The sequence below is a fragment of the Chenopodium album genome, chromosome 2 (assembly GCF_948465745.1).
Source record: "Chenopodium album chromosome 2, dcCheAlbu1.1, whole genome shotgun sequence".
Taxonomy (NCBI): domain Eukaryota; kingdom Viridiplantae; phylum Streptophyta; class Magnoliopsida; order Caryophyllales; family Amaranthaceae; genus Chenopodium; species Chenopodium album.
In genome coordinates this window covers 74,095,165-74,157,669 of record NC_137835.1, presented here as the reverse complement: position 1 = coordinate 74,157,669, position 62,505 = coordinate 74,095,165, and the positions used below count along the sequence as shown (strand labels likewise).

The 62,505-nt window shown below is 34.0% G+C and overlaps 5 protein-coding genes and 1 non-coding gene across 7 annotated transcripts; 3 read left to right on the top strand and 3 right to left on the bottom strand.

The window, feature by feature from the left end:
• Window positions 1-2,952: 2,952 nt before the first annotated feature.
• Window positions 2,953-3,059, top strand: LOC145607427 (small nucleolar RNA R71). The gene has a single exon (XR_014105561.1). It is a non-coding gene; the product is annotated as a small nucleolar RNA R71 (small nucleolar RNA).
• Window positions 3,060-5,603: 2,544 nt separating this feature from the next.
• Window positions 5,604-6,551, top strand: LOC145575529 (uncharacterized). Its single transcript, XM_081633390.1, has one exon. The coding sequence runs from the start codon at window positions 5,604-5,606 to the stop codon at window positions 6,549-6,551; it is 948 nt and encodes a 315-aa protein (XP_081489516.1).
• A 3,490-nt stretch (window positions 6,552-10,041) lies between these two features.
• LOC145575523 (uncharacterized) lies at window positions 10,042-12,453 on the bottom strand. Its single transcript, XM_081633384.1, has 2 exons — window positions 12,368-12,453; window positions 10,042-10,512 (listed from the first exon to the last, which is right to left on the bottom strand). The coding sequence occupies exons 1-2, from the start codon at window positions 12,392-12,394 to the stop codon at window positions 10,042-10,044; spliced, it is 498 nt and encodes a 165-aa protein (XP_081489510.1). The 5' UTR covers window positions 12,395-12,453.
• A 2,812-nt stretch (window positions 12,454-15,265) lies between these two features.
• LOC145600619 (uncharacterized) lies at window positions 15,266-20,888 on the bottom strand. 2 transcript variants are annotated; one of them, XM_081656505.1, is made up of 5 exons: window positions 20,737-20,888; window positions 17,235-18,102; window positions 16,932-17,090; window positions 16,254-16,507; window positions 15,266-15,497 (listed from the first exon to the last, which is right to left on the bottom strand). In XM_081656505.1, the coding sequence occupies exons 2-4, from the start codon at window positions 18,063-18,065 to the stop codon at window positions 16,259-16,261; spliced, it is 1,239 nt and encodes a 412-aa protein (XP_081512631.1). In that variant the 5' UTR covers window positions 18,066-18,102; window positions 20,737-20,888; the 3' UTR covers window positions 15,266-15,497; window positions 16,254-16,258. The 2 variants fall into 2 exon arrangements, with proteins under 2 accessions (XP_081512631.1, XP_081512632.1); XM_081656506.1 differs by having other exon boundaries at window positions 17,235-18,070; window positions 20,737-20,872.
• A 9,892-nt stretch (window positions 20,889-30,780) lies between these two features.
• Window positions 30,781-34,923, top strand: LOC145587507 ((+)-neomenthol dehydrogenase-like). Its single transcript, XM_081644244.1, has 5 exons — window positions 30,781-30,971; window positions 31,106-31,226; window positions 32,937-33,195; window positions 33,842-34,036; window positions 34,169-34,923. Exons 2-5 carry the CDS (start codon window positions 31,132-31,134, stop codon window positions 34,565-34,567), a joined length of 948 nt encoding a protein of 315 aa, XP_081500370.1. The 5' UTR covers window positions 30,781-30,971; window positions 31,106-31,131; the 3' UTR covers window positions 34,568-34,923.
• Window positions 34,924-36,397: 1,474 nt separating this feature from the next.
• On the bottom strand, window positions 36,398-45,988 carry LOC145575515 (protein neprosin-like). Its single transcript, XM_081633379.1, has 4 exons — window positions 45,887-45,988; window positions 45,725-45,808; window positions 37,946-38,083; window positions 36,398-36,781 (listed from the first exon to the last, which is right to left on the bottom strand). The coding sequence occupies exons 1-4, from the start codon at window positions 45,986-45,988 to the stop codon at window positions 36,398-36,400; spliced, it is 708 nt and encodes a 235-aa protein (XP_081489505.1).
• Between the last annotated feature and the right edge of the window lie 16,517 nt (window positions 45,989-62,505).

The following is a 62,505-nucleotide window of genomic DNA, read 5'->3' as shown; positions in this document are numbered from 1 at the left end:
TGCAGAAAATGGGTTTGAAAATTTATTGAATAAAATCTGAAACTTTTTATATGAAAATGTAGAGGATGAAGAGAGGATCACAAATATGTAAAAAGTTTTGAATTTGGTTGAGAAATGGAGGAGAAATCTTAGAGAGAATGTAGAGAGAATTTGAGTTTTAGAGAGAGAAAGTAATAGAGAAAGAAGAAAGAATGAGAAAAGCTGAAGAAAGAAGGAGAAAAGGAGCGTCGAGTATGGCTCGCGCCCGGTCAGGCGCCAGCTCGCCCGGTCGGGCGATCTAACTTGAATATTGCGCTATGTTCTTGCGCCCGGTCGGGCGGCATTTGCCCAGTCGGGCGATCTGATGCCCCGATTTTTTCCAACTCTCGCGCCCGGTCGGGCGCCATTCGCCCGATCGGGCGATCTATCGATCAAAATTTCACATCTTCTCGCGCCCGGTCGGGCGAGAGTCACCCGATCGGGCGGACGATTTAGTCCGTATACGACATATTTTGCGCCCGGTCGGGCGCCTATCGCCTGGTCGGGCGAAAATACTTATTTTTGGACCCTTGCTCTCGCGCCCGGTCGGGCGAGCTTCGCCCGATCGGGCCCGAGGCTAAATTGTCTAATTAATATTCTTCTTTTCTCCAAAATTTGGCTAACTCTTTTCCTTCAAACCTGTACAAACACTCATAAAACTTGTTAAATTCCCTCATCTCTCCTCTCATAAGAAAAAAAAGAGAAAGAAAAACTAGTCTAAAAACATCAAAAATACGGGTTGCCTCCCGCAAAGCGCTGGTTTATCTAGGTCCCGTACGACCTTCTTACCAAGTACAACAACTAGGACCCCTGGCCTAACGCTTGATCGGGTGGTTTCTCACCCGGTCTAGTGGTGTTTCGGCTGCGACGCGACTTCTTAACATACCCTATGGGACGCCAAATCACCTTATCTGGTGGATCCTCCTTGTCTTGGACTGGGAGATCTTCAATGCTACACACTAAAGATCCTTCTTTGATCGAGGATTGCTTCAAATTGTCATTGCATTCAACACTTGCAACTCGATTAGCGGAATACTTACCGTAGGCTCGATTCGCACAACTTGCTCGATCGGTTCCACCTTTTCATCTTCGAAACCAAGACCAACAGTGGAAAGTGCTCTTTCTATTGCATCGACTTCCTTCTGCCATTTGTCTATCTCATCTGAAAGGGATGCAACACAAGATACCGCCTCCAAGGGATCTTTTTCAAGAGCTTGGGGCTTGTTAGAATAATTCCCAACCACATTAACACTAAAACATTTCTCCTCAGTCATGGAGCTTTTAGGGGTATTATTAAGATTAAAAATAACTTTATCATCCCCTACCGATAGTGTTAACTTACCACTTCTCACATCTATGATTGCTCCTGCAGTGTTAAGGAATGGTCTACCCAAAATAATTGGGGTTTGCATATCCTCAGCCATATCAAGAACAACAAAATCAACAGGTATATAAAATTTACCTACTCTAACGGGGACATCCTCTAAAACACCTAAGGGGTATTTGAAGGAACGGTCGGCCATTTGTAGAGTTATATTGGTAGCTTTTAATTTACCCATATTCAACTTAGAACACACAGATAATGGCATGACGCTAACACTAGCACCCAAATCACATAATGCATTATCAATCAAGAGATTGCCAATATGACAAGGGATAGAAAAATTACCCGGATCTTTTAATTTAGGTGGAGACTTATTTTGAAGTACAACACTACACTCTACAGTGAAAGCTACTGTCTCTACCTCACTAATAGACCTTTTTCTCGTCAATATTTCTTTCATAAATTTTGCATACGAGGGGATTTGTGTGATTAATTCAGTGAAGGGAACTGTTACCTTCAAATCTTTTACCACCTCCAGGAACTTACCAAACTACTTATCCAAGTTTGTCTTCAATTAACGATTGGGAAATGGAAGTTTGATAATTGGCTTAGGAGCATTATTGCTCATGTCTGGAGTAGCCACCTTCTCTGGAGTCGTACCCTTCAATGTAGAATTAGATATGTTAGTATTATCCTTTAGCCCTGCAGGGCTATCAACTACATTGTTTGGTTTAACGGAATCAAGATTAGCATTATTTAATAAAACTGGTTCATCAACTCTGGGCATAGGGGGCCCTTCATAGTTTGAACCACTCCTTAGAGTAATTGCAAATGCTTGATCCGTAGGCCTGGTCGGCTGTGCCGACAGAGCTCCCTGTTGGCGGGCTTGTAGAGTAGCGGAGAGTTGCGCAATTTGATTATCTACAATTTTATTATGTGCTAGAATTTGATCAATTGTCGCATCTCTACTCTCCATGTGCTTTTGCATATTTACCAACATTGCTCTAATTTCCACCAGAGAGGGGTCAGAAGATGAGGAGGATTGTTGTGGTTGGTTCTTCTGGCCAGCATTGGGATGATAATATTTTTGCTGATGTTGCTGTGGCGCATGTGGTTCTTGTGGTGGTGGATATTGAACATTAGTACTCCGGTAGGAAAGGTACGGATGATTCCGATACCCAGGATTGTAGGTGTTGGAGTATGGGTTATTCTGCCTATAAGCTTGAAAGGAATTAACTTGCTCCACGGAACTCCTGCAATCTTGCTCCCAATGACCTATAATACCACAATTTTCACAGAAAACCTCATTAGAATTATTATTAATTGTAGAAACGTTAGCTACATTGGCAGAGCTAAGATTATCTAATTTTTGGCAAATAGAGGTCAGTTGAGCTTGCAAAAAGGATACAGAGTCAACACTATGCTTCCCCTTGTTCGCAAATCCTCTAGGATTCCCATATTGGGAATTGTGTATCGCCATGTCTTCAATAACCTGACCTGCATCTTCAACATCAAGATTCATAAATCTCCCACTAGTTGAAGAATCTAAAATTATTCGAGAAGAATTTCCAAGGCCATTATAAAAGGCTTGGATTAACTGCCATTGTGCTAAATTATGGTGGGGGCAGTCTCTTTGTAGATCCTTGAACCTCTCCCAAGCCTCATATAAAGATTCATCGGCTTCTTGGGCAAAGTTCTTAATCGCACTCCGTAATACGGCTGTTCTCTCTGCAGGATAATACTTGTTATAGAAATTCAAAACAAGAGTTTCCCAGTCAGTTATACCAAGTGCAGTTCTATTTAAACCGTTAAACCACAATTTAGCTTTTCCAGTTAAAGAAAAGGGAAAGAGAATCTCCCTGATTTGGTCTTGAGTGACCCCGGCTTGCCTGATGGTGTTACAATATGGACAATAGTCGGAAATGTGAAGATTCGGGTCTTCACCCTTGGCTCCACTGAATTGCTTCCTCTCTATCATCGTTATAAATTGAGGTTTAATTTCGAATTGAACCCCATCAAGAGCCGGAGTGGGGGTGAGATGTGGAAAATCTGTAAGCTTTGGTTATGAGTAATCACTAAGCTTCTTTGGTACCGCCATCTCTGATTCTGCGTCTGATGATGCCTCTAAATCGCTAGAACCAGTTGGAGGATCGCGGTGATTATTATTATCACCAGAATCCGTCAGAATTTGCTTGTAGAAATTTTTCTGTCTATGGAAGGAACGTTCGATCTCAGGATCGAAAGGGATGTACCCTGATCTGGAACACCTGGGCATAAACAAAAACTAGAAGCAAATGTGAGATTTGCCTCAGAGAACTAACGCTCTCTGAGACAAAAAGAAAATAATCTAGACTACAAAAACAATCAGAAATAAAAATAAAACCGTTTCCCCGGCAACGGCGCCAAATTTTGACAGGGTAAAGTCGTATCCCCTAATCAAAAATAATTCCTAAGTCCTATAACTAAAGTAGATAGGGAAGTAGGGTCGATCTCCACAGGGAAACAAGTCTTTCTATTCCTAATTTACTAAAATAATCTAGATTATGAAGTAACCAATATTTATATTTGAATAAGAAACTAAACTACGAAGATTGAGAATAGGGAGAAAACAATATATAAAAGGATTTAGGGCATATGTTCACCAATAAATAATACTCCAGGGTAAAACATAATAATCAATCATTGACATTGCATAAATAACATGATTAACAGGCTCTCGCAATTTATTAATCAGCATAGATCTAACAAGCTCTCGCAATTTACTAGATCTAAGTTCCTATTGAAAATAGCCTTTAATATCAAATTAACAACTGCTCGATTCATCAATTCAATATTGCTATACTTTTACAAGCCATAATTGTAAAGCGTTAAAACAATTCAATAGGAAATTATCATGCAATATCAAAAATCAATAATAGTCAATCATCAATGCATCAATTAACCAGATCGTAAAGGGCTTTCGCTACGTATTACAATCACAGAATTAATCTAAGAGAACAATTAAGAGAGTAAAGAAAGAGTAAAAGAAGAGAGAGAGTGAAAAATCGTATTACGGAGGAGTATTTATACTCCGTACAAATCCTAAATTAAAACAAACTAAAACGACGCTAATCGTATCCTAATAAATACACGCGCCCGATCGGGCGAGGCACCGCCCGATCGGGCACGCCTTTTTGCTCATCAATACTAATCTCGCGCCCGGTCGGGCGCGTCACCGTGCGCCAGCCTTAGCTTCTCCCGCCCGGCCGGGCGTGCCTCTGGGCGCCAGCCTCTTTGGCCGGGCGGCTCACTTGGGCCACTATTTGGACTACGATTGGGCTCCAATTCTTCGGGCCAATTTGGGTTTCCTCTTCCGGTCTTGAATACTCGGTCCAAATGCCCCGGTATCACCTATACCGAGCCCTTAATCACTGGTTCGATGGCTCTAACCGGCCCTGGGCTATAAAATCTGGTCGTGCTTCTCCAATGTTCGTGATTGCTCCAAAATATCTCGGGAAAATACTCCACAAGCATAAATCCCTGCAAAAGTCAACAAAATCTACGAAAACATTAGAAAACACCAATTAGTAATAAAAGTGGCTCTAAAGAGCCAAAAACACTACTAATTACGACCAAGGGACGGGGGTAAAATACTATATAAAATAGACACATCATCTCTAGGCGTGCTCCGTCAATCTCTCATCTTTTTTTTTGCAGATGATGCTCTTTTCTTTTTTAAAGCTAACGAGGAGTCTTGCTCTACTTTTGCGGGAATCATAGCCAATTTTGGGCAGGCTTCTGGGCAACAAATTAATTTTAGTAAGTCCTTTATTAAATTTAGTCCTTCTGTTCCTCCTGCTTGGGCTGATTCCTTTAAAAGCATTTTAAGAATTCCAATGGTCACTACTTTTGGTAATCACCTGGGAGCCCCTGTGGATTTAGAGGGGCGAAAGGCTCCTTTCTTTGCAAACTTGGTTGAATTGGTAAAGAAATTTTTTTGTCTTGGGCACATTGTCGGCTTTCTAAAAATGCCAAATTAATCCTCATAAATTCCGTCATTTTGGGGATCACAACCCATGTTATGAAATCTTACAAGATTCCCCTAGCAACTGCAAATAAGCTAGATTCTTTGATCACTAGGTTATGGTGGGCAAAGAGTGGTGATAAGGGTATTCATTGGATTAAAAAGAAAATCATTCAATTGCCAAAAGGAATGGGCGGCCTGAGTATTCGATCTATTGCCATCTATAACGATGCTCTTCTCTTCAAGTAAATCCTTAGGATGCACTCTAACCATTCACTTCTAGCAGCAAAAGTTTATAATGCTCGCTCTAGCTGTGTTCTCTGTCCAAAGACTATTCTGGGGACTATCTCAGCCTCCTTTTCCTGGGCTAGGAGATCTATGCATCACTTATCTTTAAAGATGAAAACAGGTTTTGCTTGGAAAGTCGGTTCTGGGGATGCTATTCTTGCCTCAAGCTCTAAGTGGGTTCATAATTCTGTTCCGGTGGTTAACTCTAACCAAAATTTGAGAGATAGCTCAAAGTGGAGAGTTAGCGAATTTATCAATCATCGATCTCGCTCCTGGAAAGTTGGTCTAATTAGACAAAGTTTTGAGTGGGAAAGTGCCAGGAACATTCTGTCAATCGAACTACCGCAAGGGGAGGAAGAGGACTTTCTCTATTGGCCCTGGCATGCCTCTGGGTCTTACACGGTTAAATCTGGTTATGCTTTCCTAGCGAGTTTAACTGAAATCAAGGAACCTGGTCATAGAAAAGCAATCTTTAATTTTTATAAAATAATCTGGCGTTTGGATATTCCCCCAAAATGGAGCCTCTTTCTTTGGAAACTGCTCAACAACGGAATTTCTGTTCGAAAGAATCTTGCAATTCGAGGAATACTCCAGCACGGAGTATGTGACTACTGTGATTCGGAAGAGGAAGATATTTTACATCTTTTTCATACTTGCTCTATAGCAAGGTATGTTTGGACTAATTTCCAAATACCAGGCTATCAAAATCTACTTGGATCTACTTCTGTCAAGGATTGGATCCAAAGCAATATCCTGATCTTCTATAGTCAGGATGGTTATCAAAGTTGGCGTATCCAACACTTTGTGGCAAATCTTTGGGCGTTATGGGCGACAAGAAACAAGCGTATCTTTGAGGGAGACAATGGATATCTCCGCTCTTTCTTCGTTAATCTTAATTTAGCTCTTACCCTTGTCTAAGATTTTATGTCCACTGTCTCTAGGAACTTGCAGAGTGCGTCGAATGTTGATCAAAATGTGTATTCTCCTCCGGGATTTTTACACATAAATCTAGGTATATATGACTCCCCTCCTCCTTTGCTATGAAACCTCATCTCAACCCTTTACTATTAGAGTAGATGGTTCCTGGCAAAACTCGACAAAGTTATATGGTACAGGTTGGACTATTACTCTTTCTGATCAGAGAGAGAGAGATGCGGGGGGATCTTCTGGAATTGCTTCCTCGGCTCTTCAAGTTGAGGGTTTGGCTTGTTTGTCAGCTATGGGCTGGGCAAGAGATAATGGATATACATCCATTAAAATTTATACTGACTCTACCATGATTATCCTCTCACTGGGAAAAGCAGGGGTCTTATCCATGGATCTCTTTTGGATAGTTAAAGAAATCAGAAGGATAGGACAACTTTTTCAACAATGCGTCTTCCTTAAAGTTAGTAGAGAAGAAGTTAATCGTTCCCATCAGCTAGCAAATCAGTGCCGGTAGACTGTTTCAACGTTTGCTAAATCTATTCCTTTTGATACTTTTTAAGTTCCTTTTCTTTTTTTTATTTGCTGTGTCTTCTGCTGTTGTCAAAATAAATAAATAAATAAATAAATAAAAATAAAAAGTAAATAGTAAATGAAGGATAACATATGAATAAGAATGAGTCACTATGATCTAAAAGGTAAAGTATGTAATGATCATTTTGATATCTTTATTATTCCTAAATTTTTTTATTCGATCAACATCAAATTAAATTTATGACATGGCTGGGGGTAATGTGATAAGTTTGGCACACATTACTATTATTATGTATTATGTATTAAGCTTACTTTAGTTGATTTTGTGAGATTTGATATATAGAGCTTTTTAAATTGTGCAATAGCACGGGCACTATACTAGTTACAACTTAAAGACTAACTAATACAAGAACACACACTAAGTACCAATACAAACTAAAATACAACACTCACATACTAAAACCTTAGGGGTGTAAATTGGGTTTTCGGTTCAGTTTTGGGTTCAGTTTATCGGTTTTCGGTTTGTAACGGGTTGGAATTATTAACAGGTCAGTTCGGGTCGTTTTTAAATAATTTCGGGTCGGTTCGGTTTGGTTTATTTTTATTACAGTTTCTTTTCGGGTCAAATTCTAATCGGGTCAGGTTATAATTGGTTCGGGTCATAATCGGTTCGGGTTAAATTCGGGGTTTGTCAGTTTATATAAAGAGGGTTTTGGGTCAACAAATATCGAGTCCTAATCGGTTTGGGTTGTAATCAGTTTGAGTTGAACTCAGTCGGGTTTGACAACTAGTTTTGCTAGTTTTAAACGGGTTTCGTTAACGTATATTGTCTAGTATATCCTCAATATTCTTTAATAGTTATTCCAATAGACCATACAGAGTATTAATTAGTTGTTTAACTTTATGTCCCTTTTTTGTATAAAGATTTTAAGGATCAAATAATAATAACAAATCTAGAGTTAGCTTTTGATTTAGATTTTTAATTTTTTTTAATACAATATAGTGTTCCATAAGCTATTACTCGTTAGAGGATGATAATATTGTAGCATAAGAGTTTCAATGACATCAAAATTTCAAACCTTTTCAATATAAATACTTTATAATTCAAATTAAACCCTTTTGTTTTACTATTGATAAAATACACCAAAAAAAAAAATTTACGATCATAATAACGGGTTACGTACTTACGGATTATAAACGGGTTAGTTATAACTGATTACGGGTTGTAAACAGTTCGATTATAACTTATTACGGGTAACGTTTAATCCTAACTTGTTACAGGTTGTAAACGATTTGGGTTTATCGGGTTTTTATCGGGTTTAAACGGTTTCGGCTTACAATGGGTCGGGTTGCTATTGGGTTCAAAAGTTCTCGGTTTCGGGTTTTATCAGTTCGGGTTGTTCTCGGTTTTGGATTTTATCAGTTCGGCTTGATATCGAGTGCGATTCATTAACAATTCTCAAACATTCGGATCGGTTCAGTTTCAGGTTTTAAAAAATCGAATCGGGTCGATTTACGGTTTTAAAATAACAGGTTCTTAACGGTTCGGTTCCTATAAAACCTTATTACAAGCTTTGGCTAGAATCAAAAGATTGATGTCCAAATTAAACTTATATAGATTCAATTGAAGCACTTGGTACCTAAAGCACCCATTTAACCAAACGTATTAGAGAATTCGATGGTTTTAATAACATGATAAAAAAAAAGGTTCCATTTGTTCACATAAACAACCCCAATAAGGGCCATAACCATAACAAGACGATTCCATTTTTTCGATAATTCTAAAAAATATCAAAAAAAGAAGGATCTATTTGTTTACTTAGGATGACAAACTTACGAAAGCTACACAAATACTAAACAATATAAACGATATCTCAAAATCGTTTTAGCGACCGGAATCATTTCTATCACCAACGTTGGCTTCTACTGTCTTCAATGACTCCACTCGTGGCTCCCTAAACATTAAATCCAATAATAAGCTCAAATTAATAATGTCAAAATATTAGTACATTTGCAACTACTATTAAGTTTGTTTCATGGCACATTGATTCAAACTACCACCATTTACAAATTGCAACTATAATTTCATTAGTCTACGATAGAAATATGATAGTGCAACGTCATATATGCAATCAAGAGGTTTGAAGTTTAAGACTCTAACTAGCTATTTCAGCCTTCACATTTCGATTTCATATCATTAGATTCGTGTGTTTGAAAAAACCTATTTCATACTTCCACTGTTTTTTAATAGTTGCAATACACACTTTTCACCGTATTTAAAAAATATGGGGTTCACATGATATAATACACGTTAAAATGAGGTGAGTAGTTGTAAGAAATGTAATGTAGTGGGTCATGTGCTTTAAATAAGGGAAACAATACATCTTTTCACTAAAATAACTTTCCATTTATAATGTGTTGCAAGTATTGTGACATTTCCATTTTAGGGAAGTGAAAGTATAACCTATATATTGTCATTTGTCAATGTGTTGCACCAATTTAGAATATAAACATCACTTTTCTTTTAACCGCTAACTAGTGTGTGTCCCGGGCGATGTCCCGCCCAAATTGCTAGTTTGTACTTCTTTAACTTGATAATTATGTTCAAGTGTTGTATAGCTAGTGTGTGATTTGGGCGTTGTCTCGGACGTTACGGTTTGTTTTTACTACATATGTATTTATTTTCTAATCTTGTGAAAAATAAATAAATTAAATAAACTCTAATTTAAAAGGAATATTTAATGTTAAATATGCGAAATTTAAAACACAAATAAAAGTTGGTGGAGATGGTAAGTGTGTAGCACTTATTTGTGTGAGGTTGAGGGTTCGATTCTTAATAAAACCATATTTTATTAATTTTGTTAAATGAAGTCGCAAACTTACGTGTTGCTGACGTGGCATTATGACATATTGTCATATACGTTGAAGAGTGCCACGTGGCACCGTTCCTTTAAAAGGAACGCCTTTTAATATATAGTATAGATATTCGGTGTTCACAAGAAAGCAAAGCAACAAACCTTGTTTGAGAATTGCCATGAATTGGATCATCAATAGGAGTATCAAACTCTTGAACATTAGCAACTTTTCGAAAGAAAGACTTCTTGATAAAATCCTCAGACTCACGGGTAACATGTTCCGGGTCATCCACCTCCGACACCATCTCCCTCCGGCTTTTCTTGACTCGAACATCAGGGGCATGCATGAACTGTTGCTTGGCTGTATGGAGTCCTAATGTTACGGCCAACCCTATCATCCCCAATGCAACATAAATTGGGACATAGTTACCCCCCTTCGCTTTCCCCTTATTAGGCTCTCCTTCTGTTGTGGCCGCATATGACTTCATCTTCGGCACAGTTCCTGCCATTGTTCTTATGCTGTGCCCTCTATCTAACGGAGGCACAATTCTCTTCAAATTCTTAGCCTACAAAAATATAATATAAACTTCAATAGTAGCGTAACAAGATTTATAATATATTTTTTACAAATTAGGTTTGCTTAGGGTCTGTTCTCATTGACTGAAATGAGCTGAGCTAAACTTATAAGAGCTGAGCTGAATATTTTATGAGAGAAGAAAATTAAGAACTGAACTTAACTTAACTTATTAGAGCTGAGCTAAACTGAAAATAATCTGATGAGAACAAGAAATTGTATAATACGGAGTAATAAACATTGTAAAGACGACTTCTTTATATAGTTTGTGCTACATCTTACACAATCGTGTGATTTTATTCAATTGCTTTGGGAATTTGAGGTAGGTCAGTAGGGTAAGGAAATTTTCTCCCTACAGTGCCTGTAATTGAGGATGAACCCTCCCCTTTCATTAAGCCAAGCTTAGCTTGATGCATTGTACGACCTTGTATACAAGAATTATTGGTATTTACTCGTTTGTCTAGAATAAAATCAAGCGTAATAATGATACATACAAACCCTATCTGATAGGGAACATAACGTACATTCCTTTGTCTAGAATAAAATCAAGCGTTACTAATGTTCGAATTAGCTTGATATTTCAATTATACTCGTTTTGTATCATTTCCGTTTAATTTTTATGGTTAAAAATTAGAATACCTTCACTGAAACTTCAATTATTAACTCTCTGTATAACACGGAGTACTCACTCCCCCTGCTTAAAGATCATCCATTCACATTTATATTTCATACAATCTCCAATTCCTATGATTAATTATTAGGAGTAATATCTTTAGTTATGCTTTAATAGACTATAAAAAATAATAATCATAAAATTACTCCCCTGCTTAGAAACGAGTTCAGAAATAATGTCCACCAAATAAATGTTTATATCTTACGGCCTGTTCCGATTTACTGAAATCAACTAAACAGATTGAGCTGAACTAAAATGAGCTGAAATGAATTGTTTATAAGACAAGGAAATTAATAACTTAGAGTTGAGCTGAAGTGAAATTAAGGTGAACAGAACAAACCCTTATACATAAATCACCGTTTACAATCAAAGTTTAACTGCAAGATTAATGATTAAAAAAAAAAAAAAAACTCAGCTCAAATATAGCACCTCACACTCACTTGTATAAACAATGTCACACAAATAATATTTGCATATTATAGACTTATGATATATATAAACCAAGTTCTTGATCTTGTAAATTATGCATACTTTTCATACGATAATAGCTTATATAGTCCTTTAAACATAACTACAACGTTATTAAAAACGAAAGGAAAATTTGTAAATTACAGCCATTTAATGTTCGTATTTTGCAAATTGCAGCCATTTAATTTTTTTATTTTTTTATTTTTTTTTTGCAAATTGCAGCCCAAAAGTTACGTATAAATTGTAAATTGCAGCCCGATTTAATTTTTTCATCGGTTTACATGTTGAAAAATCTTCGGTTAAGGTTTTAGGGGTCATTTTAGCCCTTAGGGGCCTGAATTGATCTCGGAATTAGAAAAAAATAACGTAAGTGTCTCATATTTACAGTTTCCTACAAATCAATACACTTTTGTTACGCAAAACGAGATACTTGCGTTATTTTTTTGCTAATTCCGAGCTCAATTCGGACCCCGAAGAACTAAAAACGGTCCCTAAAACCTTAATCGAAGATTTTTCAACTTGTAAATCGATGAAAAAGTTGAATCGGGCTGCAATTTACAATTTATATGAACTTTTGGGCTGCAATTTGCAATTTTTTTTTAAATGGCTGCAATTTGTAAAATACGAATTTTAAATGGCTGCAATTTGCAAATTTTCCAAAACGAAAATCAAAATCAAAGATAGAGTAATTAATAGAAGAACTTACCATTGCCTCTTTGATTAAACCCGCCATAGTTAAAATGCTTGTGTATTTGGATTAGACAATGATAGTGTGAACTACTGTGAAATATTTTGGTTTGTTCTACTTCCGCCTAATTTAGCACATCTAGTAGAAGTGTAAGTTAAGGTCATTATCCATGTTTTTAAAAATTGTTGCACGAATTTTGATAAAGAAATTAAGAAAGCTTATGAATGACATCCACGAGGCAATTACAAGGACACGTGGTTTGGATTTAGGTTGCACACCTTTCTTCATTAAATTGACAAGTGCTAGTGAAGTCGTGACTCGTGACATTTTCCAATATTATGCGAGGATTATTTTTATTACTTTTTTTTTTTTTTAATTTTTTTAAAGAAGATAATAATCGGTTGTTTTTACCTATGTGTCAAAAATTTTAAATCTTATTCGTCACTTTTGCTTAGATGACGAGTAAATTTTTTAATTCTAAAATAAATTATTAATCTAATTTTTCATTGGACAAAATAATACCTTTTCTTATGTGGCGCGTCATGTGCTCTCGAAAAATGCCTACTTTATTTATATATATATATATATTAGATTTTGAATTATTTATAAATAATTTAGAATTTAGGTATCATTCACTCAAAATAGTTAAAAAACACTTTAAAAAAAATAACTTTAATTATAACACAGTAACATTTATTAAATTTGTGTAATTTTTAATATTATTGCAAAATTGAAATATAACCTTATGTTAAACATAATGACCTTATTATTTATATTGGCCAGCATTTTAAAATTATCATTAAAAAAAAATTAATTTCTTATGACCTTTATAAAAACACTATTACTTGTATTTTAATAAAATAACTTTTTTTTTTACATAGTGACCCTTTTTTAATTAAAAAAACGATCATAGTATCTTTACTATTAGTGGTTCACAATAAATTAATACTGTACTTTTCAATTTTTACGCTTTTAGTATTCCTAAGCAAAGAAATTGATTAAATAAGATATTAATTAGTTCAATTTGATAAGTTGGTAGTTAAAGCGACGGAGAGCTCAAATCAAATGGATAGATAGAACTTCCCTCTTGAGTCCTGATTCCATTAAATTTATAACAATTCAATCGTTCTAGTTTGGGTAAGTCTTGTATGTGGCTAGCCTGGCCACATAAGTTTATAAGAGTAATATTCATTTATATGTATGAGTAACCTTAACTTTTCATAAGAGTCTCCTCATGTTGTCCGTAAAAGTAACCCAAATTTATTGTATGAGTGAATTCAAGTAATTTAGAAATAAGTAACTCCATTTGCTCATTCGAGTAACCCCTATTCCTTTGTTTTAAAAAATCCATTTATGTAAGAGAGTAGCTCTTATTTCTCATTTAAGTAACCTACATACGCATTAAGGTAACCTCATTTGCTCATCACCGTAACCCCCTATTACTTAATTAAATACTTTTATGTGATTATTTGAAGTGGTCACACCATGTGGCTAGCCACATATAAGAATTTGTGTTCTAGTTTTGGGTTGAGTTCATTGCCCATTGGTTTAATGAATATGATAAATCAATCAAAATTTGATCATTTTCGAGTTAGATGTCTTTAGTCACGCATATTTCAATTTATATCATATTAAGTCATATACTTTCGAGTATGTATAAATTTAAACCAACTAGATTATTCAAATCAATTATTGAATATGATTCCGATTGGATCAAATTTAATAAGTCTAACCCTCCAAGGCAATCCCTCAAAGCTCTCAATTATTAGCATTGGAGTTCATGCATAGCAAGCATGCATATAATAATTTGCCTTTCATATACTACAAGCATTGGTGATGAGCTTAATGATCCATCTTTCCACATCTAATTTCCTCATTATTCTGCACTAACAAAGATGAATCTCTTAAAGCATGGATTCTCCCCAACTTTAGCGGGGAGCAAGGAGATGTGTTGGACGGTCCAAAACCACTGAAAATTTTTAGTATAGAAATAATTAAATAAAAAACAAAAGAATGGCATAAAATGTCTATTTAATTCACAATTATATTCCTCCCAACTTAGATGATTTGTTGTCTTAACACGTGGATCCAATAGCTAAAATTCTCTTTTAACACTTTGGGTATAATTAACACTCTTTTAGTTGTGCTAAGTTGGATCCCACATGCTATTCTTGTAAGCTAATTAAGTTAATATTAACCAATTTTTAGTGGAATGAATTAGAATGAATTTTTAACTAAATTAAATCCAATAAAATTTTATTATGAGAAAATTAGTGGAATAAAGTCTAACTAGGGACCATTTTTCCATTCCCTTATACCTCTTAAATTCCATTAGTAGTAAAACTAGTTCATTCTATAAATATTTAGTATCACCTTATGTAATGAAGAAAAATACTAGTATTGATCTCTCAACAATGTCCATAATTTTCGCCATTTAGGTCCTTCGGAGTTTGAATAGCTTGATCATGTCGACGGAAGGAGGGGAAGACGAAGAAGACGGAAAAGTTTCATGATTTTGAAGATGGGATTGATACAAACAAGTTGATGTAAACTTGACCAAAACCGTCAAGGTTATAAGGCAAGTCAACTAGGCAAAGGGAAGGCAACGCCTTTCTTCCAGTTTTTTTCTAACTGTTTCTGTTTTCGCTTCTTTGTAGTTGGAGCTTGCTCCCTATTTATCTGCATGCTGTATGATTCTCTAGCTCCCTATGTATCTGTATGCTGTATGATTCTCCTCCTCGTCTTCTTCGGATATGTATGTGATCTAAAAGTTGTGTGTTCTTCCTTAGTTCCTTCTTAAGTAATATTGTATGCAAATATAGCAAGTTTCTGCTCTGTGTAAAAATTGCAATTCTTGTTTGATATCATTGTAATTGATCACTCTCTGGTCTATGTTCAATATCAATGCCTTTAGGATGCAGCGAAACGTTTACAGATATTATTTATAACTTTGATTTCTGTATTTCTACAATATAGATGAAAAGGTAGAACAAAAGTAGCCAGACTTCATCATCACTTACATATATGAATATACATCATGCATAGAGTTCTAAATATGAGTTGAAATCGAGTCTAGGCAGTAGCTCACCTTCACCGAAAGTCACATAGAAACTGGAAGAAAATTATGGGCTTGTATGCGCTCAATCAACTGTATGCAGAAAAACATACAAGAAGCAACAATTAGATGAAAGAACTTGTGTAAGTGGTCACAATGTACAAACTCAGTTTAACAATGAGAAGTGGTTATTTCATTAACCTCAAATCCTATTACTCAAGGACTAGGAAGGAGCGGCTGCTTATTTTTCCAGCCTAAGAACCTCGTGCTATATGTGTTAAGTCATATGCATACCGTTCTTCAACATTATCACAGTAGCTAGTCTAATTTGACATCCGTACTAACACTATCATATGGTGCATACGATTTAAGGCTTTAAGCTCAGTAACTCAGCTTTTAACTCAACAATGTCTTTACCAATAAAAAAAAGTATGGTTTAATCAAGCTTCCTAAAAAATTTCTCATGGGTTGGGGCATGCTATTATATTCTAGTTCATGATTTCAATTCACTATATAAATCAAATCGTGGAGGTATTTCTTCAAGATGTGGCGTCACACACTTTCAAACACAACATGCTAGCTTGACAGCAATCAGCCTTCCAGTTTTCAGCCTTCAATTTAACATCAGCTGAGCTTGTGCCATACAGATTCAATATTATAATAAGACTGAGAATATGTCTCTGTCAAATAGCATTGATCAGTCTACGTCCTGCAATAAAAACAGGACTTGGGGATAGGCATCAATCAATGGCATGATGCCTGAGTAAGGTTCATTTCTTATCCCTCTAGCGTTTATGCTAGCTTAATGTTCATACACAGAGAGCTAATTTAGGAGCAGAGAAATCTTACCGAGATTAGACGGTTGAAATTTCCTTCTGCCTTGGTAATTGTTCAGAAACCAAAATGTAGAAAAGGCCCATAACTCCAGTGTGTTTCTGAGAACTGCTATAATTGGATTCCAGAACCAGGGTCTCTCCATCATTAATCTTGATTGAGCCAGGGTCGGGGTAACAGGTGGACATTCCAACGATATATCGAGACTCATTTCCTACTTCATTTCCCTGTCCATAGGTTGGAATCGAGGAACAGATAGCCTGCCCATCCTGATATCAAATATATAAATAAATCAGAAATTTTATATGTAAAGCTTTAGTGATAAGTAAATGAAATAACTACACACCCTGGATCCTATTTTCATTTACATGTGACCATGTGGGTTATCCAAAAGTCATATACGGTAATATTTGTTACATGTTTTTCCTTCAATTGCTGCCCTAATTAGTAAATCTCTTTACTTTATCTGGAAGGACAGAACAATTCTGATGCAAAGAATTCGACTTCATAGGAGCTGACAGACAGGTCTTCGGGAGATCAGAGTCCTATAGTCTCCTAATGGACCTAAAATCCGAACATGGGACAATATTTTAAAGACAAAGTTATAAATACACCAAGTCAACAAGCTTTTAGCATATAAGACTATCTATAGAAGTCACTCAAGACACATAGATGATAAGAATTCATAACCACCTTTCTATAAAGAGCTGAACCAATTCCTCCGGCATGCTGATGGGCAACACCATAAACTAAATATCCTCCTCTTGGCATATTAAAGCTTATCCTCTTATTGTCGATGCAATCATTAGAAGACACAGTAGATGAATCACAAGGACTGACTTCATACTCTACCTGCAGGAACATTGAAATGAAAAAAAAAAAAAAAACAATGTGAAACAGACAAAAAACATGTTTGACTCAAATTGGCTGAAGGGCCAGAATATACTCCTGTAGCACCAAAAAGTTACAAAAATAAAAGGCATAAAGAAAAGTTACCAAGCAGTGATGCCCTTCATTTGATGCCTTCCAAGTATCAGTAATATCAAAGATATAAATTTTAACAGGTAGAAATGATTCATTCCAATCAAACCACTTGACAGTGTACTTCAGGTACAACTTCCTCAAAGAATGTGCAAAATCTTCCTTCACCTTACATTGTGTCTGATCATAGCAACAATACAATCCTCCTTCGTAATCTGGGCTTATGGGTCTACCATATTCATCTATGGTAGAATTGTAAAGACTGCACCTGCATTCAGTGCATCCCAACCTATCCACCACACCTCGAGTATCAATAGCGTGAACATTCACCAGCCATCTCTCCTCAAACCCTTCTGGTACTTCATCTGGATTACCAACCTCTATTGCATAAGGATCTGGCACGTGTGTGACCGTTTTTCGGGTTTCAGAACCTAATCCAAAATACTGTCCAAGATTTTTACACACTCCAGTGTTTCTGACCACCATAAAATCTGGCCCCTGACGAAGTGTTGGCTTGCTTCTTAGTCCTTTATCCTCCAAACCTTTACGTACATAGTATCTCACAACCACCCAGTGATGGAGATAAGTGTCTTGAAGAGAGACAGAATTTCCAGCCTCATCAACTACTTCAGCATTGAAATCCTTAATGCCAATGTGGCCCTTAGGAAAGTCGATGTTATAATAGAATTTGTTCACTACTGACCCGGGTTTCATGGCAAATTCAGGAGATAGATAATCAGCTGATTTCATCATGCTGTCATCTAGTACAAGACCAGTTATAACTTCACAGGACACGGCCAGAAATAAAGCTAGGCAGTAGAGCCATGATTGCTGAGGCTTTACCATCTTCACTGCATTGGCCAGATTGAATGGGTCAAATAATCTGCAAGGACTGCAACAATAAATTACATCCTTCTAACAATTTTGATATAAATGTTCAAAAAATGGTCACTAGGTGTTTCAAAATTGTTATTTACAGAATAGCCTTTGGATCTGTTATCTGTAACACAGTGTTCCTTTCATGCGAGGATTCAAAACAAACAGAAAGTTACATGTACGTCCATGACACTATAATAGATTGCACATTTTCAAGTTAACAAACGATGAGAATTTATAGTCCCTATTGCATATCCAATCTAACCCGGAAAAGGGTCACTCTAAAGTGCATATGAATGTATACGGCTAAGACAGACAAGAGTGATCACTCAGTTCTGCTCAAGAAGTTAATGAAGAATACATATCAAAATAAAATATAAAAAAAATAGTATACAGTTTTTACTTTCTAGGGAAATTTAGCCTCAGAAGCTACATATAATATTGCTTTCTACGGGCAAAAAAAAGGGATAAATTATACATGCTCATAAGCTCCCCACTTAATACTTATGACTGTTTAGTCAAGCGTCAAACACGTGATTCAATAATTTGGCTTCAAAGGTTTGAGCCGAAGACAAGACCAAGATACAAAGAAGCCAAAACACTTGGTAGCAAGGACAACCATGCTATCAAGCATAGCATGTACAGCCAATCTTGGCAAAAGGGCCATACCAAATTGGCAATGACCAACAATAATATAAAGTTTTATTTTAAAAGGTATCCTCTAGGAATATTTACTGATCAATAATTACAGAGGAATTTTATTTATTTATGAAGTTTAAAATAAGAAAAGACTGTTTTGTAAGGCCAAATTCTCCTAAAAGTACTCTAACTAGTAAAAGTTTCTTATACTTAGGCCTGGGAGGTTCGTTAATCCCATAAATGGGGTGTTAAGCTCATCGTTTAAGCATTTGGGAGAGGAAATGTAAACACTGGTGAGTTATCATACATTTCATTTCTTAATTCTGATGTAGTTAGGATGGGGGAGTTACTCCACATTATAGATTGTGGTTTCATCTCAAGCATTTCAATGTCATTTTGTGTGTTTCTATCACTGCTGTGTGTTTGTTACAGACAGACATGAAAATTTAAATTTTAAACCACCTCTTCACAGCAACAAAAGCACTGTTATGCCACAAACTAAGCCACAATAAATTAAAGTTTATGGCACACAAGTGTCTTTTTCTCACCACAAGACTCTAGAGGCAGATGAAACTTACGTTTTACAGGTTATGTTCCCAAACCAAAAATATTCACATCACGGCTAAGTCTTCATTATAAGACCAACCAAATATAGATCAGAACAGGAGATTTCCTTGCAATCTAAAAGCCACAGTTACTTGTAATTTGTGAAGTTGTCAGTATCTTATGCTCAAAAGTTGTGTTACTGAGCAAACTCTTGTAGAAACTCCATTAGGCTACTTCCCGGCTTCCTGCCCTTAACATAACTAGCAAATTTTTTAATAGGGTCGCCATGGGACCAAAGTTTTGACAAATTAGAAAATGACAATCAAACTAATTAGTCTAGGCTAAACTTTGGTCCCGTGGCATGCCCCATATTATAAATGATTATGAGGGACTACTAACTGACTCTCACATTAGCTATAAGTGGTCCCACCAATTTTTTCTGTCATCAACCTCATCCAACCAAAAACAAAAAAAGTAATGAAACTTATATGTGAAAATCAAAAAGGAATGAAGGGAGTATTAGTTGTGTAACCATTATAATTGGTGTAAACACAAATTGCACCTCTTAATATACCTAAAAGGCCCTCCTTTCTACCATAGTCGCATAGTTCAGTAGTCCGAGATAGGGTACAGGTTTGCAATTCACTACCTAATATTTCGCCTTTTTGGTTCACAAGGATAAGAGAATTATACTATTACAGGAAACATTGTTGGGGTGTTTGGTTCACATAATTTAGATATAAGGTATGAGTTTAGAATGGTTTAAACTCATACCTTATGTTTATTCTATGATTTTAAGAGTTTCAAGCCCATACCTCAAACCCTCCGATATGGGGTTTGGCTCATTCAGTCATTCTCATACTTTTAGCTAAGTATCAAATAAAAGAAAAAAAATTCATTTCATACTCATATCAAACATATGGTATTGAAAAACAAGTTCCAAACCAATACCAGTATAATTTCATTCTTGATTCCAATCTTATACCACTTTGCCAACCAAACACCTCGCCCCTTACTATATAATAACAAAAATTATACCCTAATTAGTAACATTTCTTAGGATAACAATCAAGACATAGGCAAATCTTACCCTAACTAGCAAAATCGCCAAACATAAAAATGCCATACAAATCTAGCAAACATTCATACTCTCAAAATCAAAATCCCAACTCTAAACTAAACTAAATCATTTCACAAGAATATCAAGCAATGAAATTCTTAGAACCGATTCACTTTTGTTGCAAATATGATCATAATGTGTACAAAACAAGATTATAATATGAATTTAAACCTACAACATTCCATAACATCTACTCTTTCACATAAAAAAGCATTAAAAAAAAATATTATATTAAAAAAAGGATTAAACAAACATATGATATAACTAAGTCAATAAATAGGAAAGCATTTATATAAATTTCTGATAAAAGGGTACAAGAATAAACATGAAACATACCCGATAATAAAATGGTGAAGATTTCCGAAGCAAAATTGAGAATGTTGAAAAGAGAGAAGTTAAAAAAAAAAAGGGCTAAATATAGAGAAAATCAGAGGAAGTGAGTAAGCTAGTTTGGGAACTACACAAAGCCACGAACACGAGCAAATATGGTCCACAATATTTGGCTGTAATTAACATGAGCTCATTGATGACGAAGTTGGATTAATTGCTTTGATAATTGTAGTGAGATTTTTCTAGATAATAAAATTCTGTTCTTTCTAAAGATCGTTTCGTTCGTATTGTCAATTTATATAGTAGTCCAAATATGAGATTTTGTTACGGGTATGGATGGGATTTATCTGTTAATAAATTATAATACAAAGTACTTTGTATGATTTAATTATTCGTTTGCTTTTTCTTGTGTGACCGCACTGACCGGCTATATGGTATTATGGTGTGGTTTGGGTTACTTATTAAAAGATTATTCGGTAAATTAAGTGTTACTTATTCTGAGGTTACTTAGTCGAGTTGCACGTTTTTGATGGAGTTATTTATTCAGAGATTTACTTATTTTGATATTACTCACTCGATTAACGTGTTTTATGTGTGAGAGTAACCACTAACCGACCGAGTAACCCCTGATCAACCAAGTAACCTTTAAATAAGGAACCCCTAAGCTAACTGAGTAACTCTTAACCGACTGAATAACTCCAGAATAAGTAACCTCGACCACAAGATGTGGTAAGCCGCGCATATAAATTTTTGTTATTATCTATTTTGGTTTCATACAAGTTTATATTGGATTTATTTTCAATTTTATTTGTAGTTTTTCTCTTTTTTGTTAAGGCTTGTTTTTCTCATAGGAGAGTTAGGTACTAAACATTATGAAATTGAGGGAGTATGTTATATAATTTTTTTTTTTTTTTTTTTTTTTTGGGTTGGTTGTAATAGATAGCTTAAAGTATCTCAACTACACTATTGCATTGGAAAAATATGGAAAAAAAAAATGATCAAAAAAACACCAAAGGGAATAATTATAAGCGTCAAATTTGGTTTATGTTAAAGTCTTTCTTGAATTCGATTGCACCATTAGTTCGTATTAGACTTTTTTTTTGGTTTTCTACCTAGTTTACCGTTTGGGCTAATCCAGATTTGGAGATCAGTTTCTGGGTGGCTCGGTTCTAGTCCTCTTCCAATTATTATTCTGGGGAAGCAAACACTGGTCCTTCATAGCAAGTGCAGTCTCAATCACCACTGCACCACCAATCAATTGGTTGTGTTAGACTATTTTTGAGTGTGTGTGAAGATGAACATTAAATCATTTGGGTTGGTGATCAATCAATTCAAACTGTTTTTGAATGATTAAAGTCAAGTGATTTGGTTTCAGTTCATTTATTGCCATACTAAGTCGATCAAAATTCAATAAAAATCATATTACTATTCATGTGAATTTAATTCAATTCGACTCTATTGTAATTTAAATCAAATGGTTAATCTAAGGGCCTGTTCTCATTGACTAAACTCAGCTGAACTGAACTGAACTGAACTGAACTGAACTAAACTGAGCTGAGCTTAACTGAACTGAACTGAAATGAATATTTTATAAGAGAAGGAAATTAGGAGCTGAACTGAACTGAAGTGAACTGAATTTCAACGTATGAGAACAGGCCCTAAATGAGATGTATCACTTTAAGTAAAACATACACTCATTTACCAGTTATGTCGGGATAAGATAGAACAAGTTCAGGTTCAAGTTTAATTCAACTAATTTGGCTTAGCTTACACCGGGTCATTTTAGATTGGGTAGGGTTTGAGTCAAATCTATATTATTATTAAAACTCATAGGGACATCATGCTAATGTCATGTGCCACTCTTCTTTCAACATGATTTGGTGCCACATTTTCGGTTCTTTTCGATGGTTCGTGGTAGAACACATGAAACGCAGGTTTGGGATGGGCTTACTCCAGCAACAGTGGTAGTTGTAAGAATGGAGGTGGTCATTTTTGCAAAGCGCATTAGCTTTACATGCAGAGGCTCTTGCTTGCTTAATGGCTATTATTAGGTGGGCTATTTCAAAAGGCTTTCCACATATTTTCTTGTTCTCAGACTCCTCTAGTCTAGTTCAGATTCTCGGGAATAAGCAAGAGGCAGATATTAGTATTCTATGGACCATTTCGGACATCCAGAAGTTGGCTTCAACTATTCAGATGTGCGTCGTTTGGAAATTTAGCAGGGATGAGGTGGGACGGGCTCATGACCTAGCTAATGCATGCCGGTTTAATCTTTATAGCTTTATCACTTAGTTATTATGTTTTGCTGATGTCAAAAAAAAAAAAAAAAAAAAAAAAAAAAAAAAAAAAAAAAGAGGAAACTATTTACTTGCCTAACTTTAATTTTCTATAATAGTGTTTAATTTGCTTGAAAAAAATCTTCATATGTATAATCTCTTATTATATTTTCATTCACTTATTACTATTTTTTTAACATTAAACCTTCTAAGCTAATTTCGATAAAACTTATAAATTTATGATAATTTGGGGCATCACCTAGGCCAATAACTAATTTAATTAATATTCTATTAAGTGTTTATAACAGGTAATTTTATTTTTGGATCTGGTTTAGTCGTTTAGATCATTTAAAATTTCAAGTTGAGTCATTCTTGGTTTCAAATCAGGTTAAGTCGATCCTACATAGTCTCACTTTTCATAAATTTGACCAAATGTTACTCTTATTTAGACAACATTTAAAGTGTGATTATAAAGTCGCACTGCTTAGCTTCTATGATTATTTTTGAGTGATTACATAAAAGTATACTGTTTATATTAATTTATTAAAATGATTAAACATTTTTCAATGAAGATATAGAAATATAGTTGAGAATATGAAATATGAAAATATTGGAAAAAGATATAATTTGAATACCAATGAGTAAGAGAGAAAAGGAGAAAATGCGACTGCCATGTTTTTTTTATCTTATAAATTATTAGGAAAAATTGAAAAGAATAATCTCACCTTCCACCCATCTGCTCAAAATAATCCCACCTTTTCGAATTCCAGAAATAATCCCACCTTATAACCCCATCTTCTCAAAATGATACTTTTACCGGTTTATGAAATTAGTAACCTGTTTTAGAAGGTGACTTGACACGTGTCACCTTTTAATTGGTCTTAATTTTAAATAATTTAAAATAAAAACAAAACAATTAAAAAATAAATAAATTCTCCCAGCTCCACGACCACCCCCTTTATCACCACCATCACAAACCCCTGCCATCGCGCCTTACCACCATCACAAATTTCACCTTCCTCTCTGCAGTTGCTGCCACCACAACCCACCACCACCGAACCCACACACACCAAATCGCCACCAATCACAACCCCTCTTGACTCCCGGGCTTCGCCCAGCCACACCAACAACTCCACCGCATCACCCCCAAATTAGTTGCTGCCGCATAAATCAATTAACTACCGCACTAATGCACCTCCAAATTCGCCCAACATACCCCATAACAACCACCACTGCACTAACTCCACAATCACCCTAACCTCCCCCGGCGCGGCAGCCTTCGTCTAAAACAAGCCCACCACCTGAACGACCACCCGCATCTTCCCCTTAACTTGATAATTATTGTTGTTCATGGTTAATTTATTACCCCAACATTTGATTTATTTTTGTTGATCGGGAAATAGAGTAGATGCGAATTTTTGTGGGTATTTGAATAAATTAAGGTTTTTATTGTTTAATTTAATTTTGTAATTGAATTTTTCTGGGTTTTGTGTGTTAGAATTGTGGGTAAAAGCTACAATCTGCCATACTTGCTTAAATGTTCCATTAATTGAAATGATAATGGGGGTTGGTGGAGTACGCATCAAAGAGGGGAAGTAGGGAGGTGAGCACTGAGCAGGGAGGCAGGGTAAGGTGAGAAAGTGGTGTCGTGACGAGCCGGTGGCTGTGGTGGGGAACCCGAGAGGGAAGGGGGGAGAAAATTGAAGATTGTTTGGGTGGAGGTCAAGTGGTGGTGTGGGTGGAGGTTAGATCTGTGGTGAAAGGGGGTGGGGATGGAAATTATATTAGAATTTTGGGAGGAGGTCAGGTGGTGGTGTGGAGGAAATTATGGTGGTTGACATGGATGGAGCCATGGAGGGGATGAGGTGAGGAAGAGGGATTAGAGGGGAAAAAAAAATCTAACCTGTTTTACAGGTTGAAGGTAAAAAGATTCATTTTGAGAATATGGGGTACAAAGGTGAGATTATTTCTGAAATTCGCAAATGTGGGATTATTTTTAAGCAGATGGGCGAAAGGTGGGATTATTATTTTCAATTTTTCCTAGTTATTATTGCTGAATTGGAATTATTCTTAATGAATTGATATTATATTTTCTGAATTAGAATTATTTTTAATAAATTGAAATTTTATTTACTGAATTGAAATTATTTTTACTCAAACTAAAGTTTTTTTTGCTTAACTTAAAATGAATTTGCTAGTGTTAAATTATTTTTGCTTGTTCTCTAAAAATTTGTTCTTTAGAGATACTTATTTCACAAAAATTTATTAAAATCCGATTTACAATAACGATATTGTAAATCGGCTCGCTGCTTGCTCCTTCTTCCTTTTTTTCATTTTCTGGATCTTCTTTGAGTGCTTTCTTCTTTAAGTTTCTCTCTCTACTCTTACTTTTCTTTTCTCTCCTTTTTTGCTGCAAATCATTTTCTTCCATGATTGAATCTTGTGATCTTGCTTCATACAGATCCTTGAATGGATGGAGAAGGACAAATTTAAGCATTCTTGCTAATTTGATACTATCGTGGTATATTGGTATGTCGTATCTCGTATGTAATTAAAGTGCACTTCCTATTGGCCTGGTATGTCGTACTCTGTAAAGCTAAGGGTATTTGCAAAGCAGAGAAGTACTTGATAGTCTTCCTTGTGAAGAGAAAAAAGGCTTTGTATGGAGCTCTTTGAATTGTTACTGTACTGGAAAGATGACTGAAAGCATTGGCTCTTTCTGATAAGATGGATGAGATGAAGTATAGGCATTCAGCAATCTTATAAATCTCTTTATGAAAGTAGATGAGCCTAAGAAAGTGCCTCTTTTTTGTGAAAAAAGGGTCACTTTTGTGAATAAAAAGGGTCACTTTTGTGAAAAAAAAAATACTTTTATGGAAAAAAGGGGTCATTTTTGTGGAAAAAAGGGTCACTTTTGTGAAAAAAAAGGGGTCACTTTTGTACGAAAAAGGGTCACTTTTCGCAAAATGTTCGATGTACAACAAAATTATTGTAAACCGGTTATTTTCACTGATTAACATTTATCTTTCACTAAACTTATTTTCGTTGAAAATTAGCTTTTTTTTTTTACTGATCTTATATTTTTTTAACTGCATATTAATTGAATAAGGTGAGGTGAATATTACCTAATTAAGTAAAATATATAAGAGGGGTGGAAGTTGGGGGGGGGGGGCATTGACTATTTCCACTTTGTAAAATATACTTCTTACGTCATTAATTTATTAACCATATACTTCCTCCGTTACACATTATGTGCAACAAACCTTGTTGCACGTTTCCCAAGATAAAATTTGTTAATAGGTGATTAACAAAGTAAAGGGTTTGTGAATTGTGATTAAGGGTAGGAGAAAGAAAGGGGGAAAATTAATCAGCCACCACCATCCACCAGCAGCAACATCCACCACGCCCACCACCCACCAACATCCACCACGCCCACCACCCACCAGCAGCAACCTCCACCACCACCCACAGCTACCCACACCCCGAAACCCCCACCACCTCATCCCGTAATCATCAACCACCACCACCCCATCCCGTCTCATCATCATAACCACCAAAACCCACTTCAGACAACTTGCATCAACACCGCAACTCGTAACCCAGTCACCACCGCCAAGATCGATCCGAAACCCCAACCCACCCAAATCATAGACACAACCAAGATTTGAAACCCCTCCATAACTACCGAAAACCTACCTCAACCAATTCGCAGTCAAACAAAACCCGATCAATTTTTAGGGTTCAATTTTGAGGATGATCAGCGGCTATAAAAAAGGGGAAAAAGAGTTGGCGACGACTTTGATGAGGGAAAATAGGGCTAGTGACTCGATCGGCGGTGGTTTTCGGAGAAGAAAAAAGAAAGAGAAGCGGCTTTTGGGTTAGGTGAGGCTGGTCGGAAATTATCTGGGAATTTCAGGGCGGCAGCAATGGAGTGGGAGTTCGAGATTATGGGTGGCCGGCTGGGTGGGGCATTTTGGCCTGGAGGTGGGCTGGGGTCGTGGCAGAGAGAGAAGAGAATGAGAAGTAGTTGTGGTGGTGATGGTTGTTGTGGTGATGGTTGTTATGGAGGTGAGTGAACAGTTGGTGATGATGGCGGTGGATAGGTTGTGAGGGAGGAGAGATATTAAGATTAGGGATTTTATCATAAATGAATTAATTTAGTTTAATATAATAATAACATATAATCTTAATTTAATGTATGTTATTGAACTTAAGTAAGGGCATATGGGTCATTTTACACAAAAATATTTACTATAAATGGAAATTTTTACTTTGTTGCACATAATGTGTTATTTTCCGTTTTTGAAAATTGTTGCACATAATGTGTAACGGAGGAAGTAAATATAATTTGGTCACGGAGGAAGTAAATATAATTTGGTCTGGGAGTGCCTTAAGACACTTAGCTTTATATAACCAATCTCTCATAAAATACAACACTTATTTAACTATTAAAATGGGTTTCTTGAGCCATCTCGCCTTAAAGGCAGTTCACATTTTCTCTCTTGCAATCAAACAATGCTTTGGAACTTCCATACTAAAACCAATTGGCAATAGTAGGAGTTACTCCTCTACCTTATAAAGTGAAACCACCTGTCCTCTTTCTCCAATGTGGGACACTCACAAGTGATACACATTGGGTTCCAACACTCCCCCTCACTTGTGAGTGTCCTTAGAATTAGAGCACACCCAGGGCCGTTTCTGAGATTTTGGTGGCCTAAGGGCAAATAATAAAATGGGGCCCTTATAAGTTAATGCTTAAATTTATTAATTAATTGGAAAAAAATAATTCAGGTATGCGATAAAATTTTTGCAATACTTTTTTAGATACAATACTATTTTTTTAATACAATAATAATACTTGTATATACAAATCATATACTTCGTATTACACAACACTTTGTAAAGTACAGTACGGAGTATTATTTTACAAGTAAATTAAAACATTTATACGGAAAAAAAAAAACATTCTTTTAATCAACAATATCACATTCTAATACGGAGTACTAATTAATTTATTAGTTATTATTATTGTTAATCTATTTATCGATCTTATACAAGTATCACTTAATCAATTTATCTTCATCTAAGAAAAATTTTTCAATTTTAGATTTTAAAAAATGAGTTACTGGACATTAGTAAAAACAAAAAATTTGACGAAGTTAAAAAAAAAAAAAAAAAAAAAAAAAAACTTCTGAATGATTGAATAAAGTAGTATATTAAAACTACTACGTAATTGACAAACTAGGAGTATATCTAACAATTAGATAATTCATATGATTTCATTTAAAGACTAAAACTAAATATTTAGGATACTTTCATGTAAATTTAATAATTCAATGCCTTAATTTTGGGAAAAATCAATGAACAACATTTGAAACAAAAAAATTAAATTAAACTAAAGAGCTTTTCAATGATTTAGGATAATTTGTCCCGTTGAAACCTATTGAGATTTGAAGCTAGAGAAGAACGTTTATAGGATTCATTTTTTTGGCAATTATAATTGGGAAAGAAGATGAAAAATTAGAAATATAAAAGTAACGATGGAGAATTGGAGATAAATAATTTCATAGAAGAAGGAAGGTTATACATTTTTTTTTTTTTGGAAATTCAATATTATACGGATGAAATTGATATAAAGGGGAATGTTGGAAAGTTGGAATATTAAACTTCCAAAATTGAAGGTGATTATTTCTAGGAGAAGATTTACTGTAGACAGAAGTTTCAAGAAGTAGGTTTAATGATGCATTTATGTGATTAGCGTGTTACAGTACATAATTTATTTTGTTCCTGGGCTTGCATTAAAAAAATCTAGGCTTCAAATTTTGGGGCCCTGGGCATATAAATTCTCTTTGGGAATGAACATCCAATAGAGACCCCTTAACCAATGGCTTGACAAATCCCAGTTATAAACGGCCCAACAAACCTGGGCTCTGATACCATGTTAAATTTCGAAACAATATGAAATGGGTTTGGGCAACCCGAACAAGGAGGAGGAGAGTTTGGTCCACAAACAAGGCTTTGGAGCTTCCATACTAAAACCAATTGGCAATAGTAGGAGTTACTCTTCTATCTTATAAAGTGAAACCATCTCTCCTCTTTCTCCAATGTGGGACACTCATAAGTGATACACATTGGGTTCCAACAAGCCTTAACATTAACACAATCCTTGTAGTAATATGACCCATTTACTAAGACTGCTTGGTATATGGGTCAGGTCATAGTCGAATCTATCTATATAGCCATGTTATAAACAATACAACATAATATTCAAAGTATAATTATCAGTGCAATATTGAATAGACTAAGGTCCTGTTCTTTTAAGTCATTGAACAGAGCAGAACAAAGCAGCTTTAAAAGAATAGGGCCTAAGCTAGCTAAATTATTCAAACCATGTAGAATATCCAAACTCAAGTTTAGAAAGAATAGAGCTCCATAGGTCAATTATACCATTCCAATAGCTAGGATTTAGGAGTTTAGCCAATTAGCCCCTCAATCATACATTCATACCATATTACCAATCACATCTCACAAGTCACAACAAAAATTTGCACGGGCGGCTGCATGGATTAGTAGTACTAGTAGTAGTGTCCAACTACTGTGGATTTGACCCAGCTTATATAAATGGACGAATTCATCCAACCCACTAACCATTTTGACGAGATACATCTAATGCCGTGGACTCCGATTACTACTGGTATATATTCCTATAGCTAAAGCTACTAATATACTCCCTCTGTTTTGTAGAGTTATAACGAGAAAAATAAATAAAGTAATACGAGTTGATACTTGTGATTACTTTAAAACGAGATAGATATGGTGTAATAAGAAAAGTAGCTTTAAAAAGTGGGAAGTTGAGGTAAAAAATAAAAAGTGAGAGTAATATATCATTGATTGAAAAAAAATAAAATGGTAAAGTAAAAGTGGGGAGAACTTTATGGAACAGACTTAAGGTGTTAATCCTAAAGTAAGAAAAACATCGTAAAACAAAGAGAGTAAACTTCATCAAATCATCATAAAACTTCTCAAAATATGATCCAAGTTGAATAAATTTGACTCGAGATCAATTTGACACCCGAGTCAACTCGAAAATTCGAGAATTGAATCAAGATTGCAAACTATATATGACTAGACTAACAAATACGTAGTAGTAAAGTAAAATTGAGAAGAGCTTTATGGAATAAACTTAAACCTAAAGTGAGAAAATTTTCATAAAACAAAGAGAGTAAACTTCATAAAAACATTTTAAACCTCTCAAAATATGATCCAAGTTGAATAAATTTGACTCGAGATCAACTTGACACCTGAGCCAACTCGAGAATTGAATCAAGATTGCACTAAACTATATATGGCTACACGAACAAAACTTTCATATACATTACCAAATTAAGTTTGTGACCGACTTGAGAATAATTTGAACCTAAATAGTATTGCAAATAACTTTCACCTAAATAAAAAACCTTATCTAAATGGCCGTAACAAAAATCACCCATACAAAAGCCAAATTAACCAATTATTTTGCCTACAAGTATCAATTTAGATAACCGGGTCGGATTCGATGAGATCAGGGCAAGTGTATTTAAAAATTAAGTCATGTTAATTTATTGTGTTCATGTAAATCAAAACATGGATCAGGTATGTTGGGATCAAATCAGGTTGGATCGATCAGATTATGACAACCTTTTTTCCCAAGTGTATTCGACATTGGCAACTAATTTGAGACAAAAGAAACAGGGTATATAAAAGGCAAAAAAAATCCCTTGAAATTCTTAAAAATTTGAACAAAGCCAAGCCCCCCAACTTTATCTTAGATCTTCCTTTCCTCCCGCTTGGCAAAGCTGTTGATCAATCAAAAATGGCAGCAGACAACCGCCATTGCCATTTCTTGACCTCTCAATACTATCATTTCTGAACTTTCATTCCATTTCTTTTTCTCAATTTCTCCTCTTCTCATCAACATTACACAAGGTAATTGCTTCCCCTTTTTTCTCCCCTCATTTTGAATTCTAGGGTTCTTATTTGTATAATTTCTCTGTATTTTTTATGATAATTGCATCAATTATTGATTTGTTTTTCTAATCTCCATTTTTGTTGGATTGTAGGAAGAATAAAGAATTAAAATTAAAAAATGGGAAAAGGATCAAAAGAGCGCGCAAAGGAGCGTCGTGAACGTAGAATTACAGAAATTTCTCTGCTTCGAACAATGTCTTATTCTAATCAGCGGTAATTTCTTTCCCTATTTTCATTTTTTTTTTCAAAAATTTAAAAAGTTTTGAAATTTTGGTTTATTGTTTTGTAAAATGATTGATTGTTATCTTCAGCATTTAAGTATATGGTGTTACATGTTGGCCAATGTTAATAAATTTGGGTAAAATTGAATATGTTTTGACCTCCCGGAAATCGGCCATCGTTTGCAAATGAAAATCCAATGCCCAAAATTTTTGGGCAATGCTTCAATTTTTGGTGTGATTGAATATGTTTTGACCTTCAGGAAACATGCTTTCATTAATAGTTTTTCATCTAATGCTAAAATGTTGGACAATTTTTCAAATTTGGATGTTTTTGACTTCCCAAAAACTCGCACCATTAGCAATTGATCACCCATTGCCCAAAATGTTGGCCAATGTTTCAAATTTGGGTGAAATTGAATATCTTTTAACCACCCGGAAACTAGTCACCGTTAGCAATTGACCATCAAAGCCATAGATGTTAGCCAATGTTTCAAAATCAGGTGTAAGCCGTGTAACTGAATATATGTTGATCTCCCGGAAACTTGTTACTTTAGATAATGAGCATCCAATGCCCAAAATGGTGGCCAATGTTTCAAATTTGGGTGAAATGTAATATGTTTTGACCTCCCGGGAACTCGTCAGCATCCAGTGCCCAAAATGTTGGCCTATGTTTTGAAATTGGGTAGAGTTGAGTTTTTTTTTTTATTTTTTTTTTATTTTTTACCTCCCAGGAATTTGTAACCATTAGAAGTTGATCATCCGATGCCCAAATGGTTGGCCAGTGTTTCAAATTTGGGGTAACATTGAATATGTTTGGACAACCTGGAAACCCTTCAATATTAGATTATTTGCAATTAACATTCGATGCATTCAATCTTGGCCTATGTGTTTAAATTTGTGTAAAATTGAAAATATTTTGTCATCTCTGAATCCAGATACCATCAGCAAATAGCAATGGATGACGCAGCAATGTATATAATATGTCAATCAGGTTATTGCATATGGTCTTATAAATGAAACAGGCTAGAGCGTTGTCTGTTTTATAACCTTTATGAGTGTGTTGTATCCAAAATATTTAATCAAATGGGTTAGCAGGATACAGCATGATATATTGTTAAGATGGTAGCTTGTATGTTTGGTTATTGTTTGCATTTATTGAGTGTATGAGGCGGGAACATTTTGTTTTGTCTAGCCACACTTTGTGTAGCGATATGGTTGAACATGAACATGAATTGTGCTGATAAAAGGTCTAGTTGCTTTGGCTTTGAAATGTTATTTTGCATACTGATTGCTGTCACCATTTGATTTGTTCTGTGAGGCTGTGACCAAGTTATGGTGCTGTTCCTTAAGTGCTCAATTGGGATCTAAACAAAAATGAGGCTTATGACATCAGCAAAATAGGGTACATTGGTTCATCACTACATCCTTTATGGAATTTACCACTTAGTTCACTTCTATGAGTAGTTTCATGTGTGTTTAGATTCCTCTTTGAGTGACGTAGTAAATGTATTATTAAATGTTAGAGGAAGGACCATAACTAAATAAATAATTTGCTTACCTAGCATGAGAAAACAATTTAACTGTTGCTTTCAAAATGAAGAGTTTTAAAGAATGATTGAGTTTTGGTCTGTTGATTTTCCTAGGCGCTTTTATTTGCTTTAAAAGTTGATTCTTGGCATTTCTTCTTTTTGGAGTGTCTTAGGTGGTGGACCTCTGAAACTGTTGCAGTAGTGACTGGAGGTAACAGGGGAATTGGCTTTGAGATTATTCGGCAACTTGCTGGTCATGGGATGACTGTTGTACTGACCTCAAGAGATACAGAAGTTGGTATTGAGGCTGTGAAGGTTCTGCAGGAGGCTGATCTGTTGGTGGATTTCCACCAATTGGATATTGTTGATCCTCAGTCGATCAAAGAGTTTGCTGAATGGATTAAAGTGACTTATGGCGGCTTGGATATTTTAGTAAGCATACCTATTTCTGTTACGTTCCCAAATCATTTTGGGACTAAGGCTTTGTTGTTGTTGCTCTTGTATATCTATTTACGTTGCGTCCCCCCATCCCGTTTGGCCAAGACAAGCACATCTTAGGCTTACTATATTTCTTTGACTTGCAATTTTTATTAGAATGCTTAGGAAGCCATTCTTTTGCGTAGTAACTTACGAAGTACTAATAAAAGTCAAGTTTCATACAAAGAAGAATGGAGAGATATATACATAGATGATTCATTAGATGATTGAGACTTGAGATTATCTGAAGGCCATTGATGCCCCTTTAAGGATTTAAGGGGGAAGATTGTTCATTTGTGCTGTGCTCACTTTCCACGGCTGGGGATGAGACATACAGTTTGGTGCTTATGGCTAATTGGCTATGTCCTCATATATTTTTTTCCAATTCTTATGGTACTAGATCACAAGGTGTCAGTTTTTGGAAATAATTGGAGTAGATAACATTCATAACACTATACAATGACATAGCCCTATAAACTTTAATCTGTAGGGTTAGTTTTTAGTAATATAATTGAAAAAAAAAACTTTTTATATTACAGTTCTGCGTTAGCTATAAGTAATGTTGCTGCTTCATAATTGTTCAGCATTCACTACTTTTCAGGTAAATAATGCAGGTGTCAATTTCGATGTTGGATCAGAGAATTCTGTTGAACATGCAGAGCAGGTTATTTATACAAACTACTATGGCACAAAGAATTTAACTGAAGCTATGATCCCTTTAATGAAACCTTCTTCGTTTGGTGCTCGTATTGTTAATGTCAGCTCAAGGCTTGGCCGATTAAATGGCAGAAGAAATGTAAGCTGACTGTCTCAATATTTTTCGGACTTTTTGCACCGTAAAGCAAAAAGAAAGCAAAAAGAAACATGCTTGAGTTTATTTCATGCTTGCATACTCTAATCAACCCAGAAAATATCTATTTTTTTTCAGAGGATTGAAGATGTTAGCTTGAGAGAACAATTATCTAACGACGACTTGCTCACAGAGGAGTTGATTGACAATACTCTGAAAACCTTTCTGCAACAAACAAAAGATGGTAGCTGGACATTAGGGGGGTGGCCTCAAAACTCCACTGTGTACTCAATGTCAAAGCTTGCTGTTAATTGTTACTCCAGGTATCTGGCAAGAAAACTGTGTGATCGACCTGAGGGTGAAAAAATTAGTGTAAATTGTTTTTGCCCTGGCTGGGTAAAAACTGCCATGACAGGTTGGACTGGTAATGTGTCTGTTGAAATTGGTGCAGACACTGGTGTTTGGCTTGCATTGCTTGCTGGGCAGCCTGTTGTCAATGGGAAATTTTTTGCTGAAAGACGTGAAATACACTTCTAAGAAACTTTGGCTACACCTTGAAGATATTGGCTTTAGTTTCTCCGGGTAATTCTTTCATGATATAATTACTGCTTATCTTATTAGTGAAAAGCTGAAAACATACAAATTTTGTAATTAAATTGAGGCAAGTCTCAAATGGTTTAGGTGATATAGCCTATTTAACTTAACAATATCTCTAATTAGAGATTCCTCGATGGCATTTCTGTTTTCAAGAGTGGTGGAAACTGGAAAGTAATGTATGGACTGTGCTCGTTTTTGCTGATTTGCATCTGCCCTTTGTATTGGCATGTATCCGTAATTAGCATCCTCTCTGTACACAATAGCTTCCAGCGACTTGTTTTAGTCCCATCTATATTTGCTGGAGTATGGTGCTTGCTCTGTTGCTCAAAAACTACATTTACATTGTTTTTTAATTGAAATCTGTATGATTTGCTTATTGTGTAATGAAGTACCATTAACTCATTTTGGATCTGGTTGCTGATTATGATATTTTGCAATTGTGCACTTAGTGTTTCTTAAACTTTTTTGCCCTGTTGCTATGTATACAATCAATAAGCAAGTCAAAACACAGTAGTTGTTAGCAAAGGGCATTATCTATTAGGGTTGTCCAAAATTAGATTATATGAGAATTCGATCTGCATCTGTCTGATATTTTTTGGATATTTAAATTAGGGATATTGTATGCTCATTAGGATATTGTTTTTCAAATTTTTGGGTATCTGATATGTAACGAATGTTGGATGATTTTATTTATTTATTTATATTAATCTTATTATACCATATTCTCCACTTAAACAAGCCATGTAAAATAAAAACGAAAAATTTATTTTAATACTCTCAACTTTGGCTAATCTATCTATACTTAGTATTTAAAAACAAAAACTATCATCCGTATAATGCCACATGTACATTTCATTTTTTTTCTCTTCAATGCCACATGTCACCTCATTTAATCTTTCTTTTTTAAATCCCTTTTCTCTTATGAAAAAAAAAAAAAAAACTTTAATTCAATACATGTATAATGATTGAAGGTTGTTTAGTTCACTTTCCTCCAATTTAATTTCTACTACAATTGCATTTAATCTTCTCTTCTTCTTCTCTTCTATAAACTATTCATTTGCCAATATAAATATATTAAAAAATAATTATATATATTATATACCTATTAATAAACCGTGCATTGCACGGGCCAAAAGGCTAGTTTACTTTTAATAATCCTAACAAAGCATGAATGTAACAAAATATATTTTTATGAAATTTGTTCATTTAATTAAATATGGTCTAGCTATTCTTTTCTTTTTTTTTTTTTTTTTTAATTTTTTTAATTTTATTATTATTATTATTATTATTATTATTATTATTATTATTATTATTATTATTATTATTATTATTATTATTATTATTATTATTATTATTATTATTTTATTTTATTTTATTTTTTATTCTATGATTGTATGATAAATATTCATTTTCAATATATTAAATGATCAAAAAAAATTTGACGGGTTCACTTTTTATTATATTACTAAACTAATCATTGGCTCATTGGTCTAACTCATCATAGATTTATAAGTTTGATCATAATTAATTAAAAGGGGTTAATATTGAACAATATTAACAAGTGAACGAAAATATAATAATCTATATCATCTTTCATTAAAGTTACGTCAATGAAGTCCCAAATTGATCTATTTGGGTTTTGTATCTTGGCTTGAACTCATAGGCTAATCGTGCATTTCATCATATCCAACATATAAAGTTACACATTATGCACTTACAATAAAACCTTGAGTAAATTAAAATTTATTATTATATTGCAAAATGTGGTCATCATGATGCTTTATGAGTGCCTCCATAAAATATCATGCGACCATGAAAATCAGTATCATAGCCACCATCTATAACAGTGTAAAGTGGATCACAATCCAAAACCATATGAATGTCTTCGGGATTTAACACATTCTTAAAGCTTTCATCAACATATGTAGAATGTGCAATAACTGCTGAATATGGAGCATTGGTAGTTGCTAGTAGACCGTTGCCCATTTCAGGTGCGGGAACTTTTGGATAGCCTAGTCCGTAACTATAAACCTCACCTCCCCATTCAACTTTATCAGCAACTTGTGCCAATTCATTAAATAATTCTTTGGGCCAATATCCAATTGCTTTTCTTTTACGGGATACTGATAGCCACCAATTCCCGTCATCTTGATGCTACACCCTCAAATCAAAATTTTGTATACTTGAGAAAGTGATTAAATAAAAAAAACCCGGACATGTTAAGCTATTTATACATACAATTTAAACCGTAACAACTCAACACTTCTTGTTGGTTATAAAACTATCTCATAAATTATTGTCTGTTTATTAGTCTAATATCTTCCATTAAGTTTAACAAAATAATATCTTTCTTTAAGTATATGCTAAAGTGGTGTGCTTCAAGTAAATAAAAACGAGAGGAAATACAGTAATGTATATTAGCTTAATCAATGCTAGTACTCTATGCATGCAATCCGATGCGTGTAGTTTTTTCTTTTCTTTTTTTTTTTTTTTTTTTTTCAAAAAGCGACTTTTTTTTTTTACTTTTCAATAAAGAGCCAGTGTAAATAAATTCAAAATTAATACAAACCAAACTATGATTAAATGCAAGAAATATCAATATTCCTAAATAATTATTTGAACAAGGTCAGTAAATACAAAATATAAACCAATTACTTACATTTGGCATACTCAATTTGTGGTTGGGTTCCCAAGCTAAGCTTGGTCATGTACTCTAGTGGTAAGATTGATACCTTCCAACCTTGAGGTTGGGGGGTTCAATCCCCACTAAAGACACTTTGAGGGTGGGGATCCCTTAACCTTTCCTCTCACTCCCAAAGTGTCTGACCCGTAAATATCGGACCAAAAAAACCGTAAAGGTTGAGGTTCGGTCAGGGTCTTTCTCCTACCTTAAAAAAAAAAAAAAAAAAAAAGTGGTTGGGTGGTTGTTAAAATCATCAAAAGTTATATTCTTATTTAATTGTTTTTTTAATTTCAATTTTTGATATTTTTATATTTATTATGTAGTCTAACCTGCTTTTTATGTCAATAAATCAATCCTTATTTTATTTTTTTCTATTTTTGTTAATGATTATCATTCATTGATTTTATTTATTACCTAAATTGTTTTAAAATAATCGGAGGGGGTATTGTTGGTATTTAGTCTATATTTCGGACACCAGCTTTTCACTCCTCCCTCTTTAATTCCGTTATACCACCTTCGTTTTTTATTGGTTGCAGCAAAAAGGTATTATTTGTAAGATAAAATTCATTTGTTGAAAATAGTAAGAAACGGAGGTAGCACAAAAGAAATCTTTTACAAAATTTGTGAAAGCATACCTTATCTATTGATAAATTCCAAGCCACTTGTAGTCCACCAATTGTAGAGTACTTGGGTGGGGATATACCCAAAGGAATATCTGTAGCCACTTGAACAAAACCTGGGCATTGTATATTTATGCAACTTTTTCCTCCAGCCTATCAAAGACAATAAGAAAATCACTACATAAATCGATACAAGTACCTTATGATTATTAGATATAGGGATTAGATGACGATGTAGATCTAAAAAGTGGATGACATGCTCATGCTAGAGGTGTATAGTGTACATGTTCAGTAGACCTTGTGCAGCTGTGCATCAATTCTTAGAATTGTTACATGAATTAATTACTTGTAACACATTTTTTTTTTCCACGATATTTTAGCAATTAAAAGTGGGTGTAAGTCACGTGATTAATACACTTAAAATTAAGTTAATAGATAATAAGGGTAAAAAACATGTCCATGAGCTTTAAATAATTAAGGATATTTTTTTCCTCAAAGAAAAAAAAAAGGATATTTTACAAATATACACACACACACACACACACACACACACACACATATATATATATATATATATATATATATATATATATATATATATATAAATGAAAATTTCCACCACCACTACCACTACTACTACTACCACCACCACCACCACCACCACGACTACTACTACTACTACCACCACCACCACGACTACTACTACTACTACTACTACTACCACCACGACTACTACTACTACTACTACTACTACTACCACCACCACGACTACCACCACTACTACTACTACTACTACTAATTAAATTTTTTAAGTTAAATTTTTTAAGTTAAATATTAATTATTATTATATTAATATAATTATTATTAAATATTATTTAATTATTATTATTAAAAATTAATAATTAGTATTATCTTTAAATATTAGTCATTATCTTAATATTAATTTCTATTATAAAAATCAATTATTGTTATTATAATTAATATTATTAGTTACAAATATTATTATTACTGTTAGTATAATTACTATTATTATTACTATTATTATTATTATTAAATATTAATTATTATTGTTATTATTATTATTATTATTTTTATTAATAATTTATTATTATTATTATTATTAAATATTAATAATTATTTATTATTTTTTTTATTTTTTTATTAAATATCAATAATTAATTATTGTTATTATTATTATTAAGTATTAATTATTATTATAATTAAATATTAATTATTTATTATTATTAAATATTATTTATTTATTATTATTATTATTATAAAATATTAAATATTAAATATTTATTATTATTAAATATTAATTATTATTATAATAATTTAATATTAAGTATTAATTTTAAGTAGAGCAGAGCAGGGCAGAGCAGAGCTGAGCAGATTGAAGCAGAGCAGAGCATAGCAGAGCAGATTTCAGCAAAGCAGAGCAGAGCAAAGCAGATTTCAGCAGAGCAGAGCAGAGCAAAGCAGCTCTCAAGAACGGGGCCGCAGTGTCGTAGTGCAATAATGCTTGCCTAACCAACAAAATTAAATACCTTTATAAGCATACATCATAACATCAAACATAAACATTACTACTTAGGGCATGTTCTCTTACGTTGAAATTCAGTTTAGTTCAGCTCAGTTAAGTTTAGCTCCTAATTTCCTTCTCTTATAAAATATTCAGTTCAGTTCAGCTCAGTTCAGTTCAGTTTAGTTCAGCTCTGTTCAGTTCAATTCAGTTGAGTTCAGTCAATAAGAACAGGCCCTTAATGTGTCGTTCTATGATTTATAATGATATAATTAAGATCATAATTTCATAAGAATAACATGCAAACGTCACGTGTCATCTTTCCTTCAATAAGTTATGGTGTCAGTGTGTCATACTGTCACATGTGCATCATGTGTTAGCCTATTTGTCATCACACTTCTCTGACCATATTGAATTGTACTCTATAATAATATTTAGTATTTTTGAAAAAAAAATATTATTGGCGAAACTTTAAGTGGTATTTTGGATACATACTCATGTTGTATGAGAATGTATGAGCATCATACAACATGGGGTATTTTGGTCATTTTCAGTGAAATTTTAATTTTTAATGGTATATTTTGTGTTTTATTAGAAACGTATATAATACCATAAGAGTCTTAATAATAGATTTTGTGTACCATTGATATCATTGAAATTTACTCAGTTTATTTGTACTACTAGATAAATATCATGACATATTTATACCATCAGAAACTAGTTTGATACCATTATACTATCTAATGGTAATATTTATATACTTAATGGTATCTTCACTATCTCAGGAAAAAAAAAAGTGAATTATTTACAAAATTATTTTCAAGGTATTTGTTTTTTTGGTACAGCATGAGTATATACTAATAATTCCCCTAACTTTAAGTTAATGTAATAATGTATAATTTACTTGCATTGACTCTTCACATGTATAACTTCCCTATTTAAATTTAATATATCTATATATATTAATGAAAGATGATATACATTATTATATCTTCATTCACTTATTAATATTTTTCAACCTTTCCTAATTAAATAATTTTGATAAAATTTATAATATTATGATGAGCCGAGGCATCGCCCGAACCAATAACTAGTTAATTAGAAACACTTACGCAATGCAAATAAAGAGGTAGAGGATTGTCCACGTCATTATTTTGATTAATTCGTAAAATGGGAACAGTTTTTATAGGACAGCTATCGTCCTTGAATCCAATGTCGTTAACTTTCTGTCGTTGAAGCTCTACCAAGTTTGGTATCACCTGTGCATAAAAAAAAATATTGTGATGATGAAATCATGTAGCCAATATGATATAGTCTATTGGGACATAAACAGAAAAGGAAAATCACGTAATTAAAATTTTATTTGTATGTAATACTGTCTTTGTTTTTTTTAAATACATCACATTTATTTACACAAAGTTTTAGCCTTTTAGGAGAGTTAATTTACTTTAAAATAAATTGTTAATTTATTTAAATATAAGTACAAGGGGACCATTATTACCACACCAAGCCCAGTAGCAGCCCCTGTTCGCAAGGAGCATTGCTAGCTTCTGTTGTTCGCAAGGAGGAAGCAGGATGGGAGGCTGAATTTGCAGAGGCTGCTGCCTGTAGATATGGACTGATCCTTGCGCAAAGACTGGGATACTCAAGAGTGCAACTCGAGTGTGACGTGGAGAATGTGGTGCGAGCTATTAGAGCCAAGGTGTAGACACCCAAATGTGTCTCCCCAAAACTAAACCCAGTAATGAATACCTTTCACGTCACTTGATTATCGAACGAAGTGAAAGTATGAAAAGTCTAGTGATGCGGTTGTTTTTACTAAAATATCTCTCTTTCCGTTTTTTAAAAAAATGTGCCCTATTTATGAAATAGCCAGTACAATTTAGTTTGTTCTATTATAAGGGTCCAATAATAGTGTAGTTGGATCGGGCTCAAAAAGAGCTTTCCAACGATATATTATAAGCCCAATTCCGATGAATAATGAGGAAGTTATGGCGAAAATACTAAGTTGGTCCCGAAATGGATTTATATGTGGCCCAATGATCTAGAGGAGAGCCTATATTAATTATTATTCCTAAAGTTATTAGGATTGATTTTAATCTTCTAGAATAATTTAGAAGGTTCTTTTAAATTCTAATTATATTTTAAAGAGTTTTATTTGGAATAAAATAAGTGTTTTATGATAAATCCGGTTTTAATTGATAAGCGTGGAATTTGCTTCTTAATCATATTAAGAAGAGGATTCTGCATGCAAAGCAGGTTTTGTTTATGACTTGGCGCAAGGCGACAAGCCCGTCGCCTGGCGCTGGTACCTGTCGTCTGGCGCAGGCTCCTGTCGTTCACAACAAGAGGTTTTTTATTCCGAATAGAACTCGATCTCTTTTCTTTCGATTTTCAGACTATTTTTCTATAAATAGGGTCCTAGACCTCCGTATTTAATCATCAACAATCTCTAATTCTCTCTCTTTAAAAGCTAGAAACTTACTCTCTCTCTATTCTTTTTCTAAACATTCCCTCTTACAAAATTCCGCATACATTAACTCTAGACACACCTAGCCAACTTCAAAGTTGCTTTCGCCCTAGACGTGAAAGGTTGATAATTTCTGAGGGTTGGTCTCAAATCCCTATTTCAATTATTTAAATTATTTGTTTGATTTATTATTTTCCTTGAAGTTACTAACGTGTGTATTTTGTTATTCGAAAGAGATACGAGACATCCAAGTAAGTAATTTAATTGTTATTATTTTGATATAGATATTATGCTTTAATTATTTTGATTCCTAGTACCATATACCATGTTAGGATGTCTTTATGATTCCTATTATCATGTTTAGGGTAATAACTAAAACTTCTAATATCATGTATGTCTCTATGATGCTTCTTATTCTTTCCTTTTATCATATTAGTATCATGTTAGGGTTAAAGCTTTGATATTTATTGTTTAGTGACATGCTAGGTTTGTTATTATTCTTGTTAGTATCATGCCTAGGATCTTGCTATTAATATTATGCTTTATTGTTAACATGCATGGTTATTATGAATATTTATTTGTTATTATCATTGTTGCTTGATATATTATATATTATTTTTATTGCTTGATCACGCCTTTTATGCATGGTTAAAGGGAATTTGTACTTGTAATCACGCTTGATAAGATAATTAATAATCTTGTTTAGGCTAATATGATTATAATTCAAGTGATCACCAATAATAGTTTTGTTTGTGCATTAATATTCAACCAACATAGATTAAACAGGTTTATGGTTAACCTATTGATTGTATGTTAGTCAGAAAGCGCAGATGAATATGAGATGAATAAAATAGAGGCCTATTTTTAGGGCAGGTTCAATCTCTTTTAGGTTGGATTTGTACCTTCATCCCCGAATATCCAGTCATGGTTCCAGACCACTATAGAGTTAGCGATCTCATGGATCGTAAAGGGGTGTAACTTTCACCCTGTGAACGGTTTACAAGTTCCTAAAATTTATTGGAGACTCTTTTGTTCTAGCTTCCTTCCCTTTGGACGCCACCATACTTAAGTGTATGATTACAGTGGTGCTCGAGTCTGGGATGCTTGAAATATTCCCTACACAAGGCAACGGGTTTCTCTCCTATTTTTCTGTTTTATGATGATATTCATAGGTTGGCTTCACGTTTTAATGTTTTCTTTATCTCATGTCAAGCGTGCGGGTAACACTCTAGCACATAATGTAGCATATTGGGATGCTAGAGGTAGTAAAGAGTTTGTATCGTTAGGTCCTTTCCTCCAAAGGTTAATTACTTGGCGGAAATTGATCTCATTTAATGATATTTCGCAGCTTGGTTTTTTTAAAAAAAAGTACAAGGGGACCATTAGAAAGATAATAGTATGTGAGAAAAATTGTATTTTTTTTAATTAGGGATCATGAAATAGAGAGAAATAATAAAATATTTGGAGTGGGGTTTTTGTGAAGAGAGAAAAATAATATAATATACATGTAGCATAAATTAAGTATAAAAGTGATGAATTAAAAAAAAAAAAAAGGGAGTACTACTCAAGGGCTCTACCAATTTTAAGCTAGTATCCACAAGTCGGGCATAATAAGGGCTGAGAAAAATTATCTAAAATTAGGGTACCCGATCCGATAAACATAACGATTTGCATACCTGATCCGATAATTTGTTATCGAATATGATTATTGGTATCATTTTAAAATTATCGGTTACCCAATCCGTTAAACAACTTTTTCTTTTATTTTTCTTTTTTTTCCTACTTAAATGTATTATCCTATATCTATATTGTTATTTTATTTCGTATTCCCTCTATTTTTTTTAAAGTGTCCCACAGTGACATGACACACATGCCGCTGCAAAACTTCAACCAATAATATTTTTAATTATCAATAACTACTCTCTCCGTGTTTTAATTAGTGTTACACTTACCACATGTGGCCGTGTTTTAATAAATATCACACTTCTTTTTGGCAAAAAACTACATTTAATTTTTATACTTTCTACGTTTATATAAAGATAATACGTTCAATTTAGGCACATACATTAAGGAGAGAAAAGAGAATGTTAAAGCAAGTGAGTAGACCATGTGCTTTAGCTTATTTAATCAAGTTTGTAGTATGTCGACAAAAAATAAACTTACTAAAAAGGAATATGTATCAACTAAAAAAATTTCCCAACAAGGAATACGCGTCAACAAAATAAAAAAACGGAGGTAGTATCATATTTTTTCTTTTCATGATCCCCACCCAAAGCCATTACTACTTTTTTTTAATTTTTTTTTTATAATTACTCCCTCGTATTTTATTAATTGTCCCATTTTTCTTTTGCGCTCGTATTTTATTACTTGCTCCATTCCTTTTTCTATAATTAAACCTGTTTACAATATTTTAATAATTTTTCATTCCTAGTACGTGGAATCCCAAACTATATATCATACTTTAACTAGTGTGTGGCCCGGACGTTGATGCTACTTTACTTAAACTTTGTGATTATATGTATTAAATAATTTTTGGTGTTTTTTTTTTTTCAATTATATGCATTTACTTTCATGTGTGTAACAGGGTTGCTGATTAGCTTAGATGGGTAAATAACTTTGTTTCCTACAAGTGGTCGGGTGTTCGAATCTTCTTATGCTTATGCTTTTATATGGAGTTGGAATAGTAGTGACATTGCATAATGATCAAGGTTGATGATTGAATGGTGTTTGAATAGGTGACTTGGCGTAAGTGAAAGGGTCTACGTGGCACATAGATTTTGCTAGAAACGCCTTTTAATTTATTACTCCTCTCAACTATCATACTTTATTTTTCCACAACCCTACTTCCTTCATATTACTTTCTACCCTTTTTACTAAATCTCAGCGTATGGAGAAACGAAACAAATAATAAAATACGGAGGGAGTATTTCTTTCCTTTCACATTCGTTACTTTTTAATAAACTATTAACCCACTATTTTTCTTTTACATCTTTTTTAATAGTCCAACTACTCACTCAACTCTGTGTCGGTTAAAGTGTGTTGGTCAAACTATATGTTGGTCAAAGTGTAAAACATTTTTCTTATACATTGCTTAAAAGGCTAAAACCATGTGTCGGTCAAAGTGTAATATTTATTAAAACACATAGGGAGTATAAGTTATAATAAATGAATATTAATAATCTACTCATTAAAACGATCCCAGCAAGTACCCACAAGATATCATTTTTTGTGTTATTGGTTATCGATTACCCGAACTGATAGTGATAACGGGTACTCAACCCATTCTCACCCCTAAATATATATAATCATATAATAATTTAACCAAAAGATTAACACAGTAAGAAAGAATACATATAATCGTTAACAACTTCTAATATGGCTCCTGTCAATAAATAAATAAATAAACACTATTGCTATGTTTAGTTCACTATTTTTTAAACTTATTTCATATAGATTATAAAAAAATTATCTAAAAATATAAATATTGGCATACTTTATCGTTTTATAGGTAAGTTTTTATTGCTAATCCTTAATTCGTAATGAAAATTAACTACTTTATTGAATATATGAATCCACATATGAATAAAATATACATTATTGCAAATCTAACAACACGTATTTGATGTATTTTTTCCTCATAAATTAGTGTACATTATAGAATATAAGGTCAAAGTTTAGTCAGATAAGACATAATATAAAAAATATATTTAGATTAAAGCAGAAAAATAATTTTAAATTGAATTATTTCAGTAATAATAAGGTGAAAAAAAAAAAATCCTAAATCACACATTATTTAACTTGCCTTAGATGATTGGTTTTTCAGCGATGGATGGTTAAACGCCGGTTGTTTGTAGAAGTCTACACAATCATAAACACCATGTTTTGTCTATTGACAAGAAAAGAATTTTAGATTAAATATCTTTAATTAAACAAAGATTTTTATAGATAAGTGAAAAGAAAGTACCTTGATAGTCTTCACTTCATGCTGGTTAGAGAACGATAAACCGCATAATCCATTAAAAACTAATGAAGAAAAGATCATTAAGATGAAAGTAGGAGAAACCATCTCTAACTTCAAAATACTACTTTGTTTTAATAATGTATGATATATGTTCCTTAAGTAAAGATATATATATATAAAGCAACATCAATTGAATATAGAAATCACCAAATTGGTAAATAATCAAGACTTTATTCACATGAATCACTTAGAAGATTTTTTACCAAAAATAAAATATTATTAACAAAAATTACATTTAAAAATGGAAACATTGATATTATATGTGCCACTTGGAACAATATTTGCTCTTTTATGAATTTCATATATGACAAGTGTAGCTCATGCCCAAAAATTGTTTTATTTTAATTTGAACTTTAACCCAACAAGAACCAAATAGGTGTCCTACCATCATGAGTAACCGCTTCGTTTTTTTAAGTGCCTCACTTTCTAACAGTGACCGTTTTTAAATGCCCCAATTCTAAATTTAAAAATTTCAATCACACTATATATTTTTTAACTCTCTTGTTTTGATTCAACAATTATTTAATAAGATTTCTCTCTCACACATTATATCTAGTGGTCCTCCATACATCTTTCTCTGTCTTACTTCTCCAATTTTTAACCCGAAACTGAACCAAACTGAATTTGTAAAAATGTTAATTACTCGTAACCACTATCAAGTCCTACAATCATATTCCAAAACCGAGAATGACCTGAAATGATCTGAACCTGAAGTAAACTGACACATTTCAAGAAACCGTTTAAACATGGCAAAAACCTGCATGATAAATTCAAACAGTTCTAACCTATAACCTATTGTGTCTGAACTGTTTACGACCCGTAACACGCTTTGTCCACACCGTTTACAACCCACAACTTGTATAACCCGATCTATTCCTACATGTAACCCAAATAACTCTATTTATTTAGGACTCGACTCATTTTTACGCGCTACTCAACTAACGAACTTATTTAGAAGCAGCCTCGATATTGACTCGACCGTTTCAACCCACTACTCGATAAACCCAACTTATTGAGGACATAACTCGATTATGACCCGACCAGTTCCTACTTGTTATCTGATTAACCTAGCTCGATAATGACCTAACTTGACCAATTTAACTCGATATGATTTGAACTGTAATTCAATTTAAAAGGGTAGCCGACCCATTTTAACCTAAATTGATTATGACGTGGACTAATAATGACATGGTCTGATTTAACTCAATTTATTTCAAATTGAAATTCTCTTCAAACTAGCTAAGCCCATTTTAAAACCAACACAGAGTAACCCAAACCGAATATGACCTGAACTAGCTGGTTATAATCCGACCACATCAGGACCCAATTTAAATGGAAATAGCGATACACAAAAAAATCAAACCGACTTGTTTATTTTCAAAACTGACCCAAACCGGTCCCCTAATTATTTGAACCTATTTTAACTAACCCGTTAAAACCCAAAGCTGATAAACCCAACCTGAAATAATCGAATCATTGATCCAAATTGATGACACCCTGTAGGGAATATTTCAAGCATCCCAAACTTGAACCCCACTGTGATCATACACTTAAGCATGGTGGCGTCCAAAGGGAAGAAAGCTAGAGTAAAAGAGTCGCCAACAAGTTTTAGGAACTTGTAAACCGTTCCCAGGGTGAAGGTTACACCCCTCCACGATCCTAGAGATCGCTAACTCTATAGTGATCTGGAACCATGACTGGATATTCGGGGATGAAAGTACGAATCCAACTTAAAAGAGAAAGAACCCGCCCTAAAATAGGCCTCTACTTTATTTTTTTCTCATATTCATGTGCTCTTTCTGACTAACATACAATCATTAGGTTAGCCCTAAACTTATTTAATCTATGTTGGTTGAATATTAATGCATAAACAAATCTATTATTGGCGATCACTAGAATAAAAATCATATTATCCTAAACCAAATTATTAATTATCTTATTAGGCGTGATTTCAAGTACAAATTCCCTTTAAACCTGCATAAAAGGTGTGATCAAGCAATAACAATAATATATATCAAGAAACATAATACTTCCTCCGTTTCTATTTAGTTTACGGGCTTGATTTAGGCACATATATTAAGGAGAGGAGAGAGAGTGAGAGAGAATGGAAAAGCAAATTGGGGAGCTTGTAAATGCAAGGTAAAAAATTTACCCCAAAAGGAAATGTGTCAACATAAAAAAATTCCTAAAAAGAAATACGTGTCAACTAAAAAGAAACGGAGGTAGTATTAATAATGACACAACAAATCATCATCATCATAATCATAATCTCATCAGAGCTTATTAATATTATCAAGATCCTAGGCATGATACTAACAAGATTAATAAAAAAAACCCTAACATATCACTAAACAATAAAGACTAAAGCTTTATCCCTAACATGATACTAACATAATAGAAAGAAATAGGAAGCATCCTAAACATGATACTATAAAGCAAATAAAGAAATCCTAACATGATACTAGGAATTAATAATATTTAAACATGCTTTCTACAATAATAGAGTAATAAAATTACTCACTTTGATGCTTCAGCTCGTACCTCTTTCTAATAATAAAATACACGCGTTAGTAAACTTCAAGGAAAATAATAAATCAAACAATTAAATTAAAGAATTGAAACAGGGATTAGAAATTTGAAACCCTCAGAAAGTATCAACCTTTCACGTCTAGGCGAAGACAATTTCGAACTTGGCTAGGTGTGTCTAGAACTAATGTATGTGGTATGGTGTTTGTAAAAGGCTAGTTTAGAAAGCAAGAGGGAGAAAGAATAAGCTATGTGCTTAAAAGAGAGAAGAGAGAGAATTGTGATGATTGTGGATGATTTGAAAACGGGGGTCAAGGACCCTATTCATAAGAAAACAGTCCAAAAACGATAGAAACGAGATCGAATTCTAATCGGAATAAAACTGGGGTCCTGTCGCGAACGACAGGGTCTGTCGCCATGCGACAAGAATCACGTATGGCGACAAGCTCTGTCGTTTGGCGACAGGCTTGTCGTTTTGCGACAATTAAAAGATAAAACACATTTTTGTAAGGAATCCTTTTTCTAATATAATTAAGTATAAACTCCGTGTAAAACAGTTTTAAAATTCGTTTATTATAAGAAAACACTTATTTTATTTCAAATAGAATTCTTTATTTAATTATTAATCCAAACTCTATTAGAATTTCAAAGAACCTCCTGATTATTATAGTAGATTAAAGTCAATCCTAATAACATAGGAATAATAGGCCCTCCTCCAGATCATTGGACCACATATAAAAATCATTTCGGGCACAACTTAGTATTTTGGCCATAACTTCCTCATTATTCATCGGAATTGGGCCTATAATATATCGTTGAAAATCTCTTTGAGAGCCCAATCCAACTACATTATTGTTGGACCCTTATCATGGACCAAAATAAATTGGACTGGCTATTTTCATAAATAGAGTACATTTTAAAAAACAGAAGGAAAGATATTTTAATAAAAACAACTGCATCACTAGACTTGTCACACTTTCACTTCATTCGATAATCATATGACGAGAAAAGTATTCATCATAGGGTTTGGTTTTGGGGAGACACATTTGGGTGTCTACAGCCACCCGCGCGCATCCTGGTAGATTGCGCTGCTCAGACTAGCGCAACTTTCAATGTTACGCTAATTTACGAGTAAAAAAAAACGTACATGTAAAAGGAGTGGACTTCCCATGAAACTGTTCTCGTTTGGATATCCTCTAAGACGGTTCAATCAAAGTACGGTTTTCGCCAAAGCTAATGGAGCGGGTGAATGACATCCCTCTATTTGCTCCACTATGGACATCATTGAATAAGCCCTATACTCTTTGTCTGTCCTAAATAAACAATTAACAACAAGACAAAAACACAAAGTACGAATTTTAAGTCGTTGTTTAGTCAAGTTGTCACGAGGAGCGACGAAGTGTTCAATAAATTGAATCAAATTCACACCTTCTTTGGTCTCAATTTTTGCCATATCATTGTCATTCACGCCAAAAAATCGCTGAAAACACAAGTTTTGAATCTGACAAGTTAGGGGCATAAGTCACAGGGAGAGTATTTGCAGGGAAGCCTAGTAGAGCCTCAAACTCACCGGGTAATGGGACAATTTCATCCCCCTTAAAAAGAAAAAGATGATAGTTCGAGTCCCAATGATTAACCGAAGCATGAAGAAAATCAAAATTTATATTAAGTTGCATATAACTTAATAGGGGGTCAAGGTGGTATATCTTAAAAGCTAATTTTTCCTCAGTAGAAAGGGAAGTGACCCATTGTTTCAAACGTTGCTCAAAAGTTTTCACCATTGTTAAAAAAAAAATAAATAAATAAAAGAGAGAGAACAAGGAAAAAGAGAGCAATATTTTTCTTTGTGAATAACACTATTAACAAATGAATGTGAGATGATTAAAAGCCTACATGAAACCGCGCTTAAATAGACCAAGACTGTACAATTTTTCAGCAAAAGTGAGTGTCAGGATTTGAATTCCTAACTGTTTGGGAGACCTTGAATTAGAGTTGATTCTATCATTACACTTTTTTGTAAGAAGCTAATAAGTAATCGCCAATGAGTTTTAGAAAAACTCATAAACCTAGTTCATGCCCTTCTCCCAAGTAGGGTTCAAGGGATATTTAGCATGAATCATAAGTTTACCCATGCCCAAATTGGTCTACGTGTACCAGAAATGAATTCGAGAGCGAGGGTACTAAAATAACATTTCTTTTAGGGAGGAATCGCTATCCTTGCCCAAGTGCGGCCTCTACTAGCTCTTCCTTTTCCATAATTTCATTACCAAACAATGTGTGCAACTTGATACCTAGAACTAACTTAGTTGATTTTATTTACAAGCATTAATCATATAAGAATTACATATTGCATGCAATGAATTGAATGTCATTATTCTTTTTTATTCAAGTTCGTGAAAAGAACAACATAAATAATATTCGCCTTGTCTTAAGTGATAAAACAACAACTAATTATCCAATATTAGTCTTTAATTAACGCAAGATACTGTGTGAAAGTAATTAATTAAAAGTTTATTAGTTAAAAGGGATCAAACAACACTAATTAATCAATTAAAGATATTTAAATAAAGAAAAGAAAGGTGATTTATCTAAGTGCTCAGGAAACTAACCGTTCTTATTTTATGTTAAATCTCCATTTTAGATGTTTATGGACCTTATTTCTTCTTCATACCTCCAAGGATTTCAATGGATTCAATTAGGGTTGGAAAGTATTTGGGAAAAGAGAAGAAAAGTAATATGATAGTAAGAGGACTTGAGATTTTAGGGATTTAAGAAATTAGGGTTTAGAATTTTGATTTTTCTGTTGTCATTAGGGTTAAACGAAGACCCCTATTTATAGGCGTAGGAACCTAGGTTTAGTGTTTTAGAGCCGCGGCGTCAGGTGGTGTGCACAACTCAAAGAGTCACGCTGGAGTGCCCAGCACAACTCTTTGACCAACGCTTAGCAGGCGCATGCAACTCTAATAGTTGCCTGTGGTGCGATTTACCTTATACGAAAACGTGTTTTAAACTTCCATAACTTTTGATTGCGATTTGGATTAAGGAATATGAGATATAATTTGAAAGTTTTGAATGTCTACTTTCCAATTCCGTTGAAATTGGATTAAAATCTATTATGGATTAAAAGACATGACCATTTGAGTGCAAGGGTGTTGGTTTCAGGGCTCGTTTTAGTATTTTGCTGATAACTCTGATAACTTCTTCGTTTTAACTTGAAATTGGGATTATAATATATTGCTGGAAAGCTCTTTAGAAGATTTATGCAGTCGTATAGGCGATGCACGGAGATTTGATGGTTTATTGATATGATTGGCTTGGCTTTCAACAATGTAAGATCCATTGGATCTAATCATTGTATTTGACGCATTTGGGGTCCGTTATTAATTTGTATGAGCATGTTTTATGCCTAAATAGTAATCGAACTAGGCTCTAAGATAAATTGTCTCAAATATGGGTTTTAACTTACTTCGTAATGCATTTCGTAGTTTTTAAACACTTAAATTTGATCTAGCGTGAAGAACGGGTTTTTGTAACATCATTGCACATCCTGTCGGGACAGAACGCCAAAATTAGGTGTCTACACAAAGTTATTGGCTATCTTGCGTGGTCTCGCAATTGCTTGGAATGGTGGACACATAAGAGTTCAAGTTAAGGTGGATTCAGAGGTGCTAGTTCGTTTATTAGTGGATCCCATTCCAACTACCTCTCCTTTTTATTCATATCATCCAAAAATGCAAATCTTTGATCGAAAGACAAGGGTGGGCCGGCAAGTCACAATTGGACACTACTACAGAGAAGCCGATAGGGTAGTTGATTGGTTAGCTAACTATGGAGTCAATATGGAGCATAAATTTATCGTCTTTGAGGCGGTCCTGAAGGATCTTCGTGCCGTTTTATTGGAGAATCTTAGGGGAGTGGCCTTTCCTAGGAACCTACCTATGGTTAAATAGGTTAGTTTTGTTTGTGTTTTATTTTATTTTGTCGTTTTTTTTTTCTTTCTAGTTCCACCAAAATGTAATTCTCAAATGGCTACAATATAATAAAATTATAGTCGTTGTATTAAACTAAATCTCCAACCTTAGCAATTAAAAGTGATGAATTTTTAATAATGATAATAATAATTTATAAAAAATAATACTTATAAAAATAAATAAATAGACCACATTTTTTTTGTCAGTTTCTTTTTCATCAATCGCATATGTATTTTGCTAATTTCTGCCTCCTTTGCAAAATTGCAATCTAAATTATTAATGTTAGTGGACCAACTTAACCAAAATTTTAAACTGATGGTTGAGGTCCGGGAATATGTTTTTATACTCTTATCACTCCCCCTCACATGAAAGGTCCTTTGGGCTTGAAATGTGGATGCAACGCAGGCTCACCAATACCTGGTGCGAATTAATTTCCACTTTGAAGGAGGGGCGGATGAGATTCGAACCCGTGACCTTTGGGCCACGCTGGCTCCGATACCATCATGTTAATGGACCAACCTAACCAAAAGCTTAAACTGATGGTTGAGGTCCGGGAATATGTTTTTATACTCTATCAAAATTAGTGCTTAAATTAAAAAGGGGTAAGAGATTACCGGCTTGATTTGTCATGTGAGAAGTAGCACCGGAATCCATGTACCAAGACGGGTCATAATTTGGTAGACTCATAGTCAAGAATGCGTTGCCCAGCTCGGTTGGAGTCAATGTTCCACCGTAATCCGAACCTTGGCCATGAAAGTGTTGATGTTGGTGCGAGGGGCCTGTGTAGTGTGCCTGTGGCTGTTGCGGGTGCTGCAGCTGATGAGGGTAGGCTGGCCTTGGTGCTGGTCCCTGCTATGGGTAGGGGTAAGGAGCATACCCCCATTGTATGGCCTGCTGTCCCTGCCCACTGCTGTTGCGGAGCACCCCCCCACATAGGCGCACCTTGCTGCTGGGGTGGGGGTCGTGCTGCTGTTGCGGTTGCCCACGGCCACGGCCCTTGCCCCGGCCACAGCCGCGTCCCCTGCCGCGTCCACCTATGTTGCCACCTCTGCCGATCGGCTGCTGCTGCTGTTGCGGTGGCACGGTGGTGGTGCTAGTGGAGCTCGAATTGCTAGATTGGGCTACGAAGGATGACGCGGAAGCACTGTTATCATTGGCACACCTTGACTCCTCAAGAAGAAGACGAGATCGAGCAATTTCAAAGGATGGCAACGGGTCTGATTGTTAGATAATGGCAGCAATAGTGTCAAAATCAGTACCTACGAGACCCGAGACCAGCCTAATCACCATTTTTTGCTCCGACACCGCTTGATCAACATTGGCCAATTGATCCTTCAAGTTCTTCAACTCACGATAGTAAGACGAAACATCATTAAAATTGGAGAGATGTAAAGCATTAAATTGATTTTCAAGATATACTGCCCTAGTAGTTTTATTATCTTGAAAAATCGCCTTGAGCTTATTCTAAATTTCTTGAGCCGTGGCTGCCTTGCACAAAATTGTTTCAAGCATATCACGTGAGATTGTGCCATAAATCTAGTTTTTAACAACCGAATCAAGTCTCTTCCATAAATCATCTGATATACCTGTAGGCGGTGAAGTTTTTGGGTCAATATGATCTAAAACGTTGTAAGCATGAGCATGACATTCAAAGAGTTCAACCCAATTTAAATATTGGACCTTGTCACGATCAAGAATCATGGGGATTACATTCTTGATGTTATTCACTCCGAAGGCAGGATGATAGTCAGAGGAAGATGAGTTATCACCGTCTTCCTTGGTCATGGTGGGCGGCTAGGGGAAGCTACGATGTTTAGGGAGGTGGTCGGCTAGAATAGGGCAAAAAAGAAAAAAAGAAAAAAAAAAAAAAGTGGAAACAAGGTTTGATCAAAACCTGTGCTGTGATACCATGTTAGTGGAGTAATTTAACCAAAAGTTTAAACTGATGGTTGAGGTCTGGGAATATGTTTTCATCAGTTGACATGTGGCTTTTGTTCAACACATTATTAGGGCTAACATTTGACTAGTTTCATTATTTCGGATTACTTGCATAGAATCTAGGAATTTAATAATTGATGAGCAAAATTTATGTCTTCTGTTTTCACATGAATCCTATAATATACATACATGGAGTATTATTATGATATAATCTTAAGGGGTTTACACTTTACTATAATATACTTGTGTTGTTTAAACCAATTCCACTTCACAATGAATCCGAATTGGTTTAAAATATTTTACATAGATAGAGTATCCTAACAAACCTAAAGCAACACAAAAAATAACTAAACACACGATAATAATTGATATCATAACCACTTCGGTAGCTTTCTTATGTTGTGTGTACCACAGCTCGACGTCAGCATCATATTCGGCGACTGCCGAACACATCACGATGAACAATATTAGGAACCCTAAATCAATAGAATTTATATTATGAGTGTTATAATCAATTTATCAAATAAAGTACATGCAATGATAAATTGAATTAATATAAATTGATAAAGGATGTGGATTTCACATTTTACATTAAAATTGAATCAAAATTTAATTTGGAAATAACATACATTTAACATATAAATTGAATTAACAAAAAATAATAACGAATGGAACTAACAATTTATATACTTGGTAATAAATAGTTTACATAAAATGAAATTACAAAAATTAAATTAAGAAAGGTAGAAATTGATTTACAGCTCGCAAATATTGAAAATAAGTTCTATTGTTCAGATTTAGTTACTACTCCAGTCAGAGAAAAAGAAAAAAAAAATTAGTTACAACTAATTCAGGCCCCGTTCTTTAGAGTTGCTCTATTGAAATCTGCTCTGCTCTGCTATGCTTCAATATGCTCTGCTCTGCTATGCTTCAATTTGCTCTGCTCTGTTTTGCTTCAATCTGCTCTGCTCTTCTTTAAAATAATACTTAATATTGAATTATTATAATAATACTTAATATATAATAATAAATAAATAATATTAAATAATAATATTAATTAATATTTAATAATAATAAATATTTATTATTTAATAATAATAATTAATAATTAATATTTAATAATAATATTATTATTAAATATTAATATTTAATAATAATAATAAATAATATAATAATAATATTAACAATAATAATAATTATAATATTAGTAATAATAATAATAAATATTTAACAATAATAATAGTAATTATAATAGGAGGAGGAGTAGCATAATAATAATAATAATAATAATAATAATAATAATAATAATAATAATAATAATAATAATAATAATAATGAATAATAATAATAATAATAGTTATAATAATAATAATTATAATAATGATAATAATAATAATAATGATAATAATAATAAATAATAATAATTATTATTATAATAATAATAATAATAATTATTATTATTATTATTATTATTATTATTATAATAATAATAAAATCTGATCTGCTCTGCCCAGAAGCTCAAAAGAACGGGGCCTTAGACCTTTATTTTATTTTTTTTATATCTTGGCATACAAAAATTGTCTTTCACTTTTCTTTTTTTTCTTTTTTTTTTTTTTTTTTTTTTTGTGGGCCTTGGACCTTTATTTTATTTTTTTATATCTTAAATTAACAAATACCTTCATGCATGGCTCCACGAATATAATTTTTATTATGTATCCAGTCTATCCACTGATGACAATTGTGATGCATGTACATACATTGGTGGGATAAAATTTCCACCGTTTATGATGACCATTTAGTTAAAAAGTGAAACGGAATCAAGAAACATTAAACACATAAAAACATCAAAATGTAGTATATAAATTCCTATTTTAATATAACCTTTTATTTCATATATTTATAAGTACTTTTCAATTTTCATTAAACTCAATTGGAATAGGTTTCATGTTCATTCATAAAATGCGAAATTATCACATCCATTAATACTACTAGCTTTTATATATGATATGTATATATACATTATATATATAAAAAAAATGCTAATGTTCATTTAGAAAGAAACCTTATGTTTGGATCAAAGACATTTTACTGATAGATGTTCACTCTAATTTTGTATTATAATATTATTTTATTCCATGAAATTTTCATGCACATTAATTATATTTCATGCTCATTTTTCTCAATAGAAGTTTATTTTCATATTGGTTCATGTAAAATAAACATTGTTTCAAAAAAAAAAAAAATGTAAAATAAACATTAATGATCTTGATAAATTATTGAAAAAAAAGAATTACCTAAAAATAATTTCAAGCTCTTCATTGTAGGGCTTTTTGAACTTCAATCGGCTAGAAGCCTAGAACTTTAATTTGTGTAGGTTGATTGTTGAAGTTTTCAGAGTTTTTCAGTGTTGATTGTTGAAGTTATAGTAAGAAAAAAATAAGTATGAAATTGTTTTGGTGTGAAGAAGCTAAGTGTGATAACAATCCTAAGGTACGTAAATGTTGTTATAACTTATAAGAATGACCTATTTTTTTTTAATTTTTGGCAATTTTGCAAGTTTATACGTAATGGAAAAAAAAAAAATCATTTATGAATTATGACTAGTTATATTCCCCCTAATCGGGATGAGTGGATTATTACTAGCTAGTAGTTGGTTAATAAGCTTCTTACATTGCTTGTTACATTATACGGACTTACAGAGTATATAAGAATTGAAACAATTAGTTTTATGGAATTACACAAAATCAAGATGTGATTAGTCGTTTCTCATTATTAGTCATAAGATTCATTACCCAGTATTAGTCACAAACCATTATCACAACAAATTTTATTTTATTTTTTACAATAAAAGTTTAATTTAAAAATAAGAGTACATGTTATACAAGTAAATACTACGCATTAACTATATAGTCTATATTACCATCTCTTAGTCATTAACCATTTTTTTTTAGTTTGTTTTTACTTAGAATGGACATTTAGCAGTCCTTGGCTCAATATCCACTTGTACGGTTGTACCACTTTGTATTGTTTGTAATTTTGTATATATTATTGGAGTTCGTAGGGCTTCTTTGTGAAGTTAACCGAACTTATTTCGTATCTTGTAATTATTTTTCGTGTATTATGCATATGTCAAGAATATGTTAGCTATATACCTATTGTAGTATCAATCCCATTTGCATGTACCCGGTGTCACTACAAGAAATAGGTCATTTTGCGACGGAAACCTTGCAACGGACTACAATTCCGTCGCAAAAAGGGTTAATTTGCGAGGGAATAAATTCCGTCGCAACTTTGCGACGGAAACAAACTTTTGCGACGGAAATTCCGTCGCAAAGTTTGCGACGGAATTTATTCCCTCGCAAAAGTTTGTTTGCGACGGAAATAATCGTCGCAAAACAATATTAAAAAAAAAATAAAAAAAAACATTTTGCGACGGATTCTGCGACGGAAATTCCGTCGCAAAAAGTTTTTAAATTTTTTTAAAAAAACTGAAGTTTCGCTGAAGGAGAGAGAAAAAGAAAACGAAGAACAGAAAGAGGAAAGCGTAGAGAGAGATAGAGGAAAGCGTAGAGAGAGAAAGAAAATCCGGCCACTTCACCGCCGCTGTCGCCACCGGAACGACCGGAATCCGGCCACTCACACCTACTAACGCCCACCCCCTCCGTTCACTCCCACTCACGCGCACTCACGCCCACCCACGCCACCCCCTCCGTTCAAGCCCACTCACGCCCCTCCGTTCGCCGGCGGTGTGCAGCCACCACACCACCCTCCTTTCGGCAGCCGGATTTCCGCCACAACACCCTCAAATCCCGGTGAGTATTCCACTATCCCCCTTTGTTTTTGTTTTCAATTTAATTTTAATGTAAACCCTAACTTTTTCTAATTATGTTTTTTAATTTAATTTGTAACTAAATTTTATTATTTAATTACTTGTGTTTAGTGTAGTGTAGTTTAATTTATATTGCAATGTTAGAATTAGTTTAATTTTTAAGATATATTGCAATGTTAGAATTAGTTTAATGTATGTTAGTTTAGTTTAAAATATATGTTAGATTAGTTTATAATGTATGTTATTCTAGTTTAAAATATATGTTAGTTAGTTTATAATGTATGTTAGTTTAGTTTAAAATATATGTTAGATTAGTTTAAAATATATGTTAGATTAGTTTAAAATATATGTTAATTTAAAAATACATGTTAGTGTATGTATGTTTATTTGAATGTGGGTAATTGTGTGTTAATTATATGTGTTTCATCACTTGCTTTAAACTTGTTTAAATTAAACAATTATGGTATGTATGTTAATTATATATGTTCACTAAGATTTGAAAGCATTTGCATCTTCTTATTCCTAGATACCCGTTCAAGACATACACATTAGGAGTATGTCTTGAATAGTCCCCGGTTGGGACTGTCCTTTGACGTTTAATCTCACTTTAGGTGGTGAATGTATGCAATGTTTTTGATTCTATGGAATATCTTGGCGTCTCATTTCTCTACAATGTTTTCTGGGTACATATGTTGGTGTGTTTAATTACCTACATCGTGTACTTGGAGAACTGTAGGGATATGCTGTCGGATTTTCTATAGAATTGAAAACTAGGCATACATTCACTAGTGAGATAAGATGTCCAAGGATGGGTTAGGTTGGAGTGGTAAGGACCCCTGGATATATGTCATCTAAAACCTCATGTAGGTTTGATTTTATGAAGAAAAGAACTTAGCTTGATACTTTGCTACTATTGTTTGTGACTGATATGATTATATGCGTGAGTTGTGTAGAAGTTGTGACAATGAAACGAACAGAGCGTAGCTGGATGTATGAGAGGTTGTGTGGGCGGAATTCTATTGATCCTAGATTCGTGAAAGGGGTTAAGGAATTCATTCAGTATTGCAAAGATCATCCTGAGAGTAGTGACCCCGAGGAGATTAGGTGTCCTTGTGTGAAATGCAAGAATAAGAAAATTCTATCTTCGGATGATGTTCAAGTTCATTTGTATAAGAAGGGGTTCTTACCTAACTATCATGTGTGGATGAATCATGGAGAAGGGTTTCCAGGAACCTCCGAAGGACATTTTCAAGCCACTTGTTTCCTATATTGCCACTTATGAACTATTTCAAGCCTCGAACTCAAGTAACTATGTTAGGTAGGTGTATTATGGTCAAAATAAGCTCATTTGATAACAAATGTGAGAAATAGGCAAGTTAGAACCAAAAACGCCCCATTTTCGCCCATTTTTTCTAGTTTTAGGACCTAGTGAACCTATATTGCCACTTATAAACAATTTCAAGCCTCAAACTCAAGTAACTATGTTAGTTAGGTGTATTAAGGTCAAAAATAGGTTCATTAGATAACAAATGTGAGAAATAGGCAAGTTAGAACCAAAAACGCCCCATTTTCACCCAATTTTCCTAGTTTTAGGACCTAGTGAACCTATATTGCCACTTATGAACTATTTCAAGCCTCGAACTCAAGTAACTATGTTATTTAGGTGTATTATGGTAAAAAATAAGCTCATTTGATAACAAATGTGAGAAATAGGCAAGTTAGAACCAAAAACGCCCCATTTTCGCCCATTTTTTCTAGTTTTAGGACCTAGTGAACCTATATTGCCACTTATAAACAATTTCAAGCCTCAAACTCAAGTAACTATGTTAGTTAGGTGTATTAAGGTCAAAAATAGGTTCATTAGATAACAAATGTGAGAAATAGACAAGTTAGAACCAAAAACGCCCCATTTTCACCCAATTTTCCTAGTTTTAGGACCTAGTGAACCTATATTGCCACTTATGAACTATATCAAGCCTCAAACTATTGGTTCTCATTCTTTATTTTTATTTCTGCATTGTATATCCTTTGTTTGTTACAGGAGGCGTACCAACACAGACAGGAGGAATCAAGAACCCAGGGTTCCCAACTGTCTGAAAATGAAATTTTCTTTGAGGCGGCTGGTGGTCGTAATAAGAAGGGTCGTGTTAGAGGTCTTGGTGTTGGTGCTGACTTGTACTACGGCACATCTAGGGGACGAGGATCGGGTTCTTCCAGCCAATACGTACCGTCGGTCATAACTCAAATGCAGGAAAACTTCCACAAGGAGTTGAATGAGAGGGTGGAAGCAATTGAGAGCCAGATCGATAGCCGTGTGGCGGAACAGCTCGATGCTCGAGTGGAGGCTCGAGTGGCAGAACGGATGGCTGAAATCGAGAGGAAGAACAAGGAGTTCTTAGAGGAGTTAGCCAGTAGATTTACAGGATTGACCACTCCTTTCACTTGTTCTACGATTCAGCCTCAGATTCGAGACCCCAGGAACGACCCGGGTGGTGGTGGTGGTGGTGGTGCAGGCCAAGGACAGCCAGCTTGTGTTTAGTTAGGTGTCATTTTTCGATTTTTGTATATGGATGACATTGTAGTTTAAAAAATTATATCATGTACCGTACTTGGTAGTTACGGCTACGTGTTGTATATATTTGAATTATGTTAGGGCGTGGACTTTTTGACTGAAATTATTTTAAATGCACGTATTTTATTAAACAGGATTGCATGAATACAGGTTCCAGGAAAACAAAACAAAATACAAAAAAATTAAACAGGATTGCAGGAATACAGGTTCCAGGAAAAAAAAACAAAATACAAAAAAAAAAAAAAATTAAAATTACAATAACTTTGCGACGGAATGTAATTCCGTCGCAAAATGGAGTATTTTGGGACGGATTATTTTCCGTCGCACACATGCGACGGAAAATAATCCGTCGCAAAATACTCCATTTTGCGACGGAATTACATTCCGTCGCAAAATTTGTGACGGACTATTCCGTCGCAAAAGAATCCATTTTGCGACGGAAATACATTCCGTCGCAAAATTTGTGACGGAATATTCCGTCGCAAAATGATTCCTCTTGCTACGGAATTTTCGTCGCAAATGTTGTTTTCAGCTACAACTACCTTTCCGTCGCAAAATCCGTCGCAATTCGTTTTGCGACGGATATTCCGTCACAAAAGGACTGTTTGCTACGAAAGTTCGAGCGACGCCATGCCTGTGACGGAAATCCGTCGCAAAGTCACTTTGCGACGGAATTTTGCCAGTTTGCGACGAATTATTTCCGTCGCAAAACGGCCCTTTTCTTGTTGTGTGTACAGTATTTTTACTGTACATCGGGTTTTTCGCACGTGCAACCCATTTACTGTTTTTTTTTTTTTTAAATCGCGGAATTTCAAAATCGCGGAATTTCATACCTAAAAATCAAAAAAACGCAGAACAACAATGGAGGAGAGAGAAAGTGAGAAAACGCAGCTATCGATCATCCATTGAGGAGAGAGAAAGTGAGAAATCGCAAAAATTGAAGAAAACGATCATCAATCGAGGAGAAAAAAGGTTAGAAAACGCAAAAATTGCAGAAATCGATCATCAATCGAGGAGAAAAAAGGTGAGAAAACGCACAAATAGAAGAATTCGATCATCAATTAAGAACAAAGAAAGTGAGAAAACTTACAAATTGCAGAATTCGATCATCAATGGAGAATTCGACTTTCGATACAACAAATTGCAGCAATCTCATTCACGAATTGCTACAAAAACAGAGGCAAATTGAGACTGAATTTGAAATCGATTTAAATCGATCGATTATAGAAGAAGAAGAAACTAATTGTTTTGGAGATGAATTCGTACCAATATTCAACAATCCAGACAATGCAGATGAAGCAATTGATAATGCTGATGAAGCAATTGAGAATGTAGAAGACGCAATTCACAATGTAGAAAATCAAGTGGTTCCTGATAAATCAATTGATTCAAATTCAGAACAAACAACCAAATCAAATGCAACTGAAGGTAATTTCTATAAATTTTTGAGATTGTATGCAAAAAGTAACCCTTTGAATACATAATTGTTACCCTTTTCATGCATAAACGTGACCGTACTTATGCCTAAATGTTACCCTCAGATTGAATGCAGAACTTTTTAGATTGCATGCAAAAAGTAACCCTTTGAATGCCTAAATGTTACCCTTTTCATGCTTAAAAGTGACCCTATTTATGCACAAATGTTACACTCAGATTGTATGCTGAAAATTCAGATTGTATGCAAAAAGTAACCCTTTGAATGCCTAAATGTTACCTTTTTCATGCA

Excerpts from the sequence above, each read along its gene's own strand:
- LOC145575529 (XM_081633390.1), top strand. The coding sequence starts at position 5,604 with ATGCACTCTAACCATTCACTTCTAGCAGCAAAAGTTTATAATGCTCGC.
- LOC145575523 (XM_081633384.1), bottom strand. The coding sequence starts at position 12,394 with ATGGCGGGTTTAATCAAAGAGGCAATG. Across the intron at positions 10,513-12,367 it reads GTTTAATCAAAGAGGCAATG|GCTAAGAATTTGAAGAGAAT; the intron begins GTAAGTTCTTCT and ends ATATTTTTGTAG.
- LOC145575515 (XM_081633379.1), bottom strand. The coding sequence starts at position 45,988 with ATGGTTTCTCCTACTTTCATCTTAATGATCTTTTCTTCATTAGTTTTT. Across the intron at positions 45,809-45,886 it reads ATGAAGTGAAGACTATCAAG|ACAAAACATGGTGTTTATGA; the intron begins GTACTTTCTTTT and ends TCTTGTCAATAG. Across the intron at positions 36,782-37,945 it reads GGAATTTATCAATAGATAAG|CATCAAGATGACGGGAATTG; the intron begins GTATGCTTTCAC and ends TTGAGGGTGTAG.
- LOC145587507 (XM_081644244.1), top strand. The coding sequence starts at position 31,132 with ATGGGAAAAGGATCAAAAGAGCGCGCAAAGGAGCGTCGTGAACGTAGA. Across the intron at positions 31,227-32,936 it reads ATGTCTTATTCTAATCAGCG|GTGGTGGACCTCTGAAACTG; the intron begins GTAATTTCTTTC and ends GGAGTGTCTTAG. Across the intron at positions 33,196-33,841 it reads ATGGCGGCTTGGATATTTTA|GTAAATAATGCAGGTGTCAA; the intron begins GTAAGCATACCT and ends ACTACTTTTCAG.
- LOC145600619 (XM_081656505.1), bottom strand. The coding sequence starts at position 18,065 with ATGGTAAAGCCTCAGCAATCATGGCTCTACTGCCTAGCTTTATTTCTG. Across the intron at positions 17,091-17,234 it reads ATGAAGGGCATCACTGCTTG|GTAGAGTATGAAGTCAGTCC; the intron begins GTAACTTTTCTT and ends ATGTTCCTGCAG. Across the intron at positions 16,508-16,931 it reads GTTCAGCTCTTTATAGAAAG|GATGGGCAGGCTATCTGTTC; the intron begins GTGGTTATGAAT and ends ATTTGATATCAG.